Source organism: Oncorhynchus gorbuscha, unplaced genomic scaffold (genome assembly GCF_021184085.1).
Source record: "Oncorhynchus gorbuscha isolate QuinsamMale2020 ecotype Even-year unplaced genomic scaffold, OgorEven_v1.0 Un_scaffold_2199, whole genome shotgun sequence".
NCBI classification, from domain to species: domain Eukaryota; kingdom Metazoa; phylum Chordata; class Actinopteri; order Salmoniformes; family Salmonidae; genus Oncorhynchus; species Oncorhynchus gorbuscha.
Window position 1 is genome coordinate 471 of NW_025746768.1, and position 72089 is coordinate 72559.

The following is a 72089-nucleotide window of genomic DNA, read 5'->3' on the forward strand; positions in this document are numbered from 1 at the left end:
CAGAAAACTGCATTTCAATGTTGAACGACTTGACTTCAAGACATTGTCAACGAAAATAACGTGAACAATAAAAATAGCCTGTCTTTTTTTGTATCTGTCTGTAGAGCCTTGTATGATAAGTCCATTGTGAGAAGGCCTTCATAAAGTGTCCCTCCTAAATTACTAGAGGCCAAACTTCAAAGATGTCTATGGCACTGGACTGCAGTAAGAGAGCTAAGGGGCGGATGGTCCTGGCTGCCTAAATGTTTCCTCCACATAATAAACTAAGAAACATGGCACTTTGGATGCTTACTTTTATAATTTGACTTACTCAGTCACTATAACTAACTTCATAAAATGCCATTAGGCCTAATGAAGATACTGTATATGTAAATTACTTGATTGGTGTCTTGTGAATCCACCTGTATGCGCATTAAGGTTGAATATTTCCCCGGTATTATACGATAATAAATCACTTTTCTCCCAGGTCACCTGGTAGTTTCCACCAAAACTTGGAAGTGTCATTGAAAAGCATTATAACGCATATAAATGTCTGGATTTGATGAGCTTTGATTCAGCATGAACATTCTAATCTGATGCTACCTGAGCCTGATGAGCCCTACATTAACCCCATTTAATGAGCCCTACATTAACCACATTTAATGAGCCCTACATTAACCACATTTAATGAGCCCTACATTAACCACATTTAATGAGCCCTACATTAACCACATTTAATGAGCCCTACATTAACCACATTTAATGAGCTCTACATTAACCACATTTAATGAGCCCTACATTAACCACATTTAATGAGCCCTACATTAACCACATTTAATGAACCCTACATTAACCCCATTTAATGAGCCCTACATTAACCACATTTAATGAGCCCTACATTAACCACATTTAATGAGCCCTACATTAACCACATTTAATGAACCCTACATTAACCACATTTAATGAGCCCTACATTAACCACATTTAATGAGCCCTACATTAACCACATTTAATGAGCCCTACATTAACCACATTTAATGAGCCCTACATTAACCACATTTAATGAGCCCTACATTAACCACATTTAATGAGCCCTACATTAACCACATTTAATGAGCCCTACATTAACCACATTTAATGAGCCCTACATTAACCACATTTAATGAGCCCTACATTAACCACATTTAATGAGCCCTACATTAACCACATTTAATGAACCCTATATTAACCACATTTAATGAGCCCTACATTAACCACATTTAATGAACCCTACATTAACCACATTTAATGAGCCCTACATTAACCACATTTAATGAGCCCTACATTAACCACATTTAATGAGCCCTACATTAACCACATTTAATGAGCCCTACATTAACCACATTTAATGAGCCCTACATTAACCACATTTAATGAGCCCTACATTAACCACATGTAATGAGCCCTACATTAACCACATTTAATGAGCCGAAGCACAAATTATTGTACTGTTATCCATTAGGTCCACCAGGACCTCACATGACAATGAAACATTGTTGTGTTGAAACTATAATCTATGACGTTCACCACACTAATCGGTGATATATTTTTGCAATGGGAAGTAATAGCTGGTTTGTTAATTTCATTTTGTTAATGAAATAGTTGTGCTATTGTATTGTTCTGACTTCATGGGGCCGACTGGAGTGAATGTCATCGTTCACAATGTCATCAAAAAGCTCCTCCTTCACTAGAACGGCCCGACTACAGACTATATAATGTCAGGCGCATTAAGTGATGCTATGTTTTCTGTTATTTTTATGATTTTATAGTTTGACACAACGTATTGGAAGATTTTTGGTCCCTCTGAAAGCCGAGGTCCTATAGTCACGGTTCACCACTGGATCTAAGTGAAGGCTTCCATTAAACCTGTCCAGGTCCAGTCTGTCCAGTTTCTGCTAGTGCACGTACCACATGGCCACATTATTCAGCCTTGTTTGACTCATGGATGATCTAAGCCATGTCTTAAGCCTCCCCGGGGCACTAAAACTCCTCTCAGCCTCGACAGAGGAGGCAGGGACGACCAGCAGACGCCTTACTAAAGCTTCCACCTGACTGAAGAGACCTTTCACCTCTGGCACCATTTCCCCAATAATGCCATCAACATCTGAGCTCGTTTGATATGTATAATTAGTCCCAAACATGGCCAGCTGCACCTGCAGAAGTCTTGAATTCAATTCTGGATGGATATGGGCTGAGTATTCACTGTGTCCAAGGTGTTGTAGAACTGCGCTCTGTACAAAGACTGGGCATCAGGATGGTTGTGGGCTGAGTATTCACTGTGTCCAAGGTGTTGTAGAACTGGGCTCTGTACAAAGACTGGGCATCAGGATGGTTGTGGGCTGAGTATTCACTGTGTCCAAGGTGTTGTAGAACTGGGCTCTGTATAAAGACTGGGCATCAGGATGGATGTGGGCTGAGTATTCACTGGGCTGCAGCCTGACCGGTGTAACGCTTTGAAAGTTTGCGGATGTGAGGCATCTGAATAGGTTGTTGGTCCTACTTTGTTGCCATAGCAGCTGCTTTTGCGAACAAGACATCAAAGTGCTCCCCCGTTCGCTTGTCCTGCATGTGACACCTTCTGACTTGAGATCATTTGTTATGTCTTTGTTTTAGTATGGTCAGGGCGTGAGTTGGGTGGGTTGTCTATGTTCCTATTTCTAGGTTTTGGGATTTCTGTGTTTCTGAACAATTATAGTTTTAAGCAGTGTATTGGTAGTAAACATGCTACCTAACTGATCAACAATTATAGATACAAGCTAATAATAAGGTATATATGCCATCTTATTGAACAAGCAGCTTAACTCAAATAATGTGTGTGCTAGGCATCTCTCTCCAGGTTGTTGTGCTGCTTGGCAGGCTAGCTGCTCCATGGTTTCCTCCAGATATTGCCACTGTTCTCGCTCATACTGCCACCATCAGCTGTGTCTCTCCACCACTTCCAGAAAGTCCACTCCGTGCGTACGTACTGTACATATGATGAATCATAGATTGGCAAGGAAATCCTTTTCATCTTCACTGTCCAACTGCATTGTGACAGAGCTGGAACCAGCAGGAGGATGGAGAGTCCTTGAAGCTATAACCAGAAACTACTCAAATACAGGTGAGCCAAGCTTGTAGCATCATACCCAAGAAGACTCAAAGCTGTAATCGCTGCCAAAGGTGCTTCAACAAAGTACTGAGTAGAGGGTCTGAATACCTATATCAAACTTTGTCACATGCACCAAATACAAGTGTAGACCTTACTGTGAAATGCTGACTGACAAGCCCTTTAACCAACAGTGTAGACCTTACTGTGAAATGCTGACTGACAAGCCCTTAACCAACAGTGTAGACCTTACTGTGAAATGCTGACTGAGAAGCCCTTAACCAACAGTGTAGACCTTACTGTGAAATGCTGACTGACAAGCCCTTAACCAACAGTGCAGTTCAATGACAGTAATAAAATATTTACCAAATAAACTGAAGTATAAAATGTAACACTAACGAGTCAGTGTGGAGTCTATATACAGGGGGTACCGAGTCAGTGTGGAGTCTATATACAGGGGGTACCGGTACCGAGTCAGTGTGGAGTCTATATACAGGGGGTACAGGTAACGAGTCAGTGTGGAGTCTATATACAGGGGGTACCGGTACCGAGTCAGTGTGGAGTCTATATACAGGGGGTACCGAGTCAGTGTGGAGTCTATATACAGGGGGTACCGGTACCGAGTCAGTGTGGAGTCTATATACAGGGGGTACCGGTACCGAGTCAGTGTGGAGTCTATATACAGGGGGTACCGGTACCGAGTCAGTGTGGAGTCTATATACAGGGGGTACCGGTACCGAGTCAGTGTGGAGTCTATATACAGGGGGTACCGGTACCGAGTCAGTGTGGAGTCTATATACAGGGGGTACCGGTACCGAGTCAGTGTGGAGTCTATATACAGGGGGTACCAGTACCGAGTCAGTGTGGAGTCTATATACAGGGGGTACCGGTACTGAGTCAGTGTGGAGTCTATATACAGGGGGTACTGGTTAGTTGCGGTAATTTGCACATGTAGGAAGGGGTGAAGTGACTAAATGCGATATATTAGTTTTGTATTTTGAATAAATGTACACACATTTCTAAACTTATTTAGCTTTGTCATTTGGGGTATCGTGTGTAAATTGATGGGAAAAAAACGATTGAATCATGTTAGAATAAGGCTGTAACGTAACAAAAGGTGGACAAAGTCTAGGGGTCTGAATTCACCATAGCTGGAATGAAAGGAAATACCGCTGACTGAGAAAATGGATTTAATCACTTATGGACAAAGACAGCAGAAAAACCCATCTTTTAAAAAAGGCACATCATTAAACCAGTGGAGGGAAGAAGTGCATTTAACATGGACATTGATATTGTAGACAGTCTATTGGGTCTTTAGTTGATTAGTAATAATAAGAGGTTACAGTAAACTAAAGGTTCATCTTAAACTCAAATCCACAGGAGGATTTATACACCATCATCAAGTCTCATAACAGATCAGCTGCTGGTCATTCTGAAATAACCTCCGTCTCCAGTTCTCTAGTCTTTAAACGGTCAGATACGAGTCAGTCTGGCCCTGGTAGATACAACGACAACTAAAAGTTCTAATATAATCCAGTTTCTCCCCAACCAGATTCATCTCCCTTTTCCTCCTTGACCTTTTTCTTCTTCTTTGACTGTAAATCACAAGAAATAACAAATTAGTATGTTCGTTCAGGCAGAACGGCTTAGATGAGCAGGAATATATATATTCTGGAGGCATGTCCCCATCAGCTACGTACTTCCTCTGTGGGAGAGACGGCCGCCTCCTCTTCCTCTACGTCCACCGCCTCCTCCTCGGCTTTCTTAGACTTCTTTTTCTTCTTCTTGGGAGTTTCTTCTGATGCCGTTGAAGCCTCTGGTTCTGAATGAAAACAGAAACCACCGTGAGACAATAGCACTTAAGACGGCTGAGAACCGGTCTCATGATATGGATTGTGTTCTATAACAGGATGGATGGTCTATTATATAACAGGATGGATGGTCTATTATATAACAGGATGGATGGTGTATTATATAACAGGATGGATGGTGTATTATGGATTGTGTTATATAACAGGATGGATGGTGTATTATGGATTGTGTTCTATAACAGGATGGATGGTGTATTATATAACAGGATGGATGGTGTATTATGGATTGTGTTCTATAACAGGATGGATGGTGTGTTATAGAACAGGATGGATGGTGTATTATGGGTTGTGTTATATAACAGGATGGATGGTGTATTATATAACAGGATGGATGGTGTATTATGGATTGTGTTATATAACAGGATGGATGGTGTATTATATAACAGGATGGATGGTGTATTATGGGTTGTGTTATATAACAGGATGGATGGTGTATTATGGGTTGTGTTATAGAACAGGATGGATGGTGTATTATGGGTTGTGTTATATAACAGGATGGATGGTGTATTATATAACAGGATGGATGGTGTATTATGGATTGTGTTATATAACAGGATGGATGGTGTATTATATAACAGGATGGATGGTGTATTATGGGTTGTGTTATATAACAGGATGGATGGTGTATTATGGGTTGTGTTATAGAACAGGATGGATGGTGTATTATGGATTGTGTTATATAACAGGATGGATGGTGTATTATGGATTGTGTTCTATAACAGGATGGATGGTGTATTATGGATTGTGTTCTATAACAGGATGGATGGTGTATTATGGTTGTGTTATATAACAGGATGGATGGTGTATTATGGGTTGTGTTATATAACAGGATGGATGGTGTATTATATAACAGGATGGATGGTGTATTATGGGTTGTGTTATATAACAGGATGGATGGTGTATTATGGGTTGTGTTATATAACAGGATGGATGGTGTATTATGGGTTGTGTTATATAACAGGATGGATGGTGTATTATATAACAGGATGGATGGTGTATTATGGGTTGTGTTATATAACAGGATGGATGGTGTATTATGGGTTGTGTTATATAACAGGATGGATGGTATATTATATAACAGGATGGATGGTGTATTATGGGTTGTGTTATATAACAGGATGGATGGTGTATTATGGGTTGTGTTATATAACAGGATGGATGGTGTATTATGGGTTGTGTTATATAACAGGATGGATGGTATATTATATAACAGGATGGATGGTGTATTATGGGTTGTGTTATATAACAGGATGGATGGTATATTATATAACAGGATGGATGGTGTATTATGGGTTGTGTTATATAACAGGATGGATGGTGTATTATATAACAGGATGGATGGTGTATTATGGGTTGTGTTATATAACAGGATGGATGGTGTATTATGGGTTGTGTTATAGAACAGGATGGATGGTGTATTATGGGTTGTGTTATATAACAGGATGGATGGTGTATTATATAACAGGATGGATGGTGTATTATGGATTGTGTTATATAACAGGATGGATGGTGTATTATATAACAGGATGGATGGTGTATTATGGGTTGTGTTATATAACAGGATGGATGGTGTATTATGGGTTGTGTTATAGAACAGGATGGATGGTGTATTATGGGTTGTGTTATATAACAGGATGGATGGTGTATTATATAACAGGATGGATGGTGTATTATGGATTGTGTTATATAACAGGATGGATGGTGTATTATATAACAGGATGGATGGTGTATTATGGGTTGTGTTATATAACAGGATGGATGGTGTATTATGGGTTGTGTTATAGAACAGGATGGATGGTGTATTATGGATTGTGTTATATAACAGGATGGATGGTGTATTATGGATTGTGTTCTATAACAGGATGGATGGTGTATTATGGATTGTGTTCTATAACAGGATGGATGGTGTATTATGGTTGTGTTATATAACAGGATGGATGGTGTATTATGGGTTGTGTTATATAACAGGATGGATGGTATATTATATAACAGGATGGATGGTGTATTATGGGTTGTGTTATATAACAGGATGGATGGTGTATTATATAACAGGATGGATGGTGTATTATGGGTTGTGTTATATAACAGGATGGATGGTGTATTATGGGTTGTGTTATAGAACAGGATGGATGGTGTATTATGGTATCATGTTATGGGTTGTGTTATACAACAGGATTCTGGCTAAGAGTTCCTCAACTGACCTTCCACAGGTTCTTTCTTGGGTTTCTTGGTTTTGACTGTCACCGGTGTGGCCACCTCTTCCTCCTCCACCTCCTCAAACTTCCTCTTCTTGGAAACAGAGGGGAGGGTGGAGTCTCCTGAGGGGTCGTACACCTTCACCTCACTACGGAGACATGACAGAACGTTAGTTAACAGCACAGTTGGTAATTAGCCGACGGTCGATTGATTGGTTTAAAGGCTGTTGGTCGACCAAGATGTTTTAATCGAGCAGTAGCAAGTCGATTTAGAACAAGTCTTTAATATTAATTACTAGTCTGCAGCTAGGAATTCGGTATCATTGAACGCGAAAACCAACAGCCAAATTATCTATCCTATAACGACATGAATGAATGTCACTGAACCAGCCATTCTAACCACGACAGGAGAGAGAGCGGACAAACTCTCCAACAGAAACAAACGTTTCAACAGAGATACCGACGACACACTGAGCGTAAATATATATATTGATTGCAATAATTCCCGAATGAGTGAGCGTTTATATGCGAAGGATTAGCATTTCAATTGTTATAATTATCACTGTCTAACAAGCCGCCATTAGGGCACATCCTCCTTTCTTTGTAAATATACTGCTCAAAAAAATAAAGGGAAACTAAAATTACACATGCTAGATCTGAATGAATGAAATATTCTTAAATACTTTTTTCTTTACATTGTTGAATGTGCTGTCAAACCATGGAAGTCTGTGTTGTAACTTTAATGTGTTACAGAGTCAATGTTTAAGTTTATCAATGTTTAAGTTTATTATTTGAGCTGTGTCTAGAGATATCTTTGCATATGTAATTGTATTGGGCTGTGTTGAATTGCGCTTTTTGACTGCAAGTCCCAGAATGCCTTGCGAGAGGAATGAGTGATAACGCGCCAATTATGTGCAGGTGCGAGTGATTGTGGCTGACTTTCCGACAGCATCTTACCTGCATTGCTCTGTACCAAAACAATTGTTGTTAAATGTAACGTAAACAAGTATTCTTACAAAAAGAAGCTTTCGTATCAAAACCGACATCCCGAGTCATTACTAAGAAGTTAGTTAGTCTAAAATTTGGTGCCGAAACCTGGGATATGAGCTGCGACGAAGAAGTGGCTGAAATGGCTGAGGAGGAACGTCGGCATGAAGCAGAAAGAATGAGACGAAAGCGGGGTACCATTCGAGGCGCAACAACGCGGATTTTGAATCAGATTGACGTGGAAATATCCCAGTCAAATCCAGATACCGATCACTTAAGTACGTTGTTGGAATTGTTATCAGTTAAGGAGGACAGTATGTTTGAACTCGATCGTGGAATTGAAGAGTTAACGCCATTGGACGGATTGGAGGCAGAGATTGCATGCACGGAGGATTATAAAGAGCGCATTATCATGCTGAAGAGTCGTGCACAAAGAGTGATAAAGAAGAAACCGGATGTCAATCCACTACCAGCCCGGGTGAGTGACACCAACTCAAACATATCACAGAGACAATCAGTCAGGCTACCGACATTGATTATTGAGAAATTCTATGGAGTATGTGGCAGGAGTTTTGGAGCCAGTATGAGACTGCTATTCACAACAATGATTCACTGTGTAAAAAAGAGAAGTTTATCTATTTGAAAACATATCTCACTGGACCAGCTGCAAAGGCAGTATCAGGACTGATGTTAACAGACAGGAACTATGATAACGCAATTACATTTACATTACATTTAAGTCATTTAGCAGACGCTCTTATCCAGAGCGACTTACAAATTGGTGCATTCACCTTATGACATCCAGTGGAACAGTCACTTTACAATAGTGCATCTAAATCTTAAAGGGGGGGGGGGTGAGAGGGAATACTTTATCCTATCCTAGGTATACCTTAAAGAGGTGGGGTTTCAGGTGTCTCCGGAAGGTGGTGATTGACTCCGCTGTCCTGGCGTCGTGAGGGAGTTTGTTCCACCATTGGGGGGCCAGAGCAGCGAACAGTTTTGACTGGGCTGAGCGGGAGCTGTACTTCCTCAGTGGTAGGGAGGCGAGCAGGCCAGAGGTGGATGAACGCAGTGCCCTTGTTTGAGTGTAGGGCCTGATCAGAGCCTGGAGGTACTGAGGTGCCGTTCCCCTCACAGCTCCGTAGGCAAGCACCATGGTCTTGTAGCGGATGCGAGCTTCAACTGGAAGCCAGTGGAGAGAACGGAGGAGCGGGGTGACGTGAGAGAACTTGGGATGGTTGAACACCAGACGGGCTGCGGCGTTCTGGATGAGTTGAAGGGGGTTTAATGGCACAGGCAGGGAGCCCAGCCAACAGCGAGTTGCAGTAATCCAGACGGGAGATGACAAGTGCCTGGATTAGGACCTGCGCCGCTTCCTGTGTGAGGCAGGGTCGTACTCTGCGGATGTTGTAGAGCATGAACCTACAGGAACGGACCACCGCCTTGATGTTGGTTGAGAACGACAGGGTGTTGTCCAGCATCACACCAAGGTTCTTAGCGCTCTGGGAGGAGGACACAATGGAGTTGTCAACCGTGATGGCGAGATCTTGGAACGGGCAGTCCTTCCCCGGGAGGAAGAGCAGCTCCGTCTTGCCGAGGTTCAGCTTGAGGTGGTGATCCGTCATCCACACTGATATGTCTGCCAGACATGCAGAGATGCGATTCGCCACCTGGTCATCAGAAGGGGGAAAGGAGAAGATTAGTTGTGCGTCGTCTGCATAGCAATGATAGGAGAGACCATGTAAGGTTATGACAGAGCCAAGTGACTTGGTGTATAGCGAGAATAGGAGAGGGCCTAGAACAGAGCCCTGGGGGACACCAGTGGTGAGAGCGCGTGGTGAGGAGACAGATTCTCGCCACGCCACCTGGTAGGTGCAATCACTCTACTCAAGAGCAGATTTGGAAGGAAAGACCTTGTGATTAGTGCTCATATGTCAAAGCTGCTGAATCTCACACCTGTGAAGAAATCCTCTGATCTAAATGCATTGAGGCAGCTATATGATGAATGTGAAATTCAGATTAGGAGCCTGGAATCACTGGGTGTAGTGTCAGAAACCTATGGAAGCCTACTATTCCCAATCTTACTGCAGATGATTCCAGAGGACATAGCTCGACTATAGTCGTCAGAGGGGAGTAGATGATGAATGGAAAGTGTCTGAGACTATCAGTTTCCTACAGAAGGAGGTTCAGAGCAGGGAAAGAGCGCTACAAATGACAAGATCATACAACCAACAGAAAGAGAGCAAACCATGGAACAAGTCATGCTTCTCCAATGAAATGAAAACAAGACCCAACATGCCCTCTGCTGCAGCACTGCATACAGCCAGCCAGAAGGAACAAACGTGTCTATTTTGTGACAGTGCAGATCACAAATCAGAAAACTGCCCTGACTACAATATTGCTACACGCAAAGAGAAACTAAAGAACATGGGAAGATGCTTTGTATGTTTAGGACAGAGACACATAGCAAAATTCTGTAAAGTCAAAATTCTGTAAAGTCAAAGATGTGTCATGTGCAACATGTGGAAGCAGACATCACATTGCTGTGTGTACCAGTAAGAGGAGTGAGGTGCAACCCCCTACTGTTTCTGAAGCAGACATCACATTGCTGTGTGTACCAGTGAGAGGAGTGAGGTGCAACCCCCTACTGTTTCTGAAGCAGACATCACATTGCTGTGTGTACCAGTGAGAGGAGTGAGGTGCAACCCCCTACTGTTTCTGAAGCAGACATCACATTGCTGTGTGTACCAGTAAGAGGAGTGAGGTGCAACCCCTACTGTTTCTGAAGCAGACATCACATTGCTGTGTGTACCAGTGAGAGGAGTGAGGTGCAACCCCTACTGTTTCTGAAGCAGACATCACATTGCTGTGTGTACCAGTAAGAGGAGTGAGGTGCAACCCCCTACTGTTTCTGAAGCAGACATCACATTGCTGTGTGTACCAGTGAGAGGAGTGAGGTGCAACCCCCTACTGTTTCTGAAGCAGACATCACATTGCTGTGTGTACCAGTAAGAGGAGTGAGGTGCAACCCCCTACTGTTTCTGAAGCAGACATCACATTGCTGTGTGTACCAGTAAGAGGAGTGAGGTGCAACCCCCTACTGTTTCTGAAGCAGACATCACATTGCTGTGTGTACCAGTAAGAGGAGTGAGGTGCAACCCCTACTGTTTCTGAAGCAGACATCACATTGCTGTGTGTACCAGTAAGAGGAGTGAGGTGCAACCCCTACTGTTTCTGAAGCAGACATCACATTGCTGTGTGTACCAGTAAGAGGAGTGAGGTGCAACCCCTACTGTTTCTGAAGCAGACATCACATTGCTGTGTGTACCAGTGAGAGGAGTGAGGTGCAACCCCTACTGTTTCTGAAGCAGACATCACATTGCTGTGTGTACCAGTAAGAGGAGTGAGGTGCAACCCCTACTGTTTCTGAAGCAGACATCACATTGCTGTGTGTACCAGTAAGAGGAGTGAGGTGCAACCCCCTACTGTTTCTGAAGCAGACATCACATTGCTGTGTGTACCAGTAAGAGGAGTGAGGTGCAACCCCCTACTGTTTCTGAAGCAGACATCACATTGCGGTGTGTACCAGTGAGAGGAGTGAGGTGCAACCCCCTACTGTTTCTGAAGCAGACATCACATTGCTGTGTGTACCAGTGAGAGGAGTGAGGTGCAACCCCCTACTGTTTCTGAAGCAGACATCACATTGCTGTGTGTACCAGTAAGAGGAGTGAGGTGCAACCCCCTACTGTTTCTGAAGCAGACATCACATTGCTGTGTGTACCAGTGAGAGGAGTGAGGTGCAACCCCCTACTGTTTCTGAAGCAGACATCACATTGCTGTGTGTACCAGTGAGAGGAGTGAGGTGCAACCCCCTACTGTTTCTGTAGACGCTGTTGTTTCCTCAGTTATTCCCCATTCAGTGAAGATGAAACCAGATGGACAGAACACTGTGTTGCTACAAATGGCAAAGGCATGGGTAGAAGGCCCATCAGGCAGGAAGACAGCTCGTTGCTTACTAGATGGAGGCAGTCAGAGAAGCTTCATACATGAAAACCTTGTGAAGGGCTTGAAGCTACCAGTAATCAGACAAGAGGCACTCACTCTTCACACGTTTGGCTCCTCTGCCCCAGCAACGTCCCAACGCAACACAGTGAAAGTCATCTTGGAGAATGTCTGGGACAAACAGCAGAGAATAGAGATGGAGGCAATTGAAACCCCACAAGTGTGCACAGCTGTGATGAAGGTTCCTGGTGAACGGATTCAGCATGAGCTCAGTAAAAGGGGACTGCAGCTCGCAGACTTTCCAGGAGATGACAATGATCCTGAACTCTCTGTCCTGATAGGAGCAGGCTACTACTGCCAGATAGTATCAGGCAGAGTGGAGTGACTGACAGACACGCTAGTTGCTTTAGAGAGCACCTTTGGATGGTCGGTGTAGGGACCCGTCTCCATGTCAAGTGTCGCCGAGGCAACCTGCATGTTCATCCCACTTGATGAAGACACTAGTCTCCAAGCAACTGCATGCATTCTGGGAGCTTGAGTCTCTGGGTATTCTAAGCGAGAGGACACAGAACTCAGAGGAAAACGAGGCTCTACAAAGGTTTGAGGAAACAACCACCTTCAAAGATGGGCGATACCATGTGGAGTTGCCATGGAAACGAGAAATGCCAGAACTCCAAGACAACTATAGAATCGCCAAGAAACGGTTTGAAGGTCTGAAGAAACGACTTAAGGATGTGACATTGTACAGCAGATACAATGAAGTAGTAGAGGACTTACTTACAACAAGATATGGCAGAGGACGTGCCCAAGGACAACGCATCAAGTGCAGACAGTGTAAAATACTACTTACCTCACCATGCAGTACTCCGAGAAGATAAGGTGACAAAACTGAGAGTGGTGTTTGATGCCTCGTCCCATGAAGATGGCTGTCCATCTCTCAATGACTGTCTACTCACAGGACCGAACCTGAATCCGGATCTGCTCAGTGTTCTGATAAAGTTCAGACTACATGAGATCGCATTCATGGCAGACATCAAGAAAGCTTTCCTGCAGATATCCCTAGCAGAGAGAGAGACAGACGCCGTGAGATTTCTATGGCTCACTGGCCCACCAAGGGGAGAAAATGAAGAGGAGCTGCATGTGCTGAGGATGAAAGAGTGGCATTTGGAGCTTCCCAAAGTCCATTTTTGCTGGCAGCTACAATCAGGAAGCACCTGAAACCGAACCAGAAGTTGGAGATACTGAGAGAATCACTCTACGTAGAGGACTTCATTGCAAGGTCACGCAATGTTTAAGAGGCTTACATTGTGACAACAACTGCAAAGCGAATGCTGTGGATTGCAGGCATGGACCGCTGCAAATGGATGACCAATTCTCCTGAATTGAAAACAAAATGGGAGGAGAGTACGACAACTGACCACCCGTTGACATTACAAACACAAGGATTAGTGCTGAAGGTTTTAGGTATGGAGGCCGGAAACGGATGACTTTGTGTGACCTAAGGCCGTTACTGAGCATTCTAAGGCTAAAGGAAAACACAAAGAGAAGTGTTCTGCAGTCGTCTGCACGTATCTTCGACCCTCTTGGTTTCTTAACTCCCTTCACCATCAGGATCAAGTGCATGTTCCAGGAAATGTGGGAGAGGGGACTCAGCTGGGACAAAGAATTACCACCTGATCTGACACGAGAATAGCAACAGTGGTGTTCAGAACTACCCCAGTTACACCAGCTCACCATACCAAGGTGGTACAGAACAGACATGCGGCCACAGAATAACCACACCCTGAAACTACACGTGTTCTGTGATGCAAGTGAATCCAAGTCCAGGGTAGCCCCACTTAAGAAAATGACGCTGCCACGCCTGGAGCTCATGGGAGCTGTGATTGGAGCGAGACTAGCAAACAACCTGATGACCACACTGAAAATGGAAGAAAAACAGATCAAAATGTGGACAGACTTGATCATGCTGCATTGGATTTGCAGCTCAGCTCAGAAATGGAAACAGTTTATTGCGAACAGAGTGACGGAGATCCAGTCCTTGACCAATCCAGAGTCATGGTCATATATTGAAGGGAAAACTAATCCAGCCGACCTCGCTACCAGAGGACAAACTGTTTGAAAGTTGACACAGAGCGAGCTATGGTGGAATGGACCCAGAAATCTGACATCACCCAATCAGTCCGAAGAGACTGATGATAACAAGGTTCCGGATGAGGTGAATATAGAACTCAAGTCCAGTTGACAGGTTACTGTACAACTCGCAGCAAACAGCACAGACAGCACTGAACCTGTGTTGGAGCTTGAAAAGTACAGCAAACTGAAAAGAGTGTTCAGAGTCACCGCCTGGATAAAGAGATTCATAGCCAATGCTCGTACAACCATAAAGATGCAAGGTGAATTGACTGCTGACGAACTGTTCGATGCAGAAAAGTACTGGATTAAGGTCAAACAACAACATAGTTTCGGACAGGAGATCAAACTACTTAAGGCAGGAAAAAGCCTAAACAATGACTGTAAAATCAGAGAAATGAAACCTTTCCTGGACGAACACGAACTGCTCAGTGTAGGAGGAAGACTGCAACAGTCCAAATTTACATTCAGAGAGCAGCACCCATGGGTTCTGCCCAATAAGTCCAGATACTCAGAATTGCTGATACAGTACCACCATGAGAAGGTGATGCATTCTGGAGCAAGTGACACTCAGCACCCAACGTTAAACAAGCGGGAAATGAGACGCAGATGGAAGTACAGGCAAAGACTTGTGACCAGTTTCTGGAACAGTTGAAGAGACTACTTACTGGATCTAAAGTCAGCACACCGCTGCAACACACCCAGACAAACCTGGAAACTAGGAAAGATTGAGGGACTCTTTCCAGGCCGAGATGGCCTAGTTAGATCATGTTCAGTACGTACTGCTTCAGGAACTTTGTTGAGGAGACCTATTCAGTTGATATACCGCCTAGAGATCTAGATGAACACAATTGTTCATCGGGAAGTGGGGGGGGGATGTTGTAAATGTAATGTGTTACAGAGTCAATGTTTAAGTTTATTCTTTGAGCTGTGTCTAGAGATATTTCTTTGGATTTATTTGCATATGTAGTTGTATTACGTTGTGTTGAATTGCGCTTTTTGACTGCAAGTCCCAGAATGACTTGCGAGAGGAATGAGTGATAACACGCCAATTATGTGCAAGTGCGAGTGATTGTGGCTGACTTTCCGACAGCATCTTACCTGCATTGCTCTGTACCAAAACAATTGTTGTTAAATGTAACGTAAACAAGTATTCTTACAAAAAGAAGCTTTCGTATCAAACCCCACGTCCCGAGTCATTACTAAGAAGTTAGTTCATCTAAAAGTCTGGATTTGGAGTCCCACTCCAAATTAAAGTGGAAAACTACTTAGCCCACTAGGGCACATGCCCTGTATCATGTCTTTGTAAATATATTTATTTTGTTTGTTTGTGTGACGCATTTCTGTGAATTACTTAGTAAATCAATTATTTTAAGACAATTGATGTATGGATGACTCAGTGAAGACTGGGTTCGTGCAGATAACCAACTATTTAAAATTTAATAATTCATTAATCAGAAGACTGATCAGATATTACATTTCTGAAAGTTATTAGGAAAACTAACTAATCTGAATATTTTCCTTAGTGCCCTGACTTCCTTAAGTAATTACAGTTACATGATTAATCAGTTTAATCACATAACACAGACGGCGACGAGGCGCGACAGACGGCGACGTTACCAGAGAGGCGCGACAGACTGTCAGTTACCAGAGAGGCGCGACAGACGGCAACGAGGCGCGACAGATGGCGACGTTACGAGAGGCGCGACAGACTGCGACGTTACCAGAGAGGCGCGACAGACGGCGACGTTACCAGAGGCGCGACAGACGGCGACGTTACCAGAGAGGCGCGACAGAAGGTTAGTTACCAGAGAGACGCGACAGACGGCGACATTACCAGAGGCGCGACCGACGGCGACATTACCAGAGAGACGCGACAGACGGCGACGTTACCAGAGAGACGTGACAGACGGCGACGTTACCAGAGAGACGCGACAGACGGCGACGTTACCAGAGAGACGCGACCGACGGCGACGTTACCAGAGAGACGCGACAGACGGCGACGTTACCAGAGAGGCGCGACAGACGGCGACGTTACGAGAGGCGCGACAGACGGTTAGTTACCAGAGAGACGCGACAGACGGCGACGTTACCAGAGAGGCGCGACAGACGGCGACGTTACCAGAGAGGCGCGACAGACGGGCGTTACCAGAGAGGCGCGACAGACGGCGGCGTTACCAGAGAGCGCGACAGACGGCGGCGTTACCAGAGAGGCGCGACAGACGGCGCGTTACGAGAGGCGCGACAGACGGCGGCGTTACCAGAGAGGCGCGACAGACGGCGCGTTACCAGAGGCGCGACAGACGGCGGCGTTACCAGAGGCGCGACAGACGGCGGCGTTACCAGAGGCGCGACAGACGGCGGCGTTACCAGAGGCGCGACAGACGGCGGCGTTACCAGAGGCGCGACAGACGGGCGTTACCAGAGAGGCGCGACAGACGGCGGCGTTACCAGAGAGGCGCGACAGACGGCGACGTTACCAGAGAGGCGCGACAGACGGCGACGTTACGAGAGGCGCGACAGACGGTTAGTTACCAGAGAGACGCGACAGACGGCGACGTTACCAGAGAGGCGCGACAGACGGCGACGTTACCAGAGGCGCGACAGACGGCGACGTTACCAGAGGCGCGACAGACGGCGACGTTACCAGAGGCGCGACAGACGGCGACGTTACCAGAGGCGCGACAGACGGCGACGTTACCAGAGGCGCGACAGACGGCGACGTTACCAGAGGCGCGACAGACGGCGGCGTTACCAGAAAGCGCGACAGACGGCGACGTTACCAGAGGCGCGACAGACGGCGACGTTACCAGAGGCGCGACAGACGGCGACGTTACCAGAGGCGCGACAGACGGCGACGTTACCAGAGGCGCGACAGACGGCGACGTTACCAGAGGCGCGACAGACGGCGACATTACCAGAGAGACGCGACAGACGGCGACGTTACCAGAGGCGCGACAGACGGCGACGTTACCAGAGGCGCGACAGACGGCGACGTTACCAGAGGCGCGACAGACGGCGACGTTACCAGAGGCGCGACAGACGGCGACGTTACCAGAGGCGCGACAGACGGCGACGTTACCAGAGGCGCGACAGACGGCGACATTACCAGAGAGACGCGACAGACGGCGACGTTACCAGAGAGGCACGACAGACGGCGACGTTACCAGAGACGACAGAAGGTTAGTTACCAGAGAGGCGCGACAGACGGCGACGTTACCAGAGAGGCGCGACAGACGGCGACGTTACCAGAGGCGCGACAGACGGCGACGTTACCAGAGAGGCGCGACAGACTGCGACGTTACCAGAGAGGCACGACAGACGGCGACGTTACCAGAGACGACAGAAGGTTAGTTACCAGAGAGGCGCGACAGACGGCGACGACAGAAGGTCAGTTACCAGAGAGACGACAGAAGGTTAGTTACCAGAGAGACGACAGAAGGTTAGTTACCAGAGAGACGACAGAAGGTTAGTTACCAGAGAGACGACAGAAGGTTAGTTACCAGAGAGACGACAGAAGGTTAGTTACCAGAGAGACGACAGAAGGTTAGTTACCAGAGAGACGACAGAAGGTTAGTTACCAGAGAGACGACAGAAGGTTAGTTACCAGAGAGACGACAGAAGGTTAGTTACCAGAGAGACGACAGAAGGTTAGTTACCAGAGAGACGACAGAAGGTTAGTTACCAGAGAGACGACAGAAGGTTAGTTACCCAATACAGTAGTCTCCAGGGTTAACTCGCCTCGTGTTGGTATTTGTCAGACTTCGCTATGGCTTTGCCTGTTCCACTGATTCTTCTGATCTGAAGGGATAAACCAGGGTCAGTACAATATTAGGGGACCGGTAGAGTAGGAGATGAGTAGGGGACAAGCAGAGTAGGAGATGAGTAGGGGACTAGCAGAGTAGGGGACTAGTAGAGTAGGAGACTAGCAGAGTAGGGGACTAGTAGAGTAGGAGACTAGCAGAGTAGGGGACTAGTAGAGTAGGGGACTAGCAGAGTAGGGGACAAGCAGAGTAGGGGACTAGTAGAGTAGGAGACTAGCAGAGTAGGGGACTAGTAGAGTAGGGGACTAGCAGAGTAGGGGACTAGCAGGATATCACTGTTTAACTTCACTAGGGTAGGGGGCAACATTCGGGAATTTTGGATGAAAAGCATGCCCAAACTAAACTGCCTGCTACTCAGTCCCAGAAGCTAGGATATGCATAGATTTGGATAGAAAACCCTCAAAAGTGTCCAAAGTGGTTCAAATAATGTCTGAGTATAGCAGAACTGATTTGGCAGGTGAAAACCTGAGAAAAAAATCCACCCAGGAAGTAGATTTTTGGTTGTTTGTTCTAGTTCTCTATACAATGCCATTACAGTATCCTTTGACTTATGACTGTTGCTATGCAGTTCCTATGCCTTCCACGAGATGTCAGCAGTATTTAGAAATGGTTTCAGGTGTGTTATTCTGAAAAATGCAGGAGTAACAGTAGTCTGAATGACTGGACCCTACAGTGTCAGAGCTTTTTCATGCTCAATCCCGAGAGCGTGCCTTTCTTGCTTATATTGACAACGTTATTGTCCGGTTGACATATTATCGATTATTCAGGCTAAAAACAACCTGAGGATGGAATATAAAACATTGTTTGACATGTTTCTATGAACTTGACGGATACAATTGGGATATTTTGTCTGCCTGTTGTAACTGAGCCGTGGATTACTGAAGAAAACAAAAACAGAGGTTTTTGGATATAGAGACTATCGAACAAAAGGAAGATTTATTGAATAAATGAAAGTCTTAGATGATCTTCATATGGTTTCACTAAGGTAAGGGATTCATTTTCTCTCAATTTCTGACTTGTGCAACTCTGCTTAGCTGGTTACTGTTTTGTAATGATTTGTCTGCTGGGCGATGTTCTCAAATAATCACATTGGTATGCTTTCGCCGTAAAGACTTTTGAAATCTGACAGTGGTTGGATTCACAAGAAGTTCATATTTAAAACTATGTATAACACTTGTATGTTTTCAGATTTTTAAAATAATGAGTGAGGTTATTAATGCAAGCTCAGTTGAGGTAGTGACTGAAAAGCATCAGGTAGTTTCAGGACTGTTGACATTAGTCATCATCATCACTGATTGGCATCTCATGTGGGCTGGTTGTTTTGGGCCTCTAGTAGTAAGGGGCAGAGAGAGAGCTACTTACTCCCTTCTCCTCTAGGTGGCGTAGTCTGGCCTCCAGCTTGGCACGGTTCTCAACTCCCATCTCAGCGTTTGTGTCCTCTCCCAGGGCATCGTAGCGGATCGCCAGAGATGCTTTGGCTGCCAGCATCCTGGAGATCTGAGAGGAGAGAAAGAAGCTTGACTAGAACACGACAGCAGTACTGTAGAGTGGAGAGACATTCTGATTAGAACTAGATCACACCTGGAACACGACAGCAGTACTGTAGAGTGGAGAGACATTCTGATTAGAACTAGATCACACCTGGAACACGACAACAGTACTGTAGTGTGGAGAGACATTCAGATTAGAACTAGATCACACCTGGAACATGACAGCAGTACTGTAGTGTGGAGAGACATTCAGATTAGAACTAGATCACACCTGGAACATGACAACAGTACTGTAGTGTGGAGAGACATTCAGATTAGAACTAGATCACACCTGGAACATGACAACAGTACTGTAGAGTGGAGAGACATTCAGATTAGAACTAGATCACACCTGGAACATGACAGCAGTACTGTAGAGTGGAGAGACATTCAGATTAGAACTAGATCACACCTGGAACATGACAGCAGTACTGTAGAGTGGAGAGACATTCTGATTAGAACTAGATCACACCTGGAACATGACAGCAGTACTGTAGAGTGGAGAGACATTCTGATTAGAACTAGATCACACCTGGAACACGACAGCAGTACTGTAGAGTGGAGAGACATTCTGATTAGAACTAGATCACACCTGGAACATGACAGCAGTACTGTAGAGTGGAGAGACATTCTGATTAGAACTAGATCACACCTGGAACATGACAGCAGTACTGTAGAGTGGAGAGACATTCAGATTAGAACTAGATCACACCTGGAACATGACAGCAGTACTGTAGAGTGGAGAGACATTCTGATTAGAACTAGATCACACCTGGAACATGACAGCAGTACTGTAGTGTGGAGAGACATTCTGATTAGAACTAGATCACACCTGGAACACGACAGCAGTACTGTAGAGTGGAGAGACATTCTGATTAGAACTAGATCACACCTGGAACATGACAGCAGTACTGTAGAGTGGAGAGACATTCTGATTAGAACTAGATCACACCTGGAACATGACAGCAGTACTGTAGAGTGGAGAGACATTCTGATTAGAACTAGATCACACCTGGAACACGACAACAGTACTGTAGAGTGGAGAGACATTCTGATTAGAACTAGATCACACCTGGAACATGACAGCAGTACTGTAGAGTGGAGAGACATTCTGATTAGAACTAGATCACACCTGGAACACGACAGCAGTACTGTAGAGTGGAGAGACATTCTGATTAGAACTAGATCACACCTGGAACATGACAGCAGTACTGTAGAGTGGAGAGACATTCTGATTAGAACTAGATCACACCTGGAACATGACAGCAGTACTGTAGAGTGGAGAGACATTCAGATTAGAACTAGATCACACCTGGAACATGACAGCAGTACTGTAGAGTGGAGAGACATTCTGATTAGAACTAGATCACACCTGGAACATGACAGCAGTACTGTAGAGTGGAGAGACATTCAGATTAGAACTAGATCACACCTGGAACATGACAGCAGTACTGTAGAGTGGAGAGACATTCTGATTAGAACTAGATCACACCTGGAACATGACAGCAGTACTGTAGAGTGGAGAGACATTCTGATTAGAACTAGATCACACCTGGAACACGACAGCAGTACTGTAGTGTGGAGAGACATTCTACTTCTAGTGATGGCTGGAACAAAAGCCTCACCTTGCCCTTGTTCTTGGCCGAGGTCTGTCCCACCAGAGAGGCGTGGTAGATGAGACCATATTTGGGCGTGTCTCTGCGCGTCTTCAGGGCTCTGAACAGGGCCTTCTCTGCTCCCAGGATCTGGACTGTGGAGGCCGGGTGCTTTGCCAGGTTCAACAGGGACCCTGTCAGAGAGAACCAGATAATTTAGGAGCAGTTTGGGCGTTTCCAGCTGCCTATTACAGGTGTCTAGGTAAAAGGTTTTAATTCAAGCTCAGATGAGGTAGTGACTGAAAAGCATCAGGTATCAGGATTGTGACATATAGTCATCATAATCACTGCTTGTTTTGTGTTGTGAATGATTCCTGCTGTGTGATTGGCCGTTAGATCATGACTCACCAGCGTGTGAGATGAGCCGTGCCCCTACCAGTTCCCCCACCATGACAGTCAGGTTGGGAGCGTGTTCTTCAGATAGTCGTACAGTTGGGTGCGGTACTCTGTAATCTCTATCACCTGGTCACACAGGTGCATGTTGCCGATGTCCTCTGACACCTCCGTTCCCATGGAGATCTCTGCAGCCAGTTTGACCTCTGCCTCCACCTCCTCGGGGAGATGCTCAGACAGGTCGGTGGTTGCCACGTTGGTACGAGCGCCTATCTTCCGGACACTCTTGCAGTAGGCCAGGTTGTCAGTGATGATCTTCCCCACCTCAGGGAAGTGCCAGCCGTACCACTCCCTACAGCGCATGATGTAGTTGTTGAGCTCCTTGTCCAGGTCATCCAGCAGAGCTGCACAGATCAAAACACTAGTTACACCTGTTACTGAGCTACAGCCCATAATACTAGTCACACCTGTTACTGAGCTACAGCCCATAATACTAGTCACACCTGTTACTGAGCTACAGCCCATAATACTAGTTACACCTGTTACTGAGCTACAGCCCATAATACTAGTTACACCTGCTACTGAGCTACAGCCCATAATACTAGTCACACCTGTCTACAGCCCATAATACTAGTTACACCTGTTACTGAGCTACAGCCCATAATACTAGTCACACCTGTTACTGAGCTACAGCCCATAATACTAGTCACACCTGTTACTGAGCTACAGCCCATAATACTAGTCACACCTGTTACTGAGCTACAGCCCATAATACTAGTCACACCTGTCTACAGCCCATAATACTAGTTACACCTGTTACTGAGCTACAGCCCATAATACTAGTCACACCTGTTACTGAGCTACAGCCCATAATACTAGTCACACCTGTTACTGAGCTACAGCCCATAATACTAGTCACACCTGTCTACAGCCCATAATACTAGTTACACCTGTTACTGAGCTACAGCCCATAATACTAGTCACACCTGTTACTGAGCTACAGCCCATAATACTAGTCACACCTGTCTACAGCCCATAATACTAGTTACACCTGTTACTGAGCTACAGCCCATAATACTAGTCACACCTGTTACTGAGCTACAGCCCATAATACTAGTCACACCTGTCTACAGCCCATAATACTAGTTACACCTGCTACTGAGCTACAGCCCATAATACTAGTTACCCCTGCTACAGCAATAATACTAGTTACACCTGTTACTGAGCTACAGCAATAATACTAGTTACACCTGTTACTGAGCTACAGCCCATAATACTAGTCACACCTGTCTACAGCCCATAATACTAGTTACCCCTGTTACTGAGCTACAGCCCATAATACTAGTCACACCTGTCTACAGCCCATAATACTAGTTACACCTGTTACTGAGCTACAGCCCATAATACTAGTTACACCTGTTACTGAGCTACAGCCCATAATACTAGTCACACCTGTCTACAGCCCATAATACTAGTTACACCTGTTACTGAGCTACAGCCCATAATACTAGTCACACCTGTTACTGAGCTACAGCCCATAATACTAGTTACACCTGTTACTGAGCTACAGCCCATAATACTAGTTACACCTGTTACTGAGCTACAGCCCATAATACTAGTTACACCTGTTACTGAGCTACAGCCCATAATACTAGTTACACCTGTTACTGAGCTACAGCCCATAATACTAGTCACACCTGTTACTGAGCTACAGCCCATAATACTAGTCACACCTGTTACTGAGCTACAGCCCATAATACTAGTCACACCTGTCTACAGCCCATAATACTAGTTACACCTGTTACTGAGCTACAGCCCATAATACTAGTCACACCTGTTACTGAGCTACAGCCCATAATACTAGTCACACCTGTCTACAGCCCATAATACTAGTTACACCTGTTACTGAGCTACAGCCCATAATACTAGTTACACCTGTTACTGAGCTACAGCCCATAATACTAGTCACACCTGTCTACAGCCCATAATACTAGTCACACCTGTCTACAGCCCATAATACTAGTTACACCTGTTACTGAGCTACAGCCCATAATACTAGTTACACCTGTTACTGAGCTACAGCCCATAATACTAGTTACACCTGTTACTGAGCTACAGCCCATAATACTAGTTACACCTGTTACTGAGCTACAGCCCATAATACTAGTTACACCTGTTACTGAGCTACAGCCCATAATACTAGTTACCCCTGCTACAGCAATAATACTAGTTACACCTGTTACTGAGCTACAGCCCATAATACTAGTCACACCTGTTACTGAGCTACAGCCCATAATACTAGTTACACCTGTTACTGAGCTACAGCCCATAATACTAGTTACACCTGTTACTGAGCTACAGCCCATAATACTAGTTACACCTGTTACTGAGCTACAGCCCATAATACTAGTCACACCTGTTACTGAGCTACAGCCCATAATACTAGTTACACCTGTTACTGAGCTACAGCCCATAATACTAGTCACACCTGTTACTGAGCTACAGCCCATAATACTAGTCACACCTGTTACTGAGCTACAGCCCATAATACTAGTCACACCTGTCTACAGCCCATAATACTAGTTACACCTGTTACTGAGCTACAGCCCATAATACTAGTCACACCTGTTACTGAGCTACAGCCCATAATACTAGTCACACCTGTCTACAGCCCATAATACTAGTTACACCTGTTACTGAGCTACAGCCCATAATACTAGTTACACCTGTTACTGAGCTACAGCCCATAATACTAGTCACACCTGTCTACAGCCCATAATACTAGTCACACCTGTCTACAGCCCATAATACTAGTTACACCTGTTACTGAGCTACAGCCCATAATACTAGTTACACCTGTTACTGAGCTACAGCCCATAATACTAGTTACACCTGTTACTGAGCTACAGCCCATAATACTAGTTACACCTGTTACTGAGCTACAGCCCATAATACTAGTTACACCTGTTACTGAGCTACAGCCCATAATACTAGTTACACCTGTTACTGAGCTACAGCCCATAATACTAGTTACACCTGTTACTGAGCTACAGCCCATAATACTAGTCACACCTGTTACTGAGCTACAGCCCATAATACTAGTTACACCTGTTACTGAGCTACAGCCCATAATACTAGTCACACCTGTCTACAGCCCATAATACTAGTTACACCTGTTACTGAGCTACAGCCCATAATACTAGTTACACCTGTTACTGAGCTACAGCCCATAATACTAGTTACCCCTGCTACAGCCATAATACTAGTTACCCCTGCTACAGCCATAATACTAGTCACACCTGTTACTGAGCTACAGCCCATAATACTAGTTACACCTGTTACTGAGCTACAGCCCATAATACTAGTCACACCTGTTACTGAGCTACAGCCCATAATACTAGTCACACCTGTCTACAGCCCATAATACTAGTTACACCTGTTACTGAGCTACAGCCCATAATACTAGTCACACCTGTTACTGAGCTACAGCCCATAATACTAGTCACACCTGTTACTGAGCTACAGCCCATAATACTAGTCACACCTGTCTACAGCCCATAATACTAGTCACACCTGTTACTGAGCTACAGCCCATAATACTAGTTACACCTGTTACTGAGCTACAGCCCATAATACTAGTCACACCTGTTACTGAGCTACAGCCCATAATACTAGTTACACCTGCTACTGAGCTACAGCCCATAATACTAGTTACCCCTGCTACAGCAATAATACTAGTTACACCTGTTACTGAGCTACAGCAATAATACTAGTTACACCTGTTACTGAGCTACAGACCATAATACTAGTCACACCTGTTACTGAGCTACAGCCCATAATACTAGTTACCCCTGCTACTGAGCTACAGCCATAATACTAGTTACACCTCTTACTGAGCTACAGCCCATAATACTAGTTACCCCTGCTACAGCCATAATACTAGTTACACCTGTTACTGAGCTACAGCCCATAATACTAGTCACACCTGTTACTGAGCTACAGCCCATAATACTAGTTACCCCTGCTACTGAGCTACAGCCCATAATACTAGTTACCCCTGCTACAGCCATAATACTAGTTACCCCTGCTACTGAGCTACAGCCCATAATACTAGTTACCCCTGCTACAGCCATAATACTAGTTACACCTGTTACTGAGCTACAGCCATAATACTAGTTACACCTGTTACTGAGCTACAGCCCATAATACTAGTTACCCCTGCTACAGCCATAATACTAGTTACCCCTGCTACAGCCATAATACTAGTCACACCTGTTACTGAGCTACAGCCCATAATACTAGTTACCCCTGCTACTGAGCTACAGCCATAATACTAGTTACACCTGTTACTGAGCTACAGCCCATAATACTAGTTACCCCTGCTACAGCCATAATACTAGTTACACCTGTTACTGAGCTACAGACCATAATACTAGTCACACCTGTTACTGAGCTACAGCCCATAATACTAGTTACCCCTGCTACTGAGCTACAGCCCATAATACTAGTTACCCCTGCTACTGAGCTACAGCCATAATACTAGTCACACCTGTCTACAGCCCATAATACAAGTTACACCTGTTACTGAGCTACAGCCATAATACTAGTCACACCTGGCTACAGCCATAATACTAGTCACACCTGTCTACAGCCCATAATACTAGTTACACCTGTTACTGAGCTACAGACCATAATACTAGTCACACCTGTTACTGAGCTACAGCCCATAATACTAGTTACCCCTGCTACTGAGCTACAGCCCATAATACTAGTCACACCTGTCTACAGCCCATAATACTAGTTACACCTGTTACTGAGCTACAGCCCATAATACTAGTCACACCTGTTACTGAGCTACAGCCCATAATACTAGTCACACCTGTCTACAGCCCATAATACTAGTTACACCTGTTACTGAGCTACAGCCCATAATACTAGTCACACCTGTTACTGAGCTACAGCCCATAATACTAGTCACACCTGTCTACAGCCCATAATACTAGTTACACCTGTTACTGAGCTACAGCCCATAATACTAGTTACCCCTCTTACTGAGCTACAGCCCATAATACTAGTCACACCTGTCTACAGCCCATAATACTAGTTACACCTGTTACTGAGCTACAGCCATAATACTAGTCACACCTGTCTACAGCCCATAATACTAGTCACACCTGTCCACAGCCCATAATACTAGTTACCCCTCTTACTGAGCTACAGCCCATAATACTAGTTACCCCTCTTACTGAGCTACAGCCCATAATACTAGTCACACCTGTCTACAGCCCATAATACTAGTTACACCTGTTACTGAGCTACAGCCATAATACTAGTCACACCTGTCTACAGCCCATAATACTAGTCACACCTGTTACTGAGCTACAGCCCATAATACTAGTCACACCTGTCTACAGCCCATAATACTAGTTACACCTGTTACTGAGCTACAGCCATAATACTAGTCACACCTGTCTACAGCCCATAATACTAGTCACACCTGCTACTGAGCTACAGCCCATAATACTAGTCACACCTGTTACTGAGCTACAGCCCATAATACTAGTCACACCTGTCTACAGCCCATAATACTAGTTACCCCTGCTACTGAGCTACAGCCCATAATACTAGTTACACCTGCTACTGAGCTACAGCCATAATACTAGTCACACCTGTCTACAGCCCATAATACAAGTTACACCTGTTACTGAGCTACAGCCATAATACTAGTCACACCTGTCTACAGCCCATAATACTAGTCACACCTGTTACTGAGCTAAAGCCCATAATACTAGTTACCCCTGCTACTGAGCTACAGCCATAATACTAGTCACACCTGTCTACAGCCCATAATACTAGTTACACCTGCTACTGAGCTACAGCCCATAATACTAGTCACACCTGTCTACAGCCCATAATACTAGTCACAAATGTCTACAGCCCATAATACTAGTTACACCTGCTACTGAGCTACAGCCATAATACTAGTCACACCTGTCTACAGCCCATAATACTAGTTACACCTTCTACTGAGCTACAGCCCATAATACTAGTTACCCCTGCTACAGCAATAATACTAGTTACACCTGTTACTGAGCTACAGACCATAATACTAGTCACACCTGTTACTGAGCTACAGCCCATAATACTAGTTACCCCTGCTACTGAGCTACAGCCATAATACTAGTCACACCCGTCTACACACCATAATACTAGTCACACCCGTCTACACACCATAATACTAGTCACACCCGTCTACACACCATAATACTAGTCACACCCGTCTACACACCATAATACTAGTCACACCCGTCTACAGACCATAATACTAGTCACACCCGTCTACAGACCATAATACTAGTCACACCCGTCTACAGACCATAATACTAGTCACACCCGTCTACAGACCATAATACTAGTCACACCCGTCTACACACCATAATACTAGTCACACCCGTCTACACACCATAATACTAGTCACACCCGTCTACACACCATAATACTAGTCACACCCGTCTACACACCATAATACTAGTCACACCCGTCTACACACCATAATACTAGTCACACCCGTCTACACACCATAATACTAGTCACACCCGTCTACACACCATAATACTAGTCACACCCGTCTACACACCATAATACTAGTCACACCCGTCTACACACCATAATACTAGTCACACCCGTCTACAGACCATAATACTAGTCACACCCGTCTACAGACCATAATACTAGTCACACCCGTCTACAGACCATAATACTAGTCACACCCGTCTACAGACCATAATACTAGTCACACCCGTCTACAGACCATAATACTAGTCACACCCGTCTACAGACCATAATACTAGTCACACCCGTCTACAGACCATAATACTAGTCACACCCGTCTACAGACCATAATACTAGTCACACCCGTCTACAGACCATAATACTAGTCACACCCGTCTACAGACCATAATACTAGTCACACCTGTCTACAGACCATAATACTAGTCACACCTGTCTACAGACCATAATACTAGTCACACCTGTCTACAGACCATAATACTAGTCACACCTGTCTACAGACCATAATACTAGTCACACCTGTCTACAGACCATAATACTAGTCACACCTGTCTACAGACCATAATACTAGTCACACCTGTCTACAGACCATAATACTAGTCACACCTGTCTACAGACCATAATACTAGTCACACCTGTCTACAGACCATAATACTAGTCACACCTGTCTACAGACCATAATACTAGTTGTTTTATGTTGTCCCTTTACATGGACAGAGTAAGACAGGGATGAGCAACAGGCTTCCACTGGCCCACCTCCTGTAGGCCCGCGGACCCACATCCCTGTACTGGGGAGAGAACTCACCTCATTGGCCTGTCAGCGTTTTGTTGTGTTATTGATAAGTTAACCCGTTCGACTAACTTACCAATCACAGTAGTCAAATTACCGACCAGGGCCCATTGATCAGCCATCTTAAAAACTGCACTAATGTGCCTACAGTCTATAGCAGAATTGTAGGAAATGAACACTAAAAGTTCAATTCTCTTCACTGTCACGTGAGGGGGCCGCTAAAATGTTTTCCTTGCAAGGTGTGGGGGGGTGGGTAATGATGTGAGATGTGTTGCGGCCCCTCGTGAGGTTTTTGTGGCCCCCACCCCCATCAAAGATGCCCATCCCTGGTCTAAGAGGAGGTACTTACAGATGGCTTGAACGATCATGGTATCCACTTTGTCAGGGCTGAACTTCAGCTTGTAGCGGGACAAACTGAGGAAACAGAAACAAGTCAGGATCTGCCATAGCAGCCTTTCAGGTCTTCTATGAATACGACAGAGGGAGGTGCTGCCTCAGGGGTAGTGACGAATGCTGAGGAAATCCACACCAGGTTTCAGACAGCATGATATAATCATCGGCAACACACACTACATATTGATGTGAGTAAATTATAAAGTGTTTGTAATGTCTTTTGTTATAAGACTAGTTGGCGTCATTTAATGGGATCCTAATCAATCCAAAACACCAAGCGTTGTCTGTGTTCCACCCTACCTGTGAGCCAGTCCCAGAGACATGGTGCTGATCTCCCAGGGGGCTGCCCAGTGATCATGGACTCCATCTGTGTCCTGATGGTCTACCACGTTGCAGCCAAGCCGTTGTTGCTCCTAGACGTTTCCACTTCACAATAACAGGGGCAACTCTAGTAAGGCAGAAATTTGGCTAACAGACTTGTTGGAATGGTGGCATCCTATGACGGTGCCACATTGTAAGTTACTGAGCTATTCAGTAAGGCCATTCTATTGCCAATATAAAAAATAAATATATTTCACTTCTATTAAACCAGGTAGGCCAGTTGAGAACAAGTTCTCATTTGCAACTGTGTCCTGGCCAAGATAAAGAATAGCAATTTGACACAACAACAGAGTTACACATGGAATAAACAAAACAGTCAATAGAAAAAGTATATATACAGTGAGTGCAATGAGGTAAGATAAGGGAGGTACGGCAATAAATGGGCCATGGTGGCAAAGCAATTACAATATAGCGATTAAACACTGGAATGGTGGATGTGCAGAAGATTAATGTGCAATTAGAGATGATAAATAAATACAGTATGGGGATGAGGTAGGTAGCTGTTTACAGATGGGCTATGATCAGGTGCAGTGATCTGTGAGCTGCTCTGATGGCAATGTTTGTCTATGGAGATTGCATGGTTGTGTGCTCGATTTTATCAGCCATGGATGTGGCTAAAATAGCCGAATCCACTAATTTGACAGGGTGTCCACATACACTACATATACAAACGACTGTTATAGTTCCAACATTTAGACACAGGACATTAGTAATATGTATTTATTCATAGACTCAACATTGTTGGGGGTGAGTTCAACAGCCGGCTGCTGTCAGTGTTTGTTATGATGGTTAAGGTTAGCTGTGGTCTCAGCTGTAGTGAGGAATACTGCTGAACAGCTAAAGGCTTCTGCATGCTTCCCATCCCAAACAGTTGGGGTTAGTTAGTGCATATCTTCAGAAACGTGTTTGTTTGGTCTTCGGTCAGGTGTCTTCCCCGGATGTTTGGGGCAGCAGGGTAGCCTAGCGGTTAGAGCGTTGGACTAGTAACCGGAAGGTTGCAAGTTCAAACCCCCGAACTGACAAGGTAAAAATCTGTCGTTCTGCCCCTGAACAGGCAGTTAACCCACTGTTCCTAGGCAATCATTGAAAATAAGAATTTGTTCTTAACCGACTTGCCTAGTTAAATAAAGGTAAAAATAAAAAACAAAAACTTACTCGTTTTCCATGCACATTTTCAAACTTCATAAATACTGCACCATACAGCTTACGTAGATTTAAAATTGTAAAAATAAAAATAAGGAAAAAAACATGCCATCTTCAATTATTTCTGACTAGTTTCGGGAAGTGTATACTGGCTATGGCTTCTCAAGTTGGACAAACACTACTATTGCCGCTTAGTATGCGAACACGCTGTTGGTTCACCTAGCTGAAGCATGCAGAAGCCTTGACTGACAGCCCTTGTGCACTAACTGGTAAACTATAGTGAGCAACAACAGGAGAGGTGAAAGTATTCTGTCTACCTGCCAAGGCCTCTGTTGTGTCCTGGAATTTCTCAGTGCTTCAACTTCACTCTGGAAGGAGAAATGGTGGCGACATGTTATTTGTCAACTCCAGAAACATGTTCCTTATGCTGATAATGTGTAATACTACTGTTCATTGACAACGTATTCCCCTCGAATCTAAACACTCCTCTCTCCAGACATGGGGCCATAACTCACACTTGGTTGGCCTTCTCCGGAGTTCCGAACTCCTCCCATAAACTGTCCACCTCTTGGAGCTTTGACTCATCGAGGACCTGAAACAAAAAAGGTTTAAAGTTCTATCAAGTACACGGACATACCATACATTAATTACATTAAAGCAACTCGGTTTACATGTGTTGTCATTAAAACCCGTCAGTAATGTGTGACAAGAAAGCCAGCACGCGGTCCCTCCAAAGTACCACGCACCAGTTATGGAAGAGAAGCCTATTTGAAATGTTGGGTAAACATTGGCAACAAATAAATGATTTAACTTCGAAACTAGAACGGGTTCAAATAGTTGCATAATTACTAAAGCCAAGTCCAAGGTAGCAGAGTATCTGTATATCCAGCAGATCTAGGTAACTAAAGCCAAGTCCAAGGTAGCAGAGTATCTGTATATCCAGCAGATCTAGGTAACTAAAGCCAAGTCCAAGGTAGCAGAGTATCTGTATATCCAGCAGATCTAGGTAACTAAAGCCAAGTCCAAGGTAGCAGAGTATCTGTATATCCAGCAGATCTAGGTAACTAAAGCCAAGTCCAAGGTAGCAGAGTATCTGTATATCCAGCAGATCTAGGTAACTAAAGCCAAGTCCAAGGTAGCAGAGTATCTGTATATCCAGCAGATCTAGGTAACTAAAGCCAAGTCCAAGGTAGCAGAGTATCTGTATATCCAGCAGATCTAGGTAACTAAAGCCAAGTCCAAGGTAGCAGAGTATCTGTATATCCAGCAGATCTAGGTAACTAAAGCCAAGTCCAAGGTAGCAGAGTATCTGTATATCCAGCAGATCTAGGTAACTAAAGCCAAGTCCAAGGTAGCAGAGTATCTGTATATCCAGCAGATCTAGGTAACTAAAGCCAAGTCCAAGGTAGCAGAGTATCTGTATATCCAGCAGATCTAGGTAACTTGCCACATACAACGTGGTTGCTTAACTGCAGCGTGTTGAATGAGAAGGCCTCGTTGCGGTAAAGGTTTGCATGCGAGAACTACCACGACGACCTAAATAGAGAAGCCATGTGTACTATAAACAATGTTAAACAGGTCTTGACATTTAAATACTTTGTATTTTAATACAATATCTAGCTACTCCAGGAAAACAACGTATTTAGCTAGCTACACCGCGAACCTGGTTCAATGATTGAAAATTGTCATGCACCCATCTAACATTATTAGAATGTAGAATATAACTTTAGCTAAATACTCACTTTAAATATTGCATAACCAGCAGCGGTTTCAAATAAAACAAGCATCTCTGACGCTTTTTCACCAAGTTTAAGCCCGAAACAAACTTATATCCAAGAAAGGCTTCGCTAGTCGCAGTTCCAACCGGAATGTGTTCCACGAGGTGATCTGTGTGCCTCACCCGGAAGTACGTCCTCTCTCTAACATCGCGAGAAGTGGCAGAGTGAACTATTTGGAGACAAACAAATCCGACGAGAACATTTTGGTCGCGAACCGCGTACACGTATTTTGCAGTTGTTATTGCGCTTATGTTCCTAGCGCCAACAGTGCATGTTCCTTCCATACAGTAAAACCTTGCAGTACAAAACGATACACACAAATCACCCCAAAGTAAGACAGGAATTAATCAAATCAAATAAAACGTATATATAAAAGTTTACTGTCACACACCAGTTAGTTGTTTTACAGGGTCAGCTATAGTAAGTAGTACGGAGACCCATTTTTGCGTACAGTTGTTATTTTGATGAATGTATTTGCAATTTTGACAGTACAATATATTTTTTATTAATGTTTTTATGTGTTTAAAAAACATTTTCGAAATGCATTTACTGTTTTGCAAAAGTTGTGTGTCTTGTGGACTCTGTTTTGAAAATCGACATTGTTCCAAAGAAATGCTTGTATGTGATTGAGAGAAACTAATACATACAGACAGTTGCTTGTGAGACATGTTGGATCCTGTATTTTACATTATAGCTATTACCATATATATGATTGAATATTATCTGCTGTTGGCTTGTGTGGATGTATGTATGTGGTATGCAACATAGCTGACTTGAAAGAAAATACAGAGAAGCATGAAGGCAGGAAGTGTTCAAATGAGCGGGGAGGGGGGCACATTCAGAGCGGGGTGTTGCCAGGTGCGAGATAACCGTATGGAGCATGAGAGCCTGGATGTTCTTCACAAGCAAGTTACATCTATCAACAGAAGCGCCAAGAGGCGGGGACCCGCCTGAGCGCCTGCAATAGGCTGAGCAAGTTTAAACCACGCCCAGTCTCTACTGTGATAGGCCAACAGACGGGTTGGAACTGTCTATCACAGTATAAAGAATACTGTTTACATATATCCTGTCAGTTCTCTGTTCTGCCCTGCGTGGTATTACAGTGAGCCCGTATATACGAAAGTTGCATTTGCCATGTATTACTTAGCTAATAAAAAATACATAGTATAAAATCGGTGACTCATTGTTATATTTATCCTGATACCAGATTTGAATTTACGCAACTCTAACAGACAGTCCATGTTACCAGTACATTACTTTAGCACATTTCATAGTTAATTCTGTATAGTCTTCTACTGTATATATTTCCAATCATAAAAAAAAAATTTTTACTACTACTTTACTTAGCTATGTGTGTATATTTTTGATCATGCACTGTTGAGGAAAGTTTGCAAGTAAGTATCCCGTGCACGTGACGAAAAATCTTTGATTGGAAGATGAACGCACCCCATTCCCAACAGCTATCGTAGTCAATAAAACGGTGACCGATTTGACCAGCACTATCGAGCCATCATTGATATTGAAATGAAGTTGCTCAATGTGAAAATACAATATAGACCAACGAAGCAACTCTGTTTCCTCTGTCTGATTTCTCTTTACAATGAAAGGGGGTGCACCGTTCCTGGAAGTACTGCAATACCAGGTCGATGCGTGGAGTGGACGGAGCAAGCCCCTATTCCATCTCCCTATTCCAAAAATCAATTTAATATATGGTCCCCAGATAGGGGACGTATCAGATATTAAACTGATAAGAACAGATTTTTTTTATTTTGGAAAAGTTGTATTTACACATTTCCTTTAAAAACAGCTCATACATTTTTTACATCATTTATACACATAAAAACGGCAATAAAGGCATAAAACACAGCATTTGAAAGTTACATTTAAATTTGTTAAAAAGTACATGTTGTTAAAACCAATGAAAACAACCATGAATAAAAGTACTTTCCTTGTAAAAACATCAAATCTGTAAAAGCCATTTAAAATGTGTACTAATGATCTAACAAGGGTCAAACATTTTTAAGACATGAAAAACATGTTAAAAAGTCACTTTGTTAAAAGGCTGTCTTCGGTCCCTTGTACAGGAACGGGGTAGGTCCTTATCAAACTCGCCTCATCCTGCTCCTCTGAATAAAGTACCATCCCTTCCGTCGGGGCCCAGAGGAGATCCCTCCCCTAGGCGCATCGCCCTAGGCGCCGCAGCGCTGTCAGGCCGTGGCCGCCGGGACCTAGGGTGTTGTGGGGGACCCTTCGCCTGGGGTCGAGGCCCCCTTCCTTCCGTACCATCCCAGGGCTTCCATGGCTACCATGGCCACTGCCTGGGGGGTGGTCTCTACGCTTTTCCCTACCAGCAGGTTGCGTGAGGACCACAGTTCTTCCTTCAGGCACGTGAGGGTGGGCCAGAACTTTGTGAAGGCCTTTGATGGAATAGGCCTTCAGCCTACCCCATACAGCACGAGCTGAGGTGTTAGGTCCTCCCTGCTGTCCTCCCTGCTGCTGTTAGGTCCTCCCTGCTAACCCTGCTGGCAGACACAGGGTGATCAGGAGGCCTGCTTCCTTCCACAGGTCCCTGGCAGCTCTGCACTCCCAGAGCATGTGCCTCACCGACTCTTCTTGGCCGCAGCCTGGTCGGGGGCACGCGGATGTCCTCGCCATGCCCCGTGAGTGCATAACGGCCCTGACCGGGAGGATCTCGTGGGCGACCATCCAGGACAGGTCCCGATGCCGATTCAGGAGAGCAGGATGGGCCACGTTGCGCCAGACCGTTGTGGGCTCGCCTAGAGACGACAGAAGGTTAGTTACCAGAGACGACAGAAGGTTAGTTATCAGAGAGATACGACAGAAGGTCAGTTACCAGATAGACACGACAGAAGGTTAGTTACCAGAGAGAAACGACAGAAGGTCAGTTACCAGAGAGACACGACAGAAGGTCAGTTACCAGAGAGACACGACAGAAGGTCAGTTACCAGAGAGACACGACAGAAGGTTAGTTACCAGAGAGACACGACAGAAGGTCAGTTACCAGAGAGACACGACAGAAGGTCAGTTACCAGAGAGACACGACAGAAGGTTAGTTATCAGAGAGAAATGACAGAAGGTTAGTTACCAGAGAGACACGACAGAAGGTCAGTTACCAGAGAGACACGACAGAAGGTTAGTTACCAGAGAGAAATGACAGAAGGTTAGTTACCAGAGAGACACGACAGAAGGTTAGTTACCAGAGAGACACGACAGAAGGTCGGTTACCAGAGAGACACGACAGAAGGTTAGTTACCAGAGACGACAGAAGGTCAGTTACCAGAGAGACGCCAGAAGGTTAGTTACCAGAGAGACGACAGAAGGTTAGTTACCAGAGAGACGAGAAAGACGGTTAGTTACCAGAGAGACGAGACAGACGGTTAAGTTACCAGAGAGACGAGACAGACGGTTAAGTTACCAGAGAGACGACAGAAGGTTAGTTACCAGAGAGAAGACAGAAGGTTAGTTGCCAGAGAGACGACAGAAGGTTAGTTGCCAGAGAGACGGCAGAAGGTTAGTTACCAGAGAGACGCGACAGAAGGTTATTTACCAGAGAGACGCCACAGAAGGTTAGTTACCAGAGAGACGACAGAAGGTTAGTTACCAGAGAGACGCGACAGAAGGTTAGTTACCAGAGAGACGAGACAGAAGGTTAGTTACCAGAGAGACGACAGAAGGTCAGTTACCAGAGAGACGACAGAAGGTTAGTTACCAGAGAGACGACAGAAGGTTAGTTACTAGAGAGACGAGACAGAAGGTTAGTTACCAGAGAGACGAGACAGACGGTTAAGTTACCAGAGAGACGACAGAAGGTTAGTTACCAGAGAGATGACAGAAGGTTAGTTACCAGAGAGACGAGACAGAAGGTTAGTTACCAGTAGGGGACTAGCAGAGTAGGGGACTAGCAGAGTAGGCGACCACAGTAGGGGGCTAGCAGAGTAGGGGACTAGCAGAGTAGGAAACTAGCAGAGTAGGGGACCACAGTAGGGGACTAGCAGAGTAGGGGACTAGTAGAGTAGGGGACCAGCAGAGTAGGGGACTAGTAGAGTAGGGGACCAGCAGAGTAGGGGACCACAGTAGGGGACTAGCAGAGTAGGGGACCAGCAGAGTAGGAGACCACAGTAGGGGACTAGCAGAATAGGGGACTAGCAGAGTAGGGAACCACAGTAGGGGAAGAGTATGGGACCACAGTAGGGGGCTAACAGAGTAGGGGATTAGCAGAGTAGGGGACTAGCAGAGTAGGGGACTAGCAGAGTAGGGGACCACGGTAGGGGACTAGTAGTGTAGGGGACTAGCAGAGTAGGGGACCACAGTAGGGGACTAGCAGAGTAGGGGACCACAGTAGGGGACTAGCAGAGTAGGGGACTAGCAGAGTAGGGGACCACAGTAGGGGACTACTAGAGTAGGGGACTAGCAGAGTAGGGGACCACAGTAGGGGACTAGCTGAGTAGGGGACTAGCAGAGTAGGAAACTAGCAGAGTAGGGGACCACAGTAGGGGACTAGCAGAGTAGGGGACTAGTAGAGTAGGGGACCAGCAGAGTAGGGGACCACAGTAGGGGACTAGCAGAGTAGGGGACTAGCAGAGTAGGGAACTAGCAGAGTAAGGAACTAGCAGAGTAGGGGACCACAGTAGGGGACTAGCAGAGTAGGGAACTAGCACAGTAGGGGACCACAGTAGGGGACTAGCAGAGTAGGGGACTAGCAGAGTAGGGAACTAGCAGAGTAGGGAACTAGCAGAGTAGGGGACCACAGTAGGGGACTAGCAGAGTAGGGGACCACAGTAGGGGACTAGCAGAGTAGGGGACCCCAGTAGGGGACTAGCAGAGTAGGGGACCCCAGTAGGGGACTAGCAGAGTAGGGGACCACAGTAGGTGACTAGCAGAGTAGGGGACCACAGTAGGGGACTAGTAGAGTAGGGGACTAGCAGAGTAGGGGACCACAGTAGGGGACTAGCAGAGTAGGGGACTAGCAGAGTAGGGGACCACAGTAGGGGGCTAGCAGAGTAGGGGACTAGCAGAGTAGGGGACCACAGTAGGGGACTAGCATAGTAGGGGACTAGTAGAGTAGGAGATCCGGCAGAGTAGGGGACTAGCAGAGTAGGGAACTAGCAGAGTAGGAAACTAGCAGAGTAGGGGACCACAGTAGGGGACTAGCAGAGTAGGGAACTAGCACAGTAGGGGACCACAGTAGGGGACTAGCAGAGTAGGGGACTAGCAAAGTAGGGGACTAGCAGAGTAGGGGACCACAGTAGGGGACTAGCAGAGTAGGGGACCACAGTAGGTGACTAGCAGAGTAGGGGACCACAGTAGGGGACTAGCAGAGTAGGAAACTAGCAGAGTAGGGGACCACAGTAGGGGACTAGCAGAGTAGGGGACTAGTAGAGTAGGGGACCAGCAGAGTAGGGGACTAGTAGAGTAGGGGACCAGCAGAGTAGGGGACCACAGTAGGGGACTAGCAGAGTAGGGGACCAGCAGAGTAGGAGACCACAGTAGGGGACTAGCAGAATAGGGGACTAGCAGAGTAGGGAACCACAGTAGGGGAAGAGTATGGGACCACAGTAGGGGGCTAACAGAGTAGGGGATTAGCAGAGTAGGGGACTAGCAGAGTAGGGGACTAGCAGAGTAGGGGACCACGGTAGGGGACTAGTAGTGTAGGGGACTAGCAGAGTAGGGGACCACAGTAGGGGACTAGCAGAGTAGGGGACCACAGTAGGGGACTAGCAGAGTAGGGGACTAGCAGAGTAGGGGACCACAGTAGGGGACTACTAGAGTAGGGGACTAGCAGAGTAGGGGACCACAGTAGGGGACTAGCTGAGTAGGGGACTAGCAGAGTAGGAAACTAGCAGAGTAGGGGACCACAGTAGGGGACTAGCAGAGTAGGGGACTAGTAGAGTAGGGGACCAGCAGAGTAGGGGACCACAGTAGGGGACTAGCAGAGTAGGGGACTAGCAGAGTAGGGAACTAGCAGAGTAAGGAACTAGCAGAGTAGGGGACCACAGTAGGGGACTAGCAGAGTAGGGAACTAGCACAGTAGGGGACCACAGTAGGGGACTAGCAGAGTAGGGGACTAGCAGAGTAGGGAACTAGCAGAGTAGGGAACTAGCAGAGTAGGGGACCACAGTAGGGGACTAGCAGAGTAGGGGACCACAGTAGGGGACTAGCAGAGTAGGGGACCCCAGTAGGGGACTAGCAGAGTAGGGGACCCCAGTAGGGGACTAGCAGAGTAGGGGACCACAGTAGGTGACTAGCAGAGTAGGGGACCACAGTAGGGGACTAGTAGAGTAGGGGACTAGCAGAGTAGGGGACCACAGTAGGGGACTAGCAGAGTAGGGGACTAGCAGAGTAGGGGACCACAGTAGGGGGCTAGCAGAGTAGGGGACTAGCAGAGTAGGGGACCACAGTAGGGGACTAGCATAGTAGGGGACTAGTAGAGTAGGAGATCCGGCAGAGTAGGGGACTAGCAGAGTAGGGAACTAGCAGAGTAGGAAACTAGCAGAGTAGGGGACCACAGTAGGGGACTAGCAGAGTAGGGAACTAGCACAGTAGGGGACCACAGTAGGGGACTAGCAGAGTAGGGGACTAGCAAAGTAGGGGACTAGCAGAGTAGGGGACCACAGTAGGGGACTAGCAGAGTAGGGGACCACAGTAGGTGACTAGCAGAGTAGGGGACCACAGTAGGGGACTAGTAGAGTAGGGAACTAGCAGAGTAGGGGACCACAGTCGGGGACTAGCAGAGTAGGGGACTAGCAGAGTAGGGGACCACAGTAGGGGGCTAGCAGAGTAGGGGACTAGCATAGTAGGGGACCACAGTAGGGGACTAGCAGAGTAGGGGACTAGCAGAGTAGGGGACCACAGTAGGGGGCTAGCAGAGTAGGGGACTAGCAGAGTAGGAAACTAGCAGAGTAGGGGACTAGTAGAGTAGGGGACCAGCAGAGTAGGGGACTAGTAGAGTAGGGGACCAGCAGAGTAGGGGACCACAGTAGGGGACTAGCAGAGTAGGGGACCAGCAGAGTAGGAGACCACAGTAGGGGACTAGCAGAATAGGGGACTAGCAGAGTAGGGGACTAGCAGAGTAGGGGACCACGGTAGGGGACTAGTAGTGTAGGGGACTAGCAGAGTAGGGAACTAGCAGAGTAGGGAACTAGCAGAGTAGGGGACCACAGTAGGGGACTAGCAGAGTAGGGGACCACAGTAGGGGACTAGCAGAGTAGGGGACTAGCAGAGTAGGGGACCACAGTAGGGGACTAGCAGAGTAGGGGACTAGCAGAGTAGGGGACCACAGTAGGGGACTAGCTGAGTAGGGGACTAGCAGAGTAGGAAACTATCAGAGTAGGGGACCACAGTAGGGGACTAGCAGAGTAGGGGACTAGTAGAGTAGGGGACCAGCAGAGTAGGGAACCACAGTAGGGGACTAGCAGAGTAGGGGACCAGCAGAGTAGGAGACCACAGTAGGGGACTAGCAGAGTAGGGGACTAGCAGAGTAGGGAACTAGCAGAGTAGGAAACTAGCAGAGTAGGGGACCACAGTAGGGGACTAGCAGAGTAGGGAACTAGCACAGTAGGGGACCACAGTAGGGGACTAGCAGAGTAGGGGATTAGCAGAGTAGGGGACTAGCAGAGTAGGGGACTAGCAGAGTAGGGAACTAGCAGAGTAGGGGACCACAGTAGGGGACTAGCAGAGTAGGGGACCACAGTAGGGGACTAGCAGAGTAGGGGACCCCAGTAGGGGACTAGCAGAGTAGGGGACCACAGTAGGTGACTAGCAGAGTAGGGGACCACAGTAGGGGACTAGTAGAGTAGGGGACTAGCAGAGTAGGGGACCACAGTAGGGGACTAGCAGAGTAGGGGACTAGCAGAGTAGGGGACCACAGTAGGGGGCTAGCAGAGTAGGGGACTAGCAGAGTAGGAAACTAGCAGAGTAGGGGACCACAGTAGGGGACTAGCAGAGTAGGGGACTAGTAGAGTAGGGGACCAGCAGAGTAGGGGACTAGCAGAGTAGGGAACTAGCAGAGTAGGGAACTAGCAGAGTAGGGGACCACAGTAGGGGACTAGCAGAGTAGGGAACTAGCACAGTAGGGGACCACAGTAGGGGACTAGCCGAGTAGGGGATTAGCAGAGTAGGGGACTAGCAGAGTAGGGGACTAGCAGAGTAGGGAACTAGCAGAGTAGGGAACTAGCAGAGTAGGGGACCACAGTAGGGGACTAGCAGAGTAGGGGACCACAGTAGGGGACTAGCAGAGTAGGGGACCCCAGTAGGGGACTAGCAGAGTAGGGGACTAGCAGAGTAGGGGACCACAGTAGGGGACTAGCAGAGTAGGGGACCCCAGTAGGGGACTAGCAGAGTAGGGGACCACAGTAGGTGACTAGCAGAGTAGGGGACCACAGTAGGGGACTAGTAGAGTAGGGGACTAGCAGAGTAGGGGACCACAGTAGGGGACTAGCAGAGTAGGGGACTAGCAGAGTAGGGGACCACAGTAGGGGGCTAGCAGAGTAGGGGACTAGCAGAGTAGGAAACTAGCAGAGTAGGGGACCACAGTAGGGGACTAGCAGAGTAGGGGACTAGTAGAGTAGGGGACCAGCAGAGTAGGGGACTAGTAGAGTAGGGGACCACAGTAGAGGACTAGCAGAGTAGGGGACCAGCAGAGTAGGAGACCACAGTAGGGGACTAGCAGAATAGGGGACTAGCAGAGTAGGGAACCACAGTAGGGGACTAGCAGAGTATGGGACCACAGTAGGGGGCTAACAGTGTAGGGGATTAGCAGAGTAGGGGACTAGCAGAGTAGGGGACTAGCAGAGTAGGGAACTAGCAGAGTAGGGAACTAGCAGAGTAGGGGACCACAGTAGGGGACTAGCAGAGTAGGGGACCACAGTAGGGGACTAGCAGAGTAGGGGACCCCAGTAGGGGACTAGCAGAGTAGGGGACTAGCAGAGTAGGGGACCACAGTAGGGGACTAGCAGAGTAGGGGACCCCAGTAGGGGACTAGCAGAGTAGGGGACCACAGTAGGTGACTAGCAGAGTAGGGGACCACAGTAGGGGACTAGTAGAGTAGGGGACTAGCAGAGTAGGGGACCACAGTAGGGGACTAGCAGAGTAGGGGACTAGCAGAGTAGGGGACCACAGTAGGGGGCTAGCAGAGTAGGAAACTAGCAGAGTAGGGGACCACAGTAGGGGACTAGCAGAGTAGGGGCCTAGTAGAGTAGGGGACCAGCAGAGTAGGGGACTAGTAGAGTAGGGGACCAGCAGAGTAGGGGACTAGTAGAGTAGGGGACCAGCAGAGTAGGGGACCACAGTAGAGGACTAGCAGAGTAGGGGACCAGCAGAGTAGGAGACCACAGTAGGGGACTAGCAGAATAGGGGACTAGCAGAGTAGGGAACCACAGTAGGGGACTAGCAGAGTATGGGACCACAGTAGGGGGCTAACAGAGTAGGGGATTAGCAGAGTAGGGGACTAGCAGTGTAGGGGACTAGCAGAGTAGGGGACCACGGTAGGGGACTAGTAGTGTAGGGGACTAGCAGAGTAGGGAACTAGCAGAGTAGGGAACTAGCAGAGTAGGGGACCACAGTAGGGGACTAGCAGAGTAGGGGACCACAGTAGGGGACTAGCAGAGTAGGGGACTAGCAGAGTAGGGGACCACAGTAGGGGACTAGCAGAGTAGGGGACTAGCAGAGTAGGGGACCACAGTAGGGGACTAGCTGAGTAGGGGACTAGCAGAGTAGGAAACTAGCAGAGTAGGGGACCAGCAGAGTAGGGGACCACAGTAGGGGACTAGTAGAGTAGGGGACCAGCAGAGTAGGGGACCACAGTAGGGGACTAGCAGAGTAGGGGACCAGCAGAGTAGGAGACCACAGTAGGGGACTAGCAGAGTAGGGGACTAGCAGAGTAGGGATCTAGCAGAGTAGGGAACTAGCAGAGTAGGGAACTAGCAGAGTAGGGGACCACAGTAGGGGACTAGCAGAGTAGGGAACTAGCACAGTAGGGGACCACAGTAGGGGACTAGCAGAGTAGGGGATTAGCAGAGTAGGGGACTAGCAGAGTAGGGGACTAGCAGAGTAGGGAACTAGCAGAGTAGGGAACTAGCAGAGTAGGGGACCACAGTAGGGGACTAGCAGAATAGGGGACCACAGCAGGGGACTAGCAGAGTAGGGGACCCCAGTAGGGGACTAGCAGAGTAGGGGACCACAGTAGGGGACTAGTAGAGTAGGGGACTAGCAGAGTAGGGGACCACAGTAGGGGACTAGCAGAGTAGGGGACTAGCAGAGTAGGGGACCACAGTAGGGGGCTAGCAGAGTAGGGGACTAGCAGAGTAGGAAACTAGCAGAGTAGGGGACCACAGTAGGGGACTAGCAGAGTAGGGGACTAGTAGAGTAGGGGACCAGCAGAGTAGGGGACTAGTAGAGTAGGGGACCAACAGAGTAGGGGGCCACAGTAGAGGACTAGCAGAGTAGGGGACTAGCAGAGTAGGAGACCACAGTAGGGGACTAGCAGAATAGGGGACTAGCAGAGTAGGGAACCACAGTAGGGGACTAGCAGAGTATGGGACCACAGTAGGGGGCTAACAGAGTAGGGGATTAGCAGAGTAGGGGACTAACAGAGTAGGGGACTAGCAGAGTAGGGAACTAGCAGAGTAGGGAACTAGCAGAGTAGGGGACCACAGTAGGGGACTAGCAGAGTAGGGGACCACAGTAGGGGACTAGCAGAGTAGGGGACCCCAGTAGGGGACTAGCAGAGTAGGGGACTAGCAGAGTAGGGGACCACAGTAGGGGACTAGCAGAGTAGGGGACCCCAGTAGGGGACTAGCAGAGTAGGGGACCACAGTAGGTGACTAGCAGAGTAGGGGACCACAGTAGGGGACTAGTAGAGTAGGGGACTAGCAGAGTAGGGGACCACAGTAGGGGACTAGCAGAGTAGGGGACCACAGTAGGGGGCTAGCAGAGTAGGAAACTAGTAGAGTAGGGGACTAGCAGAGTAGGGGACTAGTAGAGTAGGGGACCAGCAGAGTAGGGGACTAGTGGAGTAGGGGACCAGCAGAGTAGGGGACCACAGTAGAGGACTAGCAGAGTAGGGGACCAGCAGAGTAGGAGACCACAGTAGGGGACTAGCAGAATAGGGGACTAGCAGAGTAGGGAACCACAGTAGGGGACTAGCAGAGTATGGGACCACAGTAGGGGGCTAACAGAGTAGGGGATTAGCAGAGTAGGGGACTAGCAGAGTAGGGGACTAGCAGAGTAGGGGACCACGGTAGGGGACTAGTAGTGTAGGGGACTAGCAGAGTAGGGAACTAGCAGAGTAGGGAACTAGCAGAGTAGGGGACCACAGTAGGGGACTAGCAGAGTAGGGGACCACAGTAGGGGACTAGCAGAGTAGGGGACTAGCAGAGTAGGGGACCACAGTAGGGGACTAGCAGAGTAGGGGACTAGCAGAGTAGGGGACCACAGTAGGGGACTAGCTGAGTAGGGGACTAGCAGAGTAGGAAACTAGCAGAGTAGGGGACCACAGTAGGGGACTAGCAGAGTAGGGGACTAGTAGAGTAGGGGACCAGCAGAGTAGGGGACCACAGTAGGGGACTAGCAGAGTAGGGGACCAGCAGAGTAGGAGACCACAGTAGGGGACTAGCAGAGTAGGGGACTAGCAGAGTAGGGAACTAGCATAGTAGGGAACTAGCAGAGTAGGGAACTAGCAGAGTAGGGGACCACAGTAGGGGACTAGCAGAGTAGGGAACTAGCACAGTAGGGGACCACAGTAGGGGACTAGCAGAGTAGGGGATTAGCAGAGTAGGGGACTAGCAGAGTAGGGGACCACAGTAGGGGACTAGCAGAGTAGGGGATCCCAGTAGGGGACTAGCAGAGTAGGGGACCACAGTAGGGGACTAGCAGAGTAGGGGACCACAGTAGGGGACTAGCAGAGTAGGGGACCCCAGTAGGGGACTAGCAGAGTAGGGGACTAGCAGAGTAGGGGACCACAGTAGGGGACTAGTAGAGTAGGGGACTAGCAGAGTAGGGGACCACAGTAGGGGACTAGCAGAGTAGGGGACTAGCAGAGTAGGGGGGCCACAGTAGGGGACCAACAGAGTAGGGGCCACAGTAGAGGACTAGCAGAGTAGGGGACCAGCAGAGTAGGAGACCACAGTAGGGGACTAGCAGAATAGGGGACTAGCAGAGTAGGGAACCACAGTAGGGGACTAGCAGAGTATGGGACCACAGTAGGGGGCTAACAGAGTAGGGGATTAGCAGAGTAGGGGACTAGCAGAGTAGGGGACTAGCAGAGTAGGGAACTAGCAGAGTAGGGAACTAGCAGAGTAGGGGACCACAGTAGGGGACTAGCAGAGTAGGGGACCACAGTAGGGGACTAGCAGAGTAGGGGACCCCAGTAGGGGACTAGCAGAGTAGGGGACTAGCAGAGTAGGGTACCACAGTAGGGGACTAGCAGAGTAGGGGACCCCAGTAGGGGACTAGCAGAGTAGGAGACCACAGTAGGTGACTAGCAGAGTAGGAGACCACAGTAGGGGGCTAGTAGAGTAGGGGACTAGCAGAGTAGGGGACCACAGTAGGGGACTAGCAGAGTAGGGGACCACAGTAGGGGGCTAGCAGAGTAGGAAACTAGTAGAGTAGGGGACTAGCAGAGTAGGGGACTAGTAGAGTAGGGGACCAGCAGAGTAGGGGACTAGTAGAGTAGGGGACCAGCAGAGTAGGGGACCACAGTAGAGGATTAGCAGAGTAGGGGACCAGCAGAGTAGGAGACCACAGTAGGGGACTAGCAGAATAGGGGACTAGCAGAGTAGGGAACCACAGTAGGGAACTAGCAGAGTATGGGACCACAGTAGGGGGCTAACAGAGTAGGGGATTAGCAGAGTAGGGGACTAGCAGAGTAGGGGACTAGCAGAGTAGGGGACCACGGTAGGGGACTAGTAGTGTAGGGGACTAGCAGAGTAGGGAACTAGCAGAGTAGGGAACTAGCAGAGTAGGGGACCACAGTAGGGGACTAGCAGAGTAGGGGACCACAGTAGGGGACTAGCAGAGTAGGGGACTAGCAGAGTAGGGGACCACAGTAGGGGACTAGCAGAGTAGGGGACTAGCAGAGTAGGGGACCACAGTAGGGGACTAGCTGAGTAGGGGACTAGCAGAGTAGGAAACTAGCAGAGTAGGGGACCACAGTAGGGGACTAGCAGAGTAGGGGACTAGTAGAGTAGGGGACCAGCAGAGTAGGGGACCACAGTAGGGGACTAGCAGAGTAGGGGACCAGCAGAGTAGGAGACCACAGTAGGGGACTAGCAAAGTAGGGGACTAACAGAGTAGGGAACTAGCAGAGTAGGGAACTAGCAGAGTAGGGAACTAGCAGAGTAGGGGACCACAGTAGGGGACTAGCAGAGTAGGGAACTAGCACAGTAGGGGACCACAGTAGGGGACTAGCAGAGTAGGGGATTAGCAGAGTAGGGGACTAGCAGAGTAGGGGACTAGCAGAGTAGGGAACTAGCAGAGTAGGGAACTAGCAGAGTAGGGGACCACAGTAGGGGACTAGCAGAGTAGGGGACCACAGTAGGGGACTAGCAGAGTAGGGGACCCCAGTAGGGGACTAGCAGAGTATGGGACCCCAGTAGGGGACTAGCAGAGTAGGGGACCACAGTAGGTGACTAGCAGAGTAGGGGACCACAGTAAGGGACTAGTAGAGTAGGGGACTAGCAGAGTAGGGGACCACAGTAGGGGACTAGCAGAGTAGGGGACTAGCAGAGTAGGGGACCACAGTAGGGGGCTAGCAGAGTAGGGGACTAGCAGAGTAGGAAACTAGCAGAGTAGGGGACCACAGTAGGGGACTAGCAGAGTAGGGGACTAGTAGAGTAGGGGACCAGCAGAGTAGGGGACTGGTAGAGTAGGGGACCAGCAGAGTAGGGGACCACAGTAGGGGACTAGCAGAGTAGGGGACCAGCAGAGTAGGAGACCACAGTAGGGGACTAGCAGAATAGGGGACTAGCAGAGTAGGGAACCACAGTAGGGGACTAGCAGAGTATGGGACCACAGTAGGGGACTAACAGAGTAGGGGATTAGCAGAGTATGGGACTAGCAGAGTAGGGGACTAGCAGAGTAGGGGACCACGGTAGGGGACTAGTAGTGTAGGGGACTAGCAGAGTAGGGAACTAGCAGAGTAGGGAACTAGCAGAGTAGGGGACCACAGTAGGGGACTAGCAGAGTAGGGGACCACAGTAGGGGACTAGCAGAGTAGGGAACTAGCAGAGTAGGGAACTAGCAGAGTAGGGAACTAGCAGAGTAGGGGACCACAGTAGGGGACTAGCAGAGTAGGGGACCACAGTAGGGGACTAGCAGAGTAGGGGACCCCAGTAGGGGACTAGCAGAGTAGGGGACCCCAGTAGGGGACTAGCAGAGTAGGGGACCACAGTAGGTGACTAGCAGAGTAGGGGACCACAGTAGGGGACTGGTAGAGTAGGGGACTAGCAGAGTAGGGGACCACAGTAGGGGACTAGCAGAGTAGGGGACTAGCAGAGTAGGGGACCACAGTAGGGGGCTAGCAGAGTAGGGGACTAGTAGAGTAGGGGACCAGCAGAGTAGGGGACCACAGTAGGGGACTAGTAGAGTAGGGGACTAGCAGAGTAGGGGACCACAGTAGGGGACTAGCAGAATAGAGGACTAGCAGAGTAGGGAACCACAGTAGGGGACTAGCAGAGTAGGGGACTAGCAGAGTAGGGGACTAACAGAGTAGGGGACCAGCAGAGTAGGGGACTAGCAGAGTAGGGAACTAGCAGAGTAGGGAACTAGCAGAGTAGGGGACCACAGTAGGGGACTAGCAGAGTAGGGAACTAGCACAGTAGGGGACCACAGTAGGGGACTAGCAGAGTAGGGGATTAGCAGAGTAGGGGACTAGCAGAGTAGGGGACTATCAGAGTAGGGAACTAGCAGAGTAGGGAACTAGCAGAGTAGGGGACCACAGTAGGGGACTAGCAGAGTAGGGGACCACAGTAGGGGACTAGCAGAGTAGGGGACCCCAGTAGGGGACTAGCAGAGTAGGGGACTAGCAGAGTATGGGACCACAGTAGGGGACTAGCAGAGTAGGGGACCCCAGTAGGGAACTAGCAGAGTAGGGGACCACAGTAGGGGACTAGCAGAGTAGGGGACCACAGTAGGGGACTAGCAGAGTAGGGGACCCCAGTAGGGGACTAGCAGAGTAGGGGACTAGCAGAGTATGGGACCACAGTAGGGGACTAGCAGAGTAGGGGACCCCAGTAGGGGACTAGCAGAGTAGGGGACCACAGTAGGGGACTAGTAGAGTAGGGGACTAGCAGAGTAGGGGACCACAGTAGGGGACTAGCAGAGTAGGGGACTAGCAGAGTAGGGGACCACAGTAGGGGACTAGCAGAGTAGGGGACCACAGTAGGGGACTAGCAGAGTAGGGGACCACAGTAGGGGACTAGCAGAGTAGGGGACCCCAGTAGGGGACTAGCAGAGTAGGGGACTAGCAGAGTAGGGGACCACAGTAGGGGACTAGTAGAGTAGGGGACTAGCAGAGTAGGGGACCACAGTAGGGGACTAGCAGAGTAGGGGACTAGCAGAGTAGGGGGGCCACAGTAGGGGACCAACAGAGTAGGGGGCCACAGTAGAGGACTAGCAGAGTAGGGGACCAGCAGAGTAGGAGACCACAGTAGGGGACTAGCAGAATAGGGGACTAGCAGAGTAGGGAACCACAGTAGGGGACTAGCAGAGTATGGGACCACAGTAGGGGGCTAACAGAGTAGGGGATTAGCAGAGTAGGGGACTAGCAGAGTAGGGGACTAGCAGAGTAGGGAACTAGCAGAGTAGGGAACTAGCAGAGTAGGGGACCACAGTAGAGGACTAGCAGAGTAGGGGACCACAGTAGGGGACTAGCAGAGTAGGGGACCCCAGTAGGGGACTAGCAGAGTAGGGGACTAGCAGAGTAGGGGACCACAGTAGGGGACTAGCAGAGTAGGGGACCCCAGTAGGGGACTAGCAGAGTAGGAGACCACAGTAGGTGACTAGCAGAGTAGGAGACCACAGTAGGGGGCTAGGAGAGTAGGGGACTAGCAGAGTAGGGGACCACAGTAGGGGACTAGCAGAGTAGGGGACCACAGTAGGGGGCTAGCAGAGTAGGAAACTAGTAGAGTAGGGGACTAGCAGAGTAGGGGACTAGTAGAGTAGGGGACCAGCAGAGTAGGGGACTAGTAGAGTAGGGGACCAGCAGAGTAGGGGACCACAGTAGAGGACTAGCAGAGTAGGGGACCAGCAGAGTAGGAGACCACAGTAGGGGACTAGCAGAGTATGGGACCACAGTAGGGGACTAACAGAGTAGGGGATTAGCAGAGTATGGGACTAGCAGAGTAGGGGACTAGCAGAGTAGGGGACCACGGTAGGGGACTAGTAGTGTAGGGGACTAGCAGAGTAGGGAACTAGCAGAGTAGGGAACTAGCAGAGTAGGGGACCACAGTAGGGGACTAGCAGAGTAGGGGACCACAGTAGGGGACTAGCAGAGTAGGGAACTAGCAGAGTAGGGAACTAGCAGAGTAGGGAACTAGCAGAGTAGGGGACCACAGTAGGGGACTAGCAGAGTAGGGGACCACAGTAGGGGACTAGCAGAGTAGGGGACCCCAGTAGGGGACTAGCAGAGTAGGGGACCCCAGTAGGGGACTAGCAGAGTAGGGGACCACAGTAGGTGACTAGCAGAGTAGGGGACCACAGTAGGGGACTGGTAGAGTAGGGGACTAGCAGAGTAGGGGACCACAGTAGGGGACTAGCAGAGTAGGGGACTAGCAGAGTAGGGGACCACAGTAGGGGGCTAGCAGAGTAGGGGACTAGTAGAGTAGGGGACCAGCAGAGTAGGGGACCACAGTAGGGGACTAGTAGAGTAGGGGACTAGCAGAGTAGGGGACCACAGTAGGGGACTAGCAGAATAGAGGACTAGCAGAGTAGGGAACCACAGTAGGGGACTAGCAGAGTAGGGGACTAGCAGAGTAGGGGACTAACAGAGTAGGGGACCAGCAGAGTAGGGGACTAGCAGAGTAGGGAACTAGCAGAGTAGGGAACTAGCAGAGTAGGGGACCACAGTAGGGGACTAGCAGAGTAGGGAACTAGCACAGTAGGGGACCACAGTAGGGGACTAGCAGAGTAGGGGATTAGCAGAGTAGGGGACTAGCAGAGTAGGGGACTATCAGAGTAGGGAACTAGCAGAGTAGGGAACTAGCAGAGTAGGGGACCACAGTAGGGGACTAGCAGAGTAGGGGACCACAGTAGGGGACTAGCAGAGTAGGGGACCCCAGTAGGGGACTAGCAGAGTAGGGGACTAGCAGAGTATGGGACCACAGTAGGGGACTAGCAGAGTAGGGGACCCCAGTAGGGAACTAGCAGAGTAGGGGACCACAGTAGGGGACTAGCAGAGTAGGGGACCACAGTAGGGGACTAGCAGAGTAGGGGACCCCAGTAGGGGACTAGCAGAGTAGGGGACTAGCAGAGTATGGGACCACAGTAGGGGACTAGCAGAGTAGGGGACCCCAGTAGGGGACTAGCAGAGTAGGGGACCACAGTAGGGGACTAGTAGAGTAGGGGACTAGCAGAGTAGGGGACCACAGTAGGGGACTAGCAGAGTAGGGGACTAGCAGAGTAGGGGACCACAGTAGGGGACTAGCAGAGTAGGGAACTAGCAGAGTAGGGAACTAGCAGAGTAGGGGACCACAGTAGGGGACTAGCAGAGTAGGGAACTAGCACAGTAGGGGACCACAGTAGGGGACTAGCAGAGTAGGGGATTAGCAGAGTAGGGAACTAGCAGAGTAGGGGACTAGCAGAGTAGGGAACTAGCAGAGTAGGGAACTAGCAGAGTAGGGGACCACAGTAGGGGACTAGCAGAGTAGGGGACCACAGTAGGGGACTAGCAGAGTAGGGGACCCCAGTAGGGGACTAGCAGAGTAGGGGACTAGCAGAGTAGGGGACCACAGTAGGGGACTAGCAGAGTAGGGGACCCCAGTAGGGGACTAGCAGAGTAGGGGACCACAGTAGGTGACTAGCAGAGTAGGGGACCACAGTAGGGGACTAGTAGAGTAGGGGACTAGCAGAGTAGGGGACCACAGTAGGGGACTAGCAGAGTAGGGGACTAGCAGAGTAGGGGACCACAGTAGGGGACTAGCAGAGTAGGGGACTAGCAGAGTAGGAAACTAGCAGAGTAGGGGACCACAGTAGGGGACTAGCAGAGTAGGGGACTAGTAGAGTAGGGGACCAGCAGAGTAGGGGACTAGTAGAGTAGGGGACCAGCAGAGTAGGGGACCACAGTAGAGGACTAGCAGTGTAGGGGACCAGCAGAGTAGGAGACCACAGTAGGGGACTAGCAGAATAGGGGACTAGCAGAGTAGGGAACCACAGTAGGGGACTAGCAGAGTATGGGACCACAGTAGGGGGCTAACAGAGTAGGGGATTAGCAGAGTAGGGGACTAGCAGAGTAGGGGACTAGCAGAGTAGGGAACTAGCAGAGTAGGGAACTAGCAGAGTAGGGGACCACAGTAGGGGACTAGCAGAGTAGGGGACCACAGTAGGGGACTAGCAGAGTAGGGGACCCCAGTAGGGGACTAGCAGAGTAGGGGACTAGCAGAGTAGGGGACCACAGTAGGGGACTAGCAGAGTAGGGGACCACAGTAGGTGACTAGCAGAGTAGGGGACCACAGTAGGGGACTAGTAGAGTAGGGGACTAGCAGAGTAGGGGACCACAGTAGGGGACTAGCAGAGTAGGGGACTAGCAGAGTAGGGGACCACAGTAGGGGGCTAGCAGAGTAGGGGACTAGCAGAGTAGGAAACTAGCAGAGTAGGGGACCACAGTAAGGGACTAGCAGAGTAGGGGACTAGTAGAGTAGGGGACCAGCAGAGTAGGGGACTAGTAGAGTAGGGGACCAGCAGAGTAGGGGACCACAGTAGAGGACTAGCAGAGTAGGGGACCAGCAGAGTAGGAGACCACAGTAGGGGACTAGCAGAATAGGGGACTAGCAGAGTAGGGAACCACAGTAGGGGACTAGCAGAGTATGGGACCACAGTAGGGGATTAGCAGAGTAGGGGACTAGCAGAGTAGGGGACCACGGTAGGGGACTAGTAGTGTAGGGGACTAGCAGAGTAGGGAACTAGCAGAGTAGGGAACTAGCAGAGTAGGGGACCACAGTAGGGGACTAGCAGAGTAGGGGACCACAGTAGGGGACTAGCAGAGTAGGGGACTAGCAGAGTAGGGGACCACAGTAGGGGACTAGCAGAGTAGGGGATTAGCAGAGTAGGGGACTAGCAGAGTAGGGGACTAGCAGAGTAGGGAACTAGCAGAGTAGGGAACTAAGCAGAGTAGGGGACCACAGTAGGGGACTAGCAGAGTAGGGGACCACAGTAGGGGACTAGCAGAGTAGGGGACCCCAGTAGGGGACTAGCAAAGTAGGGGACTAGCAGAGTAGGGGACCCCAGTAGGGGACTAGCAGAGTAGGGGACCACAGTAGGTGACTAGCAGAGTAGGGGACCACAGTAGGGGACTAGTAGAGTAGGGGACTAGCAGAGTAGGGGACCACAGTAGGGGACTAGCAGAGTAGGGGACTAGCAGAGTAGGGGACCACAGTAGGGGGCTAGCAGAGTAGGGGACTAGCAGAGTAGGGGACTAGTAGAGTAGGGGACCAGCAGAGTAGGGGACTAGCAGAGTAGGGAACTAGCAGAGTAGGGAACTAGCAGAGTAGGGGACCACAGTAGGGGACTAGCAGAGTAGGGAACTAGCACAGTAGGGGACCACAGTAGGGGACTAGCAGAGTAGGGGATTAGCAGAGTAGGGGACTAGCAGAGTAGGGGACTAGCAGAGTAGGGAACTAGCAGAGTAGGGAACTAGCAGAGTAGGGGACCACAGTAGGGGACTAGCAGAGTAGGGGACCACAGTAGGGGACTAGCAGAGTAGGGGACCCCAGTAGGGGACTAGCAGAGTAGGGGACTAGCAGAGTAGGGGACTAGCAGAGTAGCGGACCACAGTAGGGGACTAGCAGGGTAGGGAACTAGCAGAGTAGGGAACTAGCAGAGTAGGGGACCACAGTAGGGGACTAGCAGAGTAGGGGACCACAGTAGGAGACTAGCAGAGTAGGGGACTAGCAGAGCAGGGAACTAGCAGAGTAGGGAACTAGCAGAGTAGGGGACCACAGTAGGGGACTAGCAGAGTAGGGGACCACAGTAGGGGACTAGCAGAGTAGGGGACCACAGTAGGGGACTAGCAGAGTAGGGGACCCCAGTAGGGGACTAGCAGAGTAGGGGACTAACAGAGTAGGGGACCACAGTAGGGGACTAGCAGAGTAGGGACCCCAGTAGGGGACTAGCAGAGTAGGGGACCGCAGTAGGTGACTAGCAGAGTAGGGGACCACAGTAGGGGACTAGCAGAGTAGGGGACCACAGTAGGGGACTAGCAGAGTAGGGGACTAGCAGAGTAGGGGACCACAGTAGGGGGCTAGCAGAGTAGGGAACTAGCACAGTAGGGGACCACAGTAGGGGACTAGCAGAGTAGGGGATTAGCAGAGTAGGGGACTAGCAGAGTAGGGGACTAGCAGAGTAGGGAACTAGCAGAGTAGGGAACTAGCAGAGTAGGGGACCACAGTAGGGGACTAGCAGAGTAGGGGACCACAGTAGGGGACTAGCAGAGTAGGGGACCCCAGTAGGGGACTAGCAGAGTAGGGGACCCCAGTAGGGGACTAGCAGAGTAGGGGACCACAGTAGGTGACTAGCAGAGTAGGGGACCACAGTAGGGGACTGGTAGAGTAGGGGACTAGCAGAGTAGGGGACCACAGTAGGGGACTAGCAGAGTAGGGGACTAGCAGAGTAGGGGACCACAGTAGGGGGCTAGCAGAGTAGGGGACTAGTAGAGTAGGGGACCAGCAGAGTAGGGGACCACAGTAGGGGACTAGTAGAGTAGGGGACTAGCAGAGTAGGGGACCACAGTAGGGGACTAGCAGAATAGAGGACTAGCAGAGTAGGGAACCACAGTAGGGGACTAGCAGAGTAGGGGACTAGCAGAGTAGGGGACTAACAGAGTAGGGGACCAGCAGAGTAGGGGACTAGCAGAGTAGGGAACTAGCAGAGTAGGGAACTAGCAGAGTAGGGGACCACAGTAGGGGACTAGCAGAGTAGGGAACTAGCACAGTAGGGGACCACAGTAGGGGACTAGCAGAGTAGGGGATTAGCAGAGTAGGGGACTAGCAGAGTAGGGGACTATCAGAGTAGGGAACTAGCAGAGTAGGGAACTAGCAGAGTAGGGGACCACAGTAGGGGACTAGCAGAGTAGGGGACCACAGTAGGGGACTAGCAGAGTAGGGGACCCCAGTAGGGGACTAGCAGAGTAGGGGACTAGCAGAGTATGGGACCACAGTAGGGGACTAGCAGAGTAGGGGACCCCAGTAGGGAACTAGCAGAGTAGGGGACCACAGTAGGGGACTAGCAGAGTAGGGGACCACAGTAGGGGACTAGCAGAGTAGGGGACCCCAGTAGGGGACTAGCAGAGTAGGGGACTAGCAGAGTATGGGACCACAGTAGGGGACTAGCAGAGTAGGGGACCCCAGTAGGGGACTAGCAGAGTAGGGGACCACAGTAGGGGACTAGTAGAGTAGGGGACTAGCAGAGTAGGGGACCACAGTAGGGGACTAGCAGAGTAGGGGACTAGCAGAGTAGGGGACCACAGTAGGGGACTAGCAGAGTAGGGAACTAGCAGAGTAGGGAACTAGCAGAGTAGGGGACCACAGTAGGGGACTAGCAGAGTAGGGAACTAGCACAGTAGGGAACCACAGTAGGGGACTAGCAGAGTAGGGGATTAGCAGAGTAGGGAACTAGCAGAGTAGGGGACTAGCAGAGTAGGGAACTAGCAGAGTAGGGAACTAGCAGAGTAGGGGACCACAGTAGGGGACTAGCAGAGTAGGGGACCACAGTAGGGGACTAGCAGAGTAGGGGACCCCAGTAGGGGACTAGCAGAGTAGGGGACTAGCAGAGTAGGGGACCACAGTAGGGGACTAGCAGAGTAGGGGACCCCAGTAGGGGACTAGCAGAGTAGGGGACCACAGTAGGTGACTAGCAGAGTAGGGGACCACAGTAGGGGACTAGTAGAGTAGGGGACTAGCAGAGTAGGGGACCACAGTAGGGGACTAGCAGAGTAGGGGACTAGCAGAGTAGGGGACCACAGTAGGGGACTAGCAGAGTAGGGGACTAGCAGAGTAGGAAACTAGCAGAGTAGGGGACCACAGTAGGGGACTAGCAGAGTAGGGGACTAGTAGAGTAGGGGACCAGCAGAGTAGGGGACTAGTAGAGTAGGGGACCAGCAGAGTAGGGGACCACAGTAGAGGACTAGCAGTGTAGGGGACCAGCAGAGTAGGAGACCACAGTAGGGGACTAGCAGAATAGGGGACTAGCAGAGTAGGGAACCACAGTAGGGGACTAGCAGAGTATGGGACCACAGTAGGGGGCTAACAGAGTAGGGGATTAGCAGAGTAGGGGACTAGCAGAGTAGGGGACTAGCAGAGTAGGGAACTAGCAGAGTAGGGAACTAGCAGAGTAGGGGACCACAGTAGGGGACTAGCAGAGTAGGGGACCACAGTAGGGGACTAGCAGAGTAGGGGACCCCAGTAGGGGACTAGCAGAGTAGGGGACTAGCAGAGTAGGGGACCACAGTAGGGGACTAGCAGAGTAGGGGACCCCAGTAGGGGACTAGCAGAGTAGGGGACCACAGTAGGTGACTAGCAGAGTAGGGGACCACAGTAGGGGACTAGTAGAGTAGGGGACTAGCAGAGTAGGGGACCACAGTAGGGGACTAGCAGAGTAGGGGACTAGCAGAGTAGGGGACCACAGTAGGGGGCTAGCAGAGTAGGGGACTAGCAGAGTAGGAAACTAGCAGAGTAGGGGACCACAGTAAGGGACTAGCAGAGTAGGGGACTAGTAGAGTAGGGGACCAGCAGAGTAGGGGACTAGTAGAGTAGGGGACCAGCAGAGTAGGGGACCACAGTAGAGGACTAGCAGAGTAGGGGACCAGCAGAGTAGGAGACCACAGTAGGGGACTAGCAGAATAGGGGACTAGCAGAGTAGGGAACCACAGTAGGGGACTAGCAGAGTATGGGACCACAGTAGGGGATTAGCAGAGTAGGGGACTAGCAGAGTAGGGGACCACGGTAGGGGACTAGTAGTGTAGGGGACTAGCAGAGTAGGGAACTAGCAGAGTAGGGAACTAGCAGAGTAGGGGACCACAGTAGGGGACTAGCAGAGTAGGGGACCACAGTAGGGGACTAGCAGAGTAGGGGACTAGCAGAGTAGGGGACCACAGTAGGGGACTAGCAGAGTAGGGGATTAGCAGAGTAGGGGACTAGCAGAGTAGGGGACTAGCAGAGTAGGGAACTAGCAGAGTAGGGAACTAAGCAGAGTAGGGGACCACAGTAGGGGACTAGCAGAGTAGGGGACCACAGTAGGGGACTAGCAGAGTAGGGGACCCCAGTAGGGGACTAGCAAAGTAGGGGACTAGCAGAGTAGGGGACCCCAGTAGGGGACTAGCAGAGTAGGGGACCACAGTAGGTGACTAGCAGAGTAGGGGACCACAGTAGGGGACTAGTAGAGTAGGGGACTAGCAGAGTAGGGGACCACAGTAGGGGACTAGCAGAGTAGGGGACTAGCAGAGTAGGGGACCACAGTAGGGGGCTAGCAGAGTAGGGGACTAGCAGAGTAGGGGACTAGTAGAGTAGGGGACCAGCAGAGTAGGGGACTAGCAGAGTAGGGAACTAGCAGAGTAGGGAACTAGCAGAGTAGGGGACCACAGTAGGGGACTAGCAGAGTAGGGAACTAGCACAGTAGGGGACCACAGTAGGGGACTAGCAGAGTAGGGGATTATAGCAGAGTAGGGGACTAGCAGAGTAGGGGACTAGCAGAGTAGGGAACTAGCAGAGTAGGGAACTAGCAGAGTAGGGGACCACAGTAGGGGACTAGCAGAGTAGGGGACCACAGTAGGGGACTAGCAGAGTAGGGGACCCCAGTAGGGGACTAGCAGAGTAGGGGACTAGCAGAGTAGGGGACTAGCAGAGTAGGGGACCACAGTAGGGGACTAGCAGGGTAGGGAACTAGCAGAGTAGGGAACTAGCAGAGTAGGGGACCACAGTAGGGGACTAGCAGAGTAGGGGACCACAGTAGGAGACTAGCAGAGTAGGGGACTAGCAGAGCAGGGAACTAGCAGAGTAGGGAACTAGCAGAGTAGGGGACCACAGTAGGGGACTAGCAGAGTAGGGGACCACAGTAGGGGACTAGCAGAGTAGGGGACCACAGTAGGGGACTAGCAGAGTAGGGGACCCCAGTAGGGGACTAGCAGAGTAGGGGACTAACAGAGTAGGGGACCACAGTAGGGGACTAGCAGAGTAGGGGACCCCAGTAGGGGACTAGCAGAGTAGGGGACCGCAGTAGGTGACTAGCAGAGTAGGGGACCACAGTAGGGGACTAGCAGAGTAGGGGACCACAGTAGGGGACTAGCAGAGTAGGGGACTAGCAGAGTAGGGGACCACAGTAGGGGGCTAGCAGAGTAGGGAACTAGCACAGTAGGGGACCACAGTAGGGGACTAGCAGAGTAGGGGATTAGCAGAGTAGGGGACTAGCAGAGTAGGGGACTAGCAGAGTAGGGAACTAGCAGAGTAGGGAACTAGCAGAGTAGGGGACCACAGTAGGGGACTAGCAGAGTAGGGGACCACAGTAGGGGACTAGCAGAGTAGGGGACCCCAGTAGGGGACTAGCAAAGTAGGGGACTAGCAGAGTAGGGGACCCCAGTAGGGGACTAGCAGAGTAGGGGACCACAGTAGGTGACTAGCAGAGTAGGGGACCACAGTAGGGGACTAGTAGAGTAGGGGACTAGCAGAGTAGGGGACCACAGTAGGGGACTAGCAGAGTAGGGGACTAGCAGAGTAGGAGACCACAGTAGGGGGCTAGCAGAGTAGGGGACTAGCAGAGTAGGGGACTAGTAGAGTAGGGGACCAGCAGAGTAGGGGACTAGCAGAGTAGGGAACTAGCAGAGTAGGGAACTAGCAGAGTAGGGGACCACAGTAGGGGACTAGCAGAGTAGGGAACTAGCACAGTAGGGGACCACAGTAGGGGACTAGCAGAGTAGGGGATTAGCAGAGTAGGGGACTAGCAGAGTAGAGGACTAGCAGAGTAGGGAACTAGCAGAGTAGGGAACTAGCAGAGTAGGGGACCACAGTAGGGGACTAGCAGAGTAGGGGACCACAGTAGGGGACTAGCAGAGTAGGGGACCCCAGTAGGGGACTAGCAGAGTAGGGGACTAGCAGAGTAGGGGACCACAGTAGGGGACTAGCAGAGTAGGGGACCCCAGTAGGGGACTAGCAGAGTAGGGGACCACAGTAGGTGACTAGCAGAGTAGGGGACCACAGTAGGGGACTAGTAGAGTAGGGGACTAGCAGAGTAGGGGACCACAGTAGGGGACTAGCAGAGTAGGGGACTAGCAGAGTAGGGGACCACAGTAGGGGACTAGCAGAGTAGGGGACTAGCAGAGTAGGAAACTAGCAGAGTAGGGGACCACAGTAGGGGACTAGCAGAGTAGGGGACTAGTAGAGTAGGGGACCAGCAGAGTAGGGGACTAGTAGAGTAGGGGACCAGCAGAGTAGGGGACCACAGTAGAGGACTAGCAGTGTAGGGGACCAGCAGAGTAGGAGACCACAGTAGGGGACTAGCAGAATAGGGGACTAGCAGAGTAGGGAACCACAGTAGGGGACTAGCAGAGTATGGGACCACAGTAGGGGGCTAACAGAGTAGGGGATTAGCAGAGTAGGGGACTAGCAGAGTAGGGGACTAGCAGAGTAGGGAACTAGCAGAGTAGGGAACTAGCAGAGTAGGGGACCACAGTAGGGGACTAGCAGAGTAGGGGACCACAGTAGGGGACTAGCAGAGTAGGGGACCCCAGTAGGGGACTAGCAGAGTAGGGGACCACAGTAGGAGACTAGCAGAGTAGGGGACTAGCAGAGCAGGGAACTAGCAGAGTAGGGAACTAGCAGAGTAGGGGACCACAGTAGGGGACTAGCAGAGTAGGGGACCACAGTAGGGGACTAGCAGAGTAGGGGACCCCAGTAGGGGACTAGCAGAGTAGGGGACTAGCAGAGTAGGGAACTAGCAGAGTAGGGAACTAGCAGAGTAGGGGACCACAGTAGGGGACTAGCAGAGTAGGGGACCACAGTAGGGGACTAGCAGAGTAGGGGACCCCAGTAGGGGACTAGCAGAGTAGGGGACTAGCAGAGTAGGGGACCACAGTAGGGGACTAGCAGAGTAGGGGACCCCAGTAGGGGACTAGCGGAGTAGGGGACCACAGTAGGTGACTAGCAGAGTAGGGGACCACAGTAGGGGACTAGTAGAGTAGGGGACTAGCAGAGTAGGGGACCACAGTAGGGGACTAGCAGAGTAGGGGACTAGCAGAGTAGGGGACCACAGTAGGGGACTAGCAGAGTAGGGGACTAGCAGAGTAGGAAACTAGCAGAGTAGGGGACCACAGTAGGGGACTAGCAGAGTAGGGGACTAGTAGAGTAGGGGACCAGCAGAGTAGGGGACTAGTAGAGTAGGGGACCAGCAGAGTAGGGGACCACAGTAGAGGACTAGCAGTGTAGGGGACCAGCAGAGTAGGAGACCACAGTAGGGGACTAGCAGAATAGGGGACTAGCAGAGTAGGGAACCACAGTAGGGGACTAGCAGAGTATGGGACCACAGTAGGGGCTAACAGAGTAGGGGATTAGCAGAGTAGGGGACTAGCAGAGTAGGGGACTAGCAGAGTAGGGAACTAGCAGAGTAGGGAACTAGCAGAGTAGGGGACCACAGTAGGGGACTAGCAGAGTAGGGGACCACAGTAGGGGACTAGCAGAGTAGGGGACCCCAGTAGGGGACTAGCAGAGTAGGGGACTAGCAGAGTAGGGGACCACAGTAGGGGACTAGCAGAGTAGGGGACCCCAGTAGGGGACTAGCAGAGTAGGGGACCACAGTAGGTGACTAGCAGAGTAGGGGACCACAGTAGGGGACTAGTAGAGTAGGGGACTAGCAGAGTAGGGGACCACAGTAGGGGACTAGCAGAGTAGGGGACTAGCAGAGTAGGGGACCACAGTAGGGGGCTAGCAGAGTAGGGGACTAGCAGAGTAGGAAACTAGCAGAGTAGGGGACCACAGTAAGGGACTAGCAGAGTAGGGGACTAGTAGAGTAGGGGACCAGCAGAGTAGGGGACTAGTAGAGTAGGGAACTAGCAGAGTAGGGAACTAGCAGAGTAGGGGACCACAGTAGGGGACTAGCAGAGTAGGGGACCACAGTAGGGGACTAGCAGAGTAGGGGACCCCAGTAGGGGACTAGCAAAGTAGGGGACTAGCAGAGTAGGGGACCCCAGTAGGGGACTAGCAGAGTAGGGGACCACAGTAGGTGACTAGCAGAGTAGGGGACCACAGTAGGGGACTAGTAGAGTAGGGGACTAGCAGAGTAGGGGACCACAGTAGGGGACTAGCAGAGTAGGGGACTAGCAGAGTAGGGGACCACAGTAGGGGGCTAGCAGAGTAGGGGACTAGCAGAGTAGGGGACTAGTAGAGTAGGGGACCAGCAGAGTAGGGGACTAGCAGAGTAGGGAACTAGCAGAGTAGGGAACTAGCAGAGTAGGGGACCACAGTAGGGGACTAGCAGAGTAGGGAACTAGCACAGTAGGGGACCACAGTAGGGGACTAGCAGAGTAGGGGATTAGCAGAGTAGGGGACTAGCAGAGTAGGGGACTAGCAGAGTAGGGAACTAGCAGAGTAGGGAACTAGCAGAGTAGGGGACCACAGTAGGGGACTAGCAGAGTAGGGGACCACAGTAGGGGACTAGCAGAGTAGGGGACCCCAGTAGGGGACTAGCAGAGTAGGGGACTAGCAGAGTAGGGGACCACAGTAGGGGACTAGCAGAGTAGGGGACCCCAGTAGGGGACTAGCAGAGTAGGGGACCACAGTAGGTGACTAGCAGAGTAGGGGACCACAGTAGGGGACTAGTAGAGTAGGGGACTAGCAGAGTAGGGGACCACAGTAGGGGACTAGCAGAGTAGGGGACTAGCAGAGTAGGGGACCACAGTAGGGGACTAGCAGAGTAGGGGACTAGCAGAGTAGGGAACTAGCAGAGTAGGGGACCACAGTAGGGGACTAGCAGAGTAGGGGACCACAGTAGGGGACTAGCAGAGTAGGGGACCCCAGTAGGGGACTAGCAGAGTAGGGGACTAGCAGAGTAGGGGACCACAGTAGGGGACTAGCAGAGTAGGGGACCCCAGTAGGGGACTAGCAGAGTAGGGGACCACAGTAGGTGACTAGCAGAGTAGGGGACCACAGTAGGGGACTAGTAGAGTAGGGGACTAGCAGAGTAGGGGACCACAGTAGGGGACTAGCAGAGTAGGGGACTAGCAGAGTAGGGGACCACAGTAGGGGACTAGCAGAGTAGGGGACTAGCAGAGTAGGAAACTAGCAGAGTAGGGGACCACAGTAGGGGACTAGCAGAGTAGGGGACTAGTAGAGTAGGGGACCAGCAGAGTAGGGGACTAGTAGAGTAGGGGACCAGCAGAGTAGGGGACCACAGTAGAGGACTAGCAGTGTAGGGGACCAGCAGAGTAGGAGACCACAGTAGGGGACTAGCAGAATAGGGGACTAGCAGAGTAGGGAACCACAGTAGGGGACTAGCAGAGTATGGGACCACAGTAGGGGGCTAACAGAGTAGGGGATTAGCAGAGTAGGGGACTAGCAGAGTAGGGGACTAGCAGAGTAGGGAACTAGCAGAGTAGGGAACTAGCAGAGTAGGGGACCACAGTAGGGGACTAGCAGAGTAGGGGACCACAGTAGGGGACTAGCAGAGTAGGGGACCCCAGTAGGGGACTAGCAGAGTAGGGGACCACAGTAGGAGACTAGCAGAGTAGGGGACTAGCAGAGCAGGGAACTAGCAGAGTAGGGAACTAGCAGAGTAGGGGACCACAGTAGGGGACTAGCAGAGTAGGGGACCACAGTAGGGGACTAGCAGAGTAGGGGACTAGCAGAGTAGGGAACTAGCAGAGTAGGGAACTAGCAGAGTAGGGGACCACAGTAGGGGACTAGCAGAGTAGGGGACCACAGTAGGGGACTAGCAGAGTAGGGGACCCCAGTAGGGGACTAGCAGAGTAGGGGACTAGCAGAGTAGGGGACCACAGTAGGGGACTAGCAGAGTAGGGGACCCCAGTAGGGGACTAGCGGAGTAGGGGACCACAGTAGGTGACTAGCAGAGTAGGGGACCACAGTAGGGGACTAGTAGAGTAGGGGACTAGCAGAGTAGGGGACCACAGTAGGGGACTAGCAGAGTAGGGGACTAGCAGAGTAGGGGACCACAGTAGGGGACTAGCAGAGTAGGGGACTAGCAGAGTAGGAAACTAGCAGAGTAGGGGACCACAGTAGGGGACTAGCAGAGTAGGGGACTAGTAGAGTAGGGGACCAGCAGAGTAGGGGACTAGTAGAGTAGGGGACCAGCAGAGTAGGGGACCACAGTAGAGGACTAGCAGTGTAGGGGACCAGCAGAGTAGGAGACCACAGTAGGGGACTAGCAGAATAGGGGACTAGCAGAGTAGGGAACCACAGTAGGGGACTAGCAGAGTATGGGACCACAGTAGGGGGCTAACAGAGTAGGGGATTAGCAGAGTAGGGGACTAGCAGAGTAGGGGACTAGCAGAGTAGGGAACTAGCAGAGTAGGGAACTAGCAGAGTAGGGGACCACAGTAGGGGACTAGCAGAGTAGGGGACCACAGTAGGGGACTAGCAGAGTAGGGGACCCCAGTATGGGACTAGCAGAGTAGGGGACTAGCAGAGTAGGGGACCACAGTAGGGGACTAGCAGAGTAGGGGACCCCAGTAGGGGACTAGCAGAGTAGGGGACCACAGTAGGTGACTAGCAGAGTAGGGGACCACAGTAGGGGACTAGTAGAGTAGGGGACTAGCAGAGTAGGGGACCACAGTAGGGGACTAGCAGAGTAGGGGACTAGCAGAGTAGGGGACCACAGTAGGGGGCTAGCAGAGTAGGGGACTAGCAGAGTAGGAAACTAGCAGAGTAGGGGACCACAGTAAGGGACTAGCAGAGTAGGGGACTAGTAGAGTAGGGGACCAGCAGAGTAGGGGACTAGTAGAGTAGGGAACTAGCAGAGTAGGGAACTAGCAGAGTAGGGGACCACAGTAGGGGACTAGCAGAGTAGGGGACCACAGTAGGGGACTAGCAGAGTAGGGGACCCCAGTAGGGGACTAGCAAAGTAGGGGACTAGCAGAGTAGGGGACCCCAGTAGGGGACTAGCAGAGTAGGGGACCACAGTAGGTGACTAGCAGAGTAGGGGACCACAGTAGGGGACTAGTAGAGTAGGGGACTAGCAGAGAGTAGGGGACCACAGTAGGGGACTAGCAGAGTAGGGGACTAGCAGAGTAGGGGACCACAGTAGGGGGCTAGCAGAGTAGGGGACTAGCAGAGTAGGGGACTAGTAGAGTAGGGGACCAGCAGAGTAGGGGACTAGCAGAGTAGGGAACTAGCAGAGTAGGGAACTAGCAGAGTAGGGGACCACAGTAGGGGACTAGCAGAGTAGGGAACTAGCACAGTAGGGGACCACAGTAGGGGACTAGCAGAGTAGGGGATTAGCAGAGTAGGGGACTAGCAGAGTAGGGGACTAGCAGAGTAGGGAACTAGCAGAGTAGGGAACTAGCAGAGTAGGGGACCACAGTAGGGGACTAGCAGAGTAGGGGACCACAGTAGGGGACTAGCAGAGTAGGGGACCCCAGTAGGGGACTAGCAGAGTAGGGGACTAGCAGAGTAGGGGACCACAGTAGGGGACTAGCAGAGTAGGGGACCCCAGTAGGGGACTAGCAGAGTAGGGGACCACAGTAGGTGACTAGCAGAGTAGGGGACCACAGTAGGGGACTAGTAGAGTAGGGGACTAGCAGAGTAGGGGACCACAGTAGGGGACTAGCAGAGTAGGGGACTAGCAGAGTAGGGGACCACAGTAGGGGACTAGCAGAGTAGGGGACTAGCAGAGTAGGAAACTAGCAGAGTAGGGGACCACAGTAGGGGACTAGCAGAGTAGGGGACTAGTAGAGTAGGGGACCAGCAGAGTAGGGGACTAGTAGAGTAGGGGACCAGCAGAGTAGGGGACCACAGTAGAGGACTAGCAGTGTAGGGGACCAGCAGAGTAGGAGACCACAGTAGGGGACTAGCAGAATAGGGGACTAGCAGAGTAGGGAACCACAGTAGGGGACTAGCAGAGTATGGGACCACAGTAGGGGGCTAACAGAGTAGGGGATTAGCAGAGTAGGGGACTAGCAGAGTAGGGGACTAGCAGAGTAGGGGACTAGCAGAGTAGGGAACTAGCAGAGTAGGGGACCACAGTAGGGGACTAGCAGAGTAGGGGACCACAGTAGGGGACTAGCAGAGTAGGGGACTAGCAGAGTAGGGGACCACAGTAGGGGACTAGCAGAGTAGGGGACCCCAGTAGGGGACTAGCAGAGTAGGGGACCACAGTAGGTGACTAGCAGAGTAGGGGACCACAGTAGGGGACTAGTAGAGTAGGGGACTAGCAGAGTAGGGGACCACAGTAGGGGACTAGCAGAGTAGGGGACTAGCAGAGTAGGGGACCACAGTAGGGGGCTAGCAGAGTAGGGGACTAGCAGAGTAGGAAACTAGCAGAGTAGGGGACCACAGTAAGGGACTAGCAGAGTAGGGGACTAGTAGAGTAGGGGACCAGCAGAGTAGGGGACTAGTAGAGTAGGGGACCAGCAGAGTAGGGGACCACAGTAGAGGACTAGCAGAGTAGGGGACCAGCAGAGTAGGAGACCACAGTAGGGGACTAGCAGAATAGGGGACTAGCAGAGTAGGGAACCACAGTAGGGGACTAGCAGAGTATGGGACCACAGTAGGGGGCTAACAGAGTAGGGGATTAGCAGAGTAGGGGACTAGCAGAGTAGGGGACCACGGTAGGGGACTAGTAGTGTAGGGGACTAGCAGAGTAGGGAACTAGCAGAGTAGGGAACTAGCAGAGTAGGGGACCACAGTAGGGGACTAGCAGAGTAGGGGACCACAGTAGGGGACTAGCAGAGTAGGGGACTAGCAGAGTAGGGGACCACAGTAGGGAACTAGCAGAGTAGGGGACTAGCAGAGTAGGGGACCACAGTAGGGGACTAGCTGAGTAGGGGACTAGCAGAGTAGGAAACTAGCAGAGTAGGGGACCACAGTAGGGGACTAGCAGAGTAGGGGACTAGTAGAGTAGGGGACCAGCAGAGTAGGGGACCACAGTAGGGGACTAGCAGAGTAGGGGACCAGCAGAGTAGGAGACCACAGTAGGGGACTAGCAGAGTAGGGGACTAGCAGAGTAGGGAACTAGCAGAGTAGGGAACTAGCAGAGTAGGGAACTAGCAGAGTAGGGGACCACAGTAGGGGACTAGCAGAGTAGGGAACTAGCACAGTAGGGGACCACAGTAGGGGACTAGCAGAGTAGGGGATTAGCAGAGTAGGGGACTAGCAGAGTAGGGGACTAGCAGAGTAGGGAACTAGCAGAGTAGGGGACTAGTAGAGTAGGGGACCAGCAGAGTAGGGGACCACAGTAGAGGACTAGCAGTGTAGGGGACCAGCAGAGTAGGAGACCACAGTAGGGGACTAGCAGAATAGGGGACTAGCAGAGTAGGGAACCACAGTAGGGGACTAGCAGAGTATGGGACCACAGTAGGGGGCTAACAGAGTAGGGGATTAGCAGAGTAGGGGACTAGCAGAGTAGGGGACTAGCAGAGTAGGGAACTAGCAGAGTAGGGAACTAGCAGAGTAGGGGACCACAGTAGGGGACTAGCAGAGTAGGGGACCCCAGTAGGGGACTAGCAGAGTAGGGGACCACAGTAGGTGACTAGCAGAGTAGGGGACCACAGTAGGGGACTAGTAGAGTAGGGGACTAGCAGAGTAGGGGACCACAGTAGGGGACTAGCAGAGTAGGGGACTAGCAGAGTAGGGGACCACAGTAGGGGGCTAGCAGAGTAGGGGACTAGCAGAGTAGGAAACTAGCAGAGTAGGGGACCACAGTAAGGGACTAGCAGAGTAGGGGACTAGTAGAGTAGGGGACCAGCAGAGTAGGGGACTAGTAGAGTAGGGGACCAGCAGAGTAGGGGACCACAGTAGAGGACTAGCAGAGTAGGGGACCAGCAGAGTAGGAGACCACAGTAGGGGACTAGCAGAATAGGGGACTAGCAGAGTAGGGAACCACAGTAGGGGACTAGCAGAGTATGGGACCACAGTAGGGGGCTAACAGAGTAGGGGATTAGCAGAGTAGGGGACTAGCAGAGTAGGGGACCACGGTAGGGGACTAGTAGTGTAGGGGACTAGCAGAGTTGGTGAACTAGCAGAGTAGGGAACTAGCAGAGTAGGGGACCACAGTAGGGGACTAGCAGAGTAGGGGACCACAGTAGGGGACTAGCAGAGTAGGGGACTAGCAGAGTAGGGGACCACAGTAGGGGACTAGCATAGTAGGGGATTAGCAGAGTAGGGGACTAGCAGAGTAGGGGACTAGCAGAGTAGGGAACTAGCAGAGTAGGGGACCACAGTAGGGGACTAGCAGAGTAGGGGACCACAGTAGGGGACTAGCAGAGTAGGGGACCCCAGTAGGGGACTAGCAAAGTAGGGGACTAGCAGAGTAGGGGACCCCAGTAGGGGACTAGCAGAGTAGGGGACCACAGTAGGTGACTAGCAGAGTAGGGGACCACAGTAGGGGACTAGTAGAGTAGGGGACTAGCAGAGTAGGGGACCACAGTAGGGGACTAGCAGAGTAGGGGACTAGCAGAGTAGGGGACCACAGTAGGGGGCTAGCAGAGTAGGGGACTAGCAGAGTAGGGGACTAGTAGAGTAGGGGACCAGCAGAGTAGGGGACTAGCAGAGTAGGGAACTAGCAGAGTAGGGAACTAGCAGAGTAGGGGACCACAGTAGGGGACTAGCAGAGTAGGGAAGTAGCACAGTAGGGGACCACAGTAGGGGACTAGCAGAGTAGGGGATTAGCAGAGTAGGGGACTAGCAGAGTAGGGGACTAGCACAGTAGGGAACTAGCAGAGTAGGGAACTAGCAGAGTAGGGGACCACAGTAGGGGACTAGCAGAATAGGGGACCACAGTAGGGGACTCGCAGAGTAGGGGACCCCAGTAGGGGACTAGCAGAGTAGGGGACTAGCAGAGTAGGGGACTAGCAGAGTAGGGGACCACAGTAGGGGACTAGCAGAGTAGGGGACTAGCAGAGTAGGGGACCACAGTAGGGGACTAGCAGAGTAGGGGACTAGCAGAGTAGGAAACTAGCAGAGTAGGGGACCACAGTAGGGGACTAGCAGAGTAGGGGACTAGTAGAGTAGGGGACCAGCAGAGTAGGGGACTAGTAGAGTAGGGGACCAGCAGAGTAGGGGACCACAGTAGAGGACTAGCAGTGTAGGGGACCAGCAGAGTAGGAGACCACAGTAGGGGACTAGCAGAATAGGGGACTAGCAGAGTAGGGAACCACAGTAGGGGACTAGCAGAGTAGGGGACCACAGTAGGGGACTAGTAGAGTAGGGAACTAGCAGAGTAGGGGACCACAGTAGGGGACTAGCAGAGTAGGGAACTAGCACAGTAGGGGACCACAGTAGGGGACTAGCAGAGTAGGGGATTAGCAGAGTAGGGGACTAGCAGAGTAGGGGACTAGCAGAGTAGGGAACTAGCAGAGTAGGGGACTAGTAGAGTAGGGGACCAGCAGAGTAGGGGACCACAGTAGAGGACTAGCAGTGTAGGGGACCAGCAGAGTAGGAGACCACAGTAGGGGACTAGCAGAATAGGGGACTAGCAGAGTAGGGAACCACAGTAGGGGACTAGCAGAGTATGGGACCACAGTAGGGGGCTAACAGAGTAGGGGATTAGCAGAGTAGGGGACTAGCAGAGTAGGGGACTAGCAGAGTAGGGAACTAGCAGAGTAGGGAACTAGCAGAGTAGGGGACCACAGTAGGGGACTAGCAGAGTAGGGGACCCCAGTAGGGGACTAGCAGAGTAGGGGACCACAGTAGGTGACTAGCAGAGTAGGGGACCACAGTAGGGGACTAGTAGAGTAGGGGACTAGCAGAGTAGGGGACCACAGTAGGGGACTAGCAGAGTAGGGGACTAGCAGAGTAGGGGACCACAGTAGGGGGCTAGCAGAGTAGGGGACTAGCAGAGTAGGAAACTAGCAGAGTAGGGGACCACAGTAAGGGACTAGCAGAGTAGGGGACTAGTAGAGTAGGGGACCAGCAGAGTAGGGGACTAGTAGAGTAGGGGACCAGCAGAGTAGGGGACCACAGTAGAGGACTAGCAGAGTAGGGGACCAGCAGAGTAGGAGACCACAGTAGGGGACTAGCAGAATAGGGGACTAGCAGAGTAGGGAACCACAGTAGGGGACTAGCAGAGTATGGGACCACAGTAGGGGGCTAACAGAGTAGGGGATTAGCAGAGTAGGGGACTAGCAGAGTAGGGGACCACGGTAGGGGACTAGTAGTGTAGGGGACTAGCAGAGTTGGTGAACTAGCAGAGTAGGGAACTAGCAGAGTAGGGGACCACAGTAGGGGACTAGCAGAGTAGGGGACCACAGTAGGGGACTAGCAGAGTAGGGGACTAGCAGAGTAGGGGACCACAGTAGGGGACTAGCATAGTAGGGGATTAGCAGAGTAGGGGACTAGCAGAGTAGGGGACTAGCAGAGTAGGGAACTAGCAGAGTAGGGAACTAGCAGAGTAGGGGACCACAGTAGGGGACTAGCAGAGTAGGGGACCACAGTAGGTGACTAGCAGAGTAGGGGACCACAGTAGGGGACTAGTAGAGTAGGGGACTAGCAGAGTAGGGGACCACAGTAGGGGACTAGCAGAGTAGGGGACTAGCAGAGTAGGGGACCACAGTAGGGGGCTAGCAGAGTAGGGGACTAGCAGAGTAGGGGACTAGTAGAGTAGGGGACCAGCAGAGTAGGGGACTAGCAGAGTAGGGAACTAGCAGAGTAGGGAACTAGCAGAGTAGGGGACCACAGTAGGGGACTAGCAGAGTAGGGAACTAGCACAGTAGGGGACCACAGTAGGGGACTAGCAGAGTAGGGGATTAGCAGAGTAGGGGACTAGCAGAGTAGGGGACTAGCAGAGTAGGGAACTAGCAGAGTAGGGAACTAGCAGAGTAGGGGACCACAGTAGGGGACTAGCAGAATAGGGGACCACAGTAGGGGACTAGCAGAGTAGGGGACCCCAGTAGGGGACTAGCAGAGTAGGGGACTAGCAGAGTAGGGGACTAGCAGAGTAGGGGACCACAGTAGGGGACTAGCAGAGTAGGGGACTAGCAGAGTAGGGGACCACAGTAGGGGACTAGCAGAGTAGGGGACTAGCAGAGTAGGAAACTAGCAGAGTAGGGGACCACAGTAGGGGACTAGCAGAGTAGGGGACTAGTAGAGTAGGGGACCAGCAGAGTAGGGGACTAGTAGAGTAGGGGACCAGCAGAGTAGGGGACCACAGTAGAGGACTAGCAGTGTAGGGGACCAGCAGAGTAGGAGACCACAGTAGGGGACTAGCAGAATAGGGGACTAGCAGAGTAGGGAACCACAGTAGGGGACTAGCAGAGTATGGGACCACAGTAGGGGGCTAACAGAGTAGGGGATTAGCAGAGTAGGGGACTAGCAGAGTAGGGGACTAGCAGAGTAGGGAACTAGCAGAGTAGGGAACTAGCAGAGTAGGGGACCACAGTAGGGGACTAGCAGAGTAGGGGACCACAGTTGGGGACTAGCAGAGTAGGGGACCCCAGTAGGGGACTAGCAGAGTAGGGGACTAGCAGAGTAGGGGACCACAGTAGGGGACTAGCAGAGTAGGGGACCCCAGTAGGGGACTAGCAGAGTAGGGGACCACAGTAGGTGACTAGCAGAGTAGGGGACCACAGTAGGGGACTAGCAGAGTAGGGGACCACAGTAGGGGACTAGCAGAGTAGGGGATTAGCAGAGTAGGGGACTAGCAGAGTAGGGGACTAGCAGAGTAGGGAACTAGCAGAGTAGGGGACTAGTAGAGTAGGGGACCAGCAGAGTAGGGGACCACAGTAGAGGACTAGCAGTGTAGGGGACCAGCAGAGTAGGAGACCACAGTAGGGGACTAGCAGAATAGGGGACTAGCAGAGTAGGGAACCACAGTAGGGGACTAGCAGAGTATGGGACCACAGTAGGGGGCTAACAGAGTAGGGGATTAGCAGAGTAGGGGACTAGCAGAGTAGGGGACTAGCAGAGTAGGGAACTAGCAGAGTAGGGAACTAGCAGAGTAGGGGACCACAGTAGGGGACTAGCAGAGTAGGGGACCCCAGTAGGGGACTAGCAGAGTAGGGGACCACAGTAGGTGACTAGCAGAGTAGGGGACCACAGTAGGGGACTAGTAGAGTAGGGGACTAGCAGAGTAGGGGACCACAGTAGGGGACTAGCAGAGTAGGGGACTAGCAGAGTAGGGGACCACAGTAGGGGGCTAGCAGAGTAGGGGACTAGCAGAGTAGGAAACTAGCAGAGTAGGGGACCACAGTAAGGGACTAGCAGAGTAGGGGACTAGTAGAGTAGGGGACCAGCAGAGTAGGGGACTAGTAGAGTAGGGGACCAGCAGAGTAGGGGACCACAGTAGAGGACTAGCAGAGTAGGGGACCAGCAGAGTAGGAGACCACAGTAGGGGACTAGCAGAATAGGGGACTAGCAGAGTAGGGAACCACAGTAGGGGACTAGCAGAGTATGGGACCACAGTAGGGGGCTAACAGAGTAGGGGATTAGCAGAGTAGGGGACTAGCAGAGTAGGGGACCACGGTAGGGGACTAGTAGTGTAGGGGACTAGCAGAGTAGGGAACTAGCAGAGTAGGGAACTAGCAGAGTAGGGGACCACAGTAGGGGACTAGCAGAGTAGGGGACCACAGTAGGGGACTAGCAGAGTAGGGGACTAGCAGAGTAGGGGACCACAGTAGGGGACTAGCAGAGTAGGGGATTAGCAGAGTAGGGGACTAGCAGAGTAGGGGACTAGCAGAGTAGGGAACTAGCAGAGTAGGGAACTAGCAGAGTAGGGGACCACAGTAGGGGACTAGCAGAGTAGGGGACCACAGTAGGGGACTAGCAGAGTAGGGGACCCCAGTAGGGGACTAGCAAAGTAGGGGACTAGCAGAGTAGGGGACCCCAGTAGGGGACTAGCAGAGTAGGGGACCACAGTAGGTGACTAGCAGAGTAGGGGACCACAGTAGGGGACTAGTAGAGTAGGGGACTAGCAGAGTAGGGGACCACAGTAGGGGACTAGCAGAGTAGGGGACTAGCAGAGTAGGGGACCACAGTAGGGGGCTAGCAGAGTAGGGGACTAGCAGAGTAGGGGACTAGTAGAGTAGGGGACCAGCAGAGTAGGGGACTAGCAGAGTAGGGAACTAGCAGAGTAGGGAACTAGCAGAGTAGGGGACCACAGTAGGGGACTAGCAGAGTAGGGAACTAGCACAGTAGGGGACCACAGTAGGGGACTAGCAGAGTAGGGGATTAGCAGAGTAGGGGACTAGCAGAGTAGGGGACTAGCAGAGTAGGGAACTAGCAGAGTAGGGAACTAGCAGAGTAGGGGACCACAGTAGGGGACTAGCAGAGTAGGGGACCACAGTAGGGGACTAGCAGAGTAGGGGACCCCAGTAGGGGACTAGCAGAGTAGGGGACTAGCAGAGTAGGGGACTAGCAGAGTAGGGGACCACAGTAGGGGACTAGCAGAGTAGGGAACTAGCAGAGTAGGGAACTAGCAGAGTAGGGGACCACAGTAGGGGACTAGCAGAGTAGGGGACCACAGTAGGAGACTAGCAGAGTAGGGGACTAGCAGAGTAGGGAACTAGCAGAGTAGGGAACTAGCAGAGTAGGGGACCACAGTAGGGGACTAGCAGAGTAGGGGACCACAGTAGGGGACTAGCAGAGTAGGGGACCACAGTAGGGGACTAGCAGAGTAGGGGACCACAGTAGGGGACTAGCAGAGTAGGGGACTAACAGAGTAGGGGACCACAGTAGGGGACTAGCAGAGTAGAGGACCCCAGTAGGGGACTAGCAGAGTAGGGGACCGCAGTAGGTGACTAGCAGAGTAGGGGACCACAGTAGGGGACTAGCAGAGTAGGGGACCACAGTAGGGGACTAGCAGAGTAGGGGACTAGCAGAGTAGGGGACCACAGTAGGGGGCTAGCAGAGTAGGGAACTAGCACAGTAGGGGACCACAGTAGGGGACTAGCAGAGTAGGGGACCACAGTAGGGGACTAGCAGAGTAGGGGACCCCAGTAGGGGACTAGCAGAGTAGGGGACTAGCAGAGTAGGGGACCACAGTAGGGGACTAGCAGAGTAGGGGACCCCAGTAGGGGACTAGCAGAGTAGG

At 50.4% G+C, this 72089-nt stretch overlaps 1 non-coding gene and 2 pseudogenes across 1 annotated transcript; all 3 read right to left on the reverse strand.

Annotated features, from left to right (window-relative positions):
- Positions 1 to 4276: 4276 nt before the first annotated feature.
- On the reverse strand, positions 4277 to 29926 carry LOC124025143 (annotated as a pseudogene).
- LOC124025145 lies at positions 21513 to 21592 on the reverse strand. Its single transcript, XR_006837158.1, has one exon. It is a non-coding gene; the product is annotated as a small nucleolar RNA SNORD11B (small nucleolar RNA).
- A 4363-nt stretch (positions 29927 to 34289) lies between the features above and the next one.
- Positions 34290 to 34466, reverse strand: LOC124025144 (annotated as a pseudogene).
- Between the last annotated feature and the right edge of the window lie 37623 nt (positions 34467 to 72089).